The 72,089-nt window shown below is 33.2% G+C and overlaps 1 protein-coding gene across 2 annotated transcripts; it reads right to left on the reverse strand.

Moving 5' to 3' along the window:
• Positions 1-2,918: 2,918 nt before the first annotated feature.
• On the reverse strand, positions 2,919-40,431 carry LOC127721571 (protogenin-like). 2 transcript variants are annotated; one of them, XM_052228341.1, is made up of 15 exons: positions 40,248-40,429; positions 37,307-37,633; positions 26,290-26,434; positions 24,277-24,449; positions 22,610-22,735; positions 21,409-21,567; positions 19,778-19,926; positions 12,577-12,700; positions 11,465-11,605; positions 10,542-10,688; positions 9,707-9,892; positions 8,696-8,824; positions 7,876-8,061; positions 6,291-6,419; positions 2,919-4,836 (listed from the first exon to the last, which is right to left on the reverse strand). In XM_052228341.1, the coding sequence occupies exons 1-15, from the start codon at positions 40,306-40,308 to the stop codon at positions 4,604-4,606; spliced, it is 2,415 nt and encodes an 804-aa protein (XP_052084301.1). In that variant the 5' UTR covers positions 40,309-40,429; the 3' UTR covers positions 2,919-4,603. The 2 variants fall into 2 exon arrangements, with proteins under 2 accessions (XP_052084301.1, XP_052084302.1); XM_052228342.1 differs by lacking the exons at positions 7,876-8,061; positions 8,696-8,824 and having other exon boundaries at positions 40,248-40,431.
• Between the last annotated feature and the right edge of the window lie 31,658 nt (positions 40,432-72,089).

Raw genomic sequence — 72,089 nt, forward strand, 5'->3', positions numbered from 1 at the left:
AATGTAAATAACGACATAAAAAACTCACGTGTACAATTCCAATTATATAAATAATGTAGTAGGTATCGTCTTTTTACAGTAATACAATACAAATTTATCGGATGCATGTATCTTTATCTTGCCTCATATACATTTCTAAGAATATCATTGGTTAAAAGCAAACACGTGGAAACCGTGTAAATTTTTAAATATTTGGTGAGTGGGCGTGTTTCATATATGGTTAGTAGTGGTGTTCTCCTTTTTATGCACACAACTTGGCATTGAAGAAAAATATGCAACGGTTCGCTAAGACAACACATTAGGATAATGATGATAAGCCGTTTCAAATAAATGAAAACCACATAATGAAAGCAAAGTATTATTATTGTTGGCATTTGTTTTTGTACCAATGGGAGCAGGTTATTAATATTGAATACTGATCACTTTAATAGACCAGTGGTCGTAATTCCACATAACAGGATATAAGGTAAAATGAATGCGTTACACATTGTGCTGGTGACTAAGTACGATATATACATTTCATACGAAACAAACTGACCTTGTGATATGTCGTATACGGCCCCGTGTACACTGTGTGTCTAATATTACCCGTAACGTAGTATGCAGTATAAACTTACGTATACATCTAATAAAAAAACAGACTTATGTATTATCCTGCCTCAAATTTCGTGAGACTCGTTTCAATGATATGATCCCCCAAGGATGACTGGGGAATAGAAGTATGGTCACCATTGGTCTTCCTCCAACCGGCAGGAAAACCCTTGCTAAAGTGGGGCGTCCGTTTAATTTGGCTGTGCGGGATGTACAAATTTACAGCCACGTCCGGTCAGAATGGGGACGTTAAATCCGATGCCTCGTGTAAAGAGAGTGCCACGCTCTTTGCACGTTACGAACCCTTGCAACAACTCTTTGAGGGGTCCGTAGGTCGCCCATCTTACAGAACCTACCTATTGTATTTATTGTTAATTTGTTCTCGTCCTGAATATGCATGAAATATTTGCCACTGGACGATAAGCAACCAACAATCAATCAATCAATGATATGAGATGTTTTCTTATGAATCATTTACTGTTTTATGTATTCTTAACTGTATGACACATTAAAAATGGATGAATAAAAGAATTGATCTGTGTATAAAACGGAACTTTTCATTCTGGAAATAAATAAAGGATTTTCTCTGTTAACAAATCCAAAGAAAATCTATACTTTTAGTTAAAAATTATACGGTCGAAAACATTCCAGGCGTCGAACATAAAGGCACAAATGCCTGTATTTATCCATGTAGTCAAATCTTCATGTGGCTATTTCCTGGCTTAGTTTGGACAATAGTTGATTTATTTTTTTGGACGCTTAAATATATAAATAACCTCTAGAAAATTGGTACTTTCACAGAACTACTATTATTGAAAATATCTTGTAAAATGTACAGTGTATGTAATGCATCACAATACATGGCCTCAGTTGAAACCCCTTTCCTAAATTCACTTAGGTCGGGTACGTATACACTCTACTAAGGATCATCCAGAACATCATGAGTGCACTCAGGACATATAAAGTTATTCAAAGACTCTTTATAGTGATCGTATATATGCACGTTGTTTATCTCTGATATAAATTTTGGTAGATTTTGAAAACAAACTCTGTGTTGTTAGTTAAATGCTTAGTGTATGCATCTGATAACTTTTTTCAACTGATTTTTGAAGTTTGTTCTTATGTTCTACTGTAACATCACTGTCCCTGGTTAGGGGAAGGTTGGCGCCTTCAAACTAGTTTAACCCCGCCACATTATGTATGTGCCTGTCCTAAGTCAGGAGCTTGTAATTAAGGGGTTGTTGTTTGTTACAGTGTAACATATTTGTTTGACGTTCATTATTTGAAACCCCCAAGGGTGACTGGGGAATAGAAGTATGGTCACCATTGGTCTTCCTCCGACCGGCGGTAAAACCCTCGCTAAAGTGGGGCGTCCGTTTGGCTGTGCGGGATGTACAAATTTGCAGCCACATCCGGTCAGAATGGGGACGTTAAATCCGATGTCTCGTGTAAAGAGAGTGCCACGCTCTTTGCACGTTAAGAACCCTTGCAACAACTCTTTGAGGGGTCCGTAGGTGACCCGTTGCAAGGATAAATTTCGGTCCCTATCCAATATACCCTCATTTCCCGTGGCAGTCTAAATTTCTCCGACCTTAATCCCTGAATCTATTACAGAACCTACCTATTGTATTTATTGTGAACTTGTTCTCGTCCTGAATATGCATGAAATATTTGCCACTGGACGTTAAGCAACCAACAATCAATCAGTCATTATTTGAACATAAATAAAGCCGTTATTTGTCTCGTTTGAATTGTTTTACATTTTGCCATTGCCTTTTATAGTTGACCATGTGGTATGGACTTTCCTCATTGTTTCATGCCGTAAAGAGACCTATAGCTGTTAATTTCTGTGTCATTTTGTCTCATGAGGATAGTTGTCTCATGGGAAATGACACCACATCTTCTTCAAATAGATACCTATTATATATTTATAAAATACTAAAGGCAATGTCACTGATTACGCATCTACTCAGACGTGCATTAATTAATTAATTAATCAACAAAATTGATTGAAATATCTTTATTGCTTATCAGAACAATGTTTTAATAAAATTGAGTTATACGATGATTTTAGTTGTTTTGTAATTGTTATTTATTATGAAAGTTACTTTATGCGTAGTGAATTTTTACAATAATGGAGAATTCAGTCTAAACTCCCATTAAATGTATAGTCTATGTGTAATGCGAACAGCTAAATGTACGTTCTGCAGTTTATGAATAAAGGAAATAACACTTGATATTGCTTTATAGTTATCTAGTGTGTTTTGTTTCACATTGTGATATTTGTAACCCTCTTCAACATCAACCAAATACACAAATATATGCTATACTGCATATCATATTTTATTTAATATAAACATACAAAGTCAGACAAGTGTTTTTGTTTTGTTTTTCCAATTCTAATATCTTGGAATATGTACATATATATTTATACATTTATTCTCGTAAACCAAAGTACAATGATATAGACACAAACATAATATCAAATGTAAGTACAAATGTAAAGTGGAGGCAAATGGTAGTTACCAATGAGATGATAGGCATGTAATAGTTATTGGTAATAATTGCACAGTTATTTTAGAAATACTGGATGTTGTTATTCATAAGGTATTGAAATTTCAAAATATTTGCCATCTAGCAAATTTGAATAGATTTTTTGTGTTTTAAGGTTCTAAATACTTTTATGATCTAGAATATCAAAGTAATATAGAAAATGAGACTGTTTTTTAATAATTTATGATTATCATAGATTGTATATTTTTACACCAAGCTATCAAGCTATGTTTCCATTGTAACTGCCAGTGACAAGATTATATAGAATAACAGGAAGTTTCGTTTCTTCCCCGGTTACAAGGGTTGCTCAATAGTTTATAGTTCGTAATTTGATAAAAAAAAAAAAAACCTTGTTACACATATATCATGAAGTCAGGAGTGGATTTGTATAGAATAATAAGTTAAGGCAATAGCTTACTTAATTTTAGATGAACACGTTTTAAAACAAACGTATTATCCATTATCAGACTTCACACCCGTACAGTCATATTTGCTTTACTACTTTGTCAGATAATTCTGGTTGACATTTAAAATTAAAATTATTTCAAAAAACCCTACTTGCTTTCTCAGCCTTCTTCGCTTTTGTGAACCTTCATGTTGTTAATTGAAAGTAGTACATATATTTAATGTCTTCAACAATATTTAACACAATATCAGCATATCTAAAAATAACATTCTGTAGTGGTCCAAGTTTAGAACAAATACGATTTAGCTCTTTTGAACATTGTCTTTCAATTTCCATTCTTAATAATCGTTACAAAAGTGTAATTGTTTACTTGCTGTCCTTGGTCTCTTACTTAAAGTTTCTTGGGTTTCTTGCTATTCAAGTTTTAAAAAATTGGCTGTCGAAATATAGGTTTCAATAAATGTTGAAAATATGCCGAACGTCCCTCTGTTTTGACCTTTAAATAAAATAGTAGTGCATATCAACTTTCCATTCTAGGATTGAATTTTTCACGAAACTTCATAGTAAAAGTGTCACAGTTTTAGCCGCAAAGGGAGTTCCTATGGGAAATTGCATTGTCTATATTTACAGAAATGCAACCTATAAAAACCTTAAAAAAATGATATTTCAAAATTACTCTCGTTAAAGAAATGTATCACTTGAAATGACATGAATGGCGAAATATGTTTTTGTTTTTAACAAAATTTTCATATGAAAGCTGTCTATATATAATATTTAACTTTATGATGAGTTAAAAAAAAAAAAGACAATGTGTGGGGAAATTGTTTTGCATTTTATCAATTATCTGCAAATAGACTGTGACTGACCAACAAGATCAAGCAAACAAATGAATTTAAAGTATTAATCAACCTTTTAGGTATATCAAAATCAGCTAAAATCAAGACAAATTTTAAAACAGAATGCATGTTTCCAGTTTTCTGAATTAGTGGCTATACCCACCAATTCTAAATCAATAACATTCTGGCTTAGATATCATTCAATTAAAATAAAAGTTTACCCTTCCACTTGTTTTCTTAACATAAATGGCAAGAGAAAATTCTTATCAAGACCACATACGATATAGTTTGTGCTTTTAATGTTTCGAATTTCAAAACTTCTTGCATCTTTATTGTTAATATCCTTGCTAATGTCAATCTCATAACTACGGGTTGCTTGATTGTCTGTTATGTTCCATTTAACATCAACACACGTCAGGTTCAGTTGAGAAACCTTAATCTGAACATTCACTGAAAGAAAAAAAACAACGATCCTGCTAAACTTATCGATCCTTTAAATAAACTTATTCTAAAAGGTTACCAATTTAATACTGTAATTAGATCATTGAATATTGTTTTTATTGATATTAATATTGATTTTGTTATCAGTAAATTAACAGCAAACTAAATATAATGGTTATATACATATACACATTCGTGGATCTACAATCTGTCGATACCTGTATCTTAGCATTGCACAAGGTCATGTTTTTCTCTGACTGTTTATGACGTCTTTACACTAAATCCATTGGATGTTGGATGTGTACTGATAGATAATTTAGTCTTAGATGCATGATTTTGTTTTATTAGTTTTAAGTGGTTTTGAACTAGCTGTCAGTAACTGCAAGTACTCTCAGATCTGTACTTAGTATATTTTGGGATGTATAAGTACTCGGCCACGTCCACTTGTATTTGTAGTATTTGTATTTTTATCCATCTGATGAGTTAAGCCTTTTTCAACTGATTTTTATAGCTCGTTCTTATGTTGTACTGTTACAACACTGTCCCAGGTTACGGGGAGGGTTGGGATCCCGCTAACATGTTTAACCACGCCACATTCTTTATGTTTGTGCGTGTCCCAAGTCAGGAGCCCGTAATACAGTGGTTGTCGTTTGTTGATGTGTTGCATATTTGTTTTTCGTTCATTTTTGTACATAAATTAGGCCGTTAGTTTTCGGGGCCTTTTATAGCTGACCTTGCGGTATGGGCTTTGCTCATTGTTGAAGGCCGTACGGTGACCTATAGTTGTTAATTTCTGTGTCCTTTGGTCTCTTGTGGAGAGTTGTCTTTTTGGCAATCATACCACATCTTCTTTTTTATAATGAATGTATAACAAAACATGGAAAAACTAAACTGAGCCTGTTCAAAAGTGAAGATGATATTTACATTTTATTGTTTTGAATCGAAGTGATCGAAATCAGTTGTGGAAAGATCGGAATGATGAAATATCGTTGGAGCAAGGATGAAAGACATTGAATAGGAGGTCACGTTCAATAAAATATAAATAAAAAGTATGAAATATGCTACACAAACTATTTATGTGAAAATATCTATCCAAAAGGGAGATAATTTTAACCCACTTTTTCTAATAAGTAATAAATGCATGTTTCTTATTAGAACCATAACTGCCATTACTTAACATGACCTTGTATCACACTTAAAATAAGAAACATTTATATCAAATAATCGGTATTGTTAAAAAAAACAATGTATGCACTGCAAATTCATTAGATTTGTTTTGTACCAATTTTCGTTGTTTTTTTTTAGGGTAAAGGTTAACCCCGAATTGAAATATTCTATTGCCATATACGAAAATTTTGACAAAATTCAGACATCCACAAACAAAATATGCCTCAATCCACTTAAAAAGCGATCCCGGAAAAAAGGACTTAATAGTGTTTTCTTGCATAGAGTATCATGCCTACCTTGTGGTTTTTCATTATCTTGTGGTGTTCTGTGTACCCGCCAGGGCCATTGAGCATCTAACAGCTTTGGATATCCCCCTGCTGTACCTGCTAATACTCTTACTTTATACTCAGTGTCTGGATGGAGGTCTGAAGGGATAATATTCTCCATGAGTGATTCGGATTTCAGTTATATAATATAATATAATATACAATTGTCTATCTGTATCATTCCTATGAAAAGTTTTGAAAACTGACAATTTTTCATAGGGATTCATTCGAATTAAATGCATTTATTCTTGTGAAGAAATTCCAACAGAGAACTAATTTTACCTTTATATAGTAGTTAAACATTTTTTGCTAAAGACATTTTGAACACTGGACTACTTCAGTTTCCTTATTATCCTATATTGTATACAAAAAGGGCTTTTAATCATGTTATTTCATGATTTTTTTTTCGGTTTTTTTTTTTTGACATTTATACTAGAATTTATCTAATGCAAGGAAGTCTCGGGCCCTTTTATAACTGATTATGCGGTATGGGCTTTGCTAATTGATGAAGGCCGTACGGTAACCTATAGTGGTTAATTTCTGTGTCATTTGGTCTCTTGTGAATAGTTGTCTCATTGGCAATCATACCACATCTTCTTTTTTATAATTAATCCTTCACACTTTGTTCTTTATAAACTGCAGATGGAGTCACATTTCAAGCACACTTATTCATTTTGATTTTAACACAGATCTTAAGAAAGATGAATCAGCAATCCACCAATAATGGCTTTTTATGATTAAAAATGAAATAGCAAGAAATGGATTTTAGAACGAATACTACTCTTCATTATTTATAACTTTTTATTAAACAACATGTTTATATAATCTTGGTGTAGCTAATTGAAAGGATCTACGAAATACCCCCAGTTTTTGGTGGGTTCGTGTTGCTAAGTCTTTAGTTTTCTATGTTGAGTCATCTGTACTTTTATTTGTCTGTTTGTCTTTTTATTTTTGGCCACGGCGTTTGTCAGTTTGTTTTCGATCTATGAGTTTGACTCTCCCTCTGGTATCTTTCGTCCCTCTTTCACATTCTTACAATTGTAAAAGTGTAATTTTATACAGAACTAGAATTTTGATACTAAGATTTAAGAAGATGTGGCATGACAACATAATGTACCCTTAATTAGTATATATCTCAAGTATATGTTTTAATGTGAATTAATGTACTATAGATAAGGCTTTGATAAATGGACTGATATCAATAACATCATGGATGGCTCAAACAGCACGATTGCCATTGTTTGTATTACACATACAATTTACTTCAATTTATTACTAAAAAAAAAGGAGATCTGGTATGGTTGCCAGTGAGACAAGTATCAATCAAAGTTCAAATGAAGAGGATGTAAACAAATGTTTAGAAACAACTCTAAGGCCTTCAACAATGAGAAAACCCTTACCATATAGTTAGCTTTAGAAGACCCAATCATTACAAATATGACGCAATTCAATTTAGAATACAACCAATGAACTACCAGCACCTGACTTGGGACAGGTACATAAATAATGTAACGCGGTTAATATGATATATAAAGAATTGATATAATAGTTTTACCTCTGATAGTGTAGCTCTGGGTATTAGCAGACACATTCATCATGATTTCATGTCCACCATTTGACACATAAATCTGGTACCCTGTGAAAACACCATTACATTTCTCGGGAAGGACTGGATCCCATTCTACATCTATACTGGATGATGATGAACTAGAAAGTCTCAGATTTGGTGCTGCTTCGTGCACTGAAAAAGATGTGTTATTTATTGTTAACTGTTAATAGGGATGTGTTTTGGCTGTATGATACAAAACTGGGAAAAGCAATAAACTGATTGAGATATTTGGCAGGAGCATGTGTACAGTTAATACTTCTTAATGAATACTCGAAATCATACGCACTTCGAATTCCTTCACAAAACAAAAGGTCATGAGACAAAACTGGGAAAAGCAATTAACTGAATGCGACATTTGTTAGGAACATTTGTGGTGCAAATACTACTTATTGGCAATATATCACACTTCAAACTTATAACATTTATTTGAAAATAATCAGCACTAGCCAGTCAGCATTGAGGGGGCGAGTTCGAACCCCGGGTGCACTCGACTCCAATCTTAACAGACTAGGATTGTCTGTTTTCCTATCGAAGGTCGATGGTTTTCTCCGGGCACACCGGCTTCCTCAACCAAAAAAAAAAAAATGGCCGCCACGAAATAGCCCAAAAGCGGTGCTTAAAAGTGGCGTTAAAACAAAAAAAAATCAAAAATCAAATTGAATTAATCAGTATTTTTATGTTTATGTTACATTAGTCTAAACAGATTATTATTATCTGCATTTAAAAAACTAAAATAATCTTTTTATACATAGAATTTCACGCTTACCTTGTGATTTGTAATTTTGTTTTGGTGTTCTATGTACCAGCCAGAGATAATGAGCATCTACCAGCTTTGGATATCTCCATTCTGTCCCCGTTAATACTATCACTTTATACTCAGTGTCTGGATGGAGGTCTGTAAGGGTTAATATTCTCTATGAGTGGATCTATTTCAGATCCTATATAATTGTTTATCTGTAGCTTTCCTATGAACTGTTTTGAAAACTGACAACTTTTCAAAGGAATTTCGAATAACATGCATTTATTTTTGTGTAGAAATTCAAATATGAACATATTTTACCTTTTTTAATTTATAAAATCATTTGTTTTAAAAATTTCGAACACTGGACATCGTCAGTTTCTTTATTTTCCTTCTGATAAGGCGAGATGGCAGATAAAAAGTTTTCACAATCAATTCATTTCATGAATAATTGTTTGTCTTTAGTTTTCTTGATTTTTATACTAGAATTTATTTTATGCAAGGCATTCCTAACCAATTTTACACTTGTTGGTATAAACAGCAGATGGAGCCATATTTTATGCCCGAAGTAGATGTTTTTCACGTGACATGATACATGATAAATGAACTAATAGGAATAAGATAACAGATGTCAAATACAGCACGATTGCCGTTATTTGTATTACACATACAATTTACTTGTATTAACTACTAATATGAAAAAAGAGATGAGGTATGATTGCCAGTGAAACAACTATTCAAATGAAGATTATTTAAGCAGTTATAGGCAACCGTAAGGCGTTCAACAATTAAAAAATTCCATACCATATAGGTGGCTATAGAAGGACCAAACATTAAAAACATGAAACAATTCAAATGAGAAATCTAATAGCATAATTTGTAACAAAACAGATCACAAAAAAAAGTATGACAGATATGAATTCACGACAACCACTGAACTAGGGGTTTTGACTTGGGAGAGGCACATACAGGATATGGTGGTGATAATAAATATACAAAGAACTGCTAATTACAACACCTGAATTATGATATGCTTACCTCTGATAGTATATTTATGGCAAGCAGTAGACATATTCTCCATGATTTCATGTCCACCATTTGACACATAAATCTGGTACCTTGTGATAACACCATTACATATCTCAGAAGGAAGTGAATCCCACTTCAAATCTATACTACATGGTGATGAACTAGAAAGTCTCAGATTTGGGGCTGCTACAGGAACTGAATAAGATGTATTAATTATTGTTAACTTTTAACTGTTTTAACAGAGATATATTATGTCTGTATGCTACAAAAAAGGGAAAGCAAAAAACTGATTCAGATATTTGCCAGAAACATGTGAAGAGTTAATTCTTCTAAATGAATACTCGAAATCATGCACACTTCTTTAACAAAACAAAATATAATAAACTGTGTAAATATCCAAACCTACTAGATTCTGTTAGTTTGTTTGAAGGTATTAAACCCCACTTTCAGGGATTTTTATCTACATCAAGGTTCTCAGTTTTTATTTGATGAGAAAAAGTTAAATAACTAAAATACCGAATTCCGAGGTAAATTTAAAACGGACGGTTCCTAATTAAATAAAAAAAATCAAGAGCTCAAACATATCAAACGGATGGAAAACAACTGTCAATTTACTAACTTGGTACAGGCATTTTCTTTGAAGACCAGACCTCTAACTTGTACAGGTAGCTTGAGTGCATAGTAAGAACCGTTTAATTTCAGCAGGAAAACTTATGATCATTTCAACTAAGATTCGAATCAAAACGCACCTCAGCACAAGTTTGGATTGAAATTCACAACTGCAAAAATGACAAGCTGTTCAGAAAAGGGGAATTACTCATTCTTCATTCAATGCCATCCATACCTGATTCTAGTGTTTTAACAGTCACTGTATCTGACTTGGCTCCAGCACCTTTCCTATTGAAAGCTCGTATATAAAATTTGTAATCTGTATGTGGCTTAAGATCGTGTATACATTTATATTTCTCAGATGTAGCTTTCTTCTGTGTTACTAGAATAATACGAAAACATCAAATATAGAAGTTATAATAGACAAATATCACTAATACATGTTTGAAAATGATTTATTTTCATTGATACTATTTTAGATTTTTTAGAAGTTTTCACTGCAATTAAAAGTACATGGTTTTCTTAAATTGTTTATGTGTTTATACAGGAGAAAATCAAATATGTTCAAGTTCAGAACAGTTCGAAGTTTTGTAATTTTTTTTCTGTGGAAAGTCACCAAAATAAATTGCTCAGTACAAACTCGTGTCTAAGCTTACATCGCAGCCACCATCGTTGTAATTTTTTTTTATTTGTATGCTTATTCAAAAGAAGATCTATTATTTAAGGTTTGAATAAACATCATTTTCCTACTTGCAGTAGGTGCTGAACTCCTGTAGTTCAAATACCTTAGAGTGAATTATATTAATGCAAATAATTCAACCGAATTCTTAAATCTGATAATTACGACTGTATGCAGCTTTTCAACAATTAATTTCGCATTTTTGAAAATTATCTAAATATTTGAAAAAAAAAATATACAGATTTTAATGTCTGAGTTAACAATAAATTGCTCCCATCAGTCTGTTTGTTATACGGTTACTTTGATATCATTAACAAGCTATGAGACAGAATTCAAACACTGAGTAACTTAGAAACAGAAAACATATGTAAACAAATTGTTGATTAAAACGCATGCAAAAATGACCTTACTGACCAAAGCTTGATGTGCTCTAACAAGTTATCTCCCTTTACACATGTATCCCGTATCCCCCAACTCACCATCCTTCAGCTCCCCATAGACAACAGTATAAGCTAGAATAGGACAGCAGTTTGGATACTCTGATGGAAACCATCGAATACATACTTCTGTACTGCTAACACTTGTGACAGCCACATGTCCAGGCGGTTTGGGTACATTATCTGTAAAACCACATTCAGAAAGGGTTTTTAATTTAATTTGTTTGTTTTTATTGGCAAATTGTATTGTATAAACCTTTTAAAGCTGAATATACGGCATGTGTTGTTCTCATTGTTCAAAGCCATACAGTGACCTATAATTGCCTTTATCTTTATCATGTGAACGGCAGTTGATAGTTGTCTAATTTTAAAATTAGAAATAGTTATATAACTTTTTGTAAACTAATGTTCCAACAGTGTCGTCAAGGTCTTCTGTTGATATTATTCAACTTGCAATCAATTAAAAATCATTTTACACTTATTAAAATGCAAATCTGGCTCCATTGATTTATTTACATTGTCAAATGAATTGTGTTTAATGAATCCAGATCTCCTTCTGAGATAAAACAGATGCTTAGTTAGATAATTATATCATCAACTCATTCATGTCATTATTCAGTGTTTTGGTACTGACATGATTTTTAACAAACTTTTACTAAAACTTCAATGAAAAATAAAGGAGTTCAACAGATTCCAACTCACTCAGGCAAAGGTGACCTGAGATGAATTTGACTATTTTTTTTTATGTCCATTGATAACATAGCTCTGCATGTGGTATTTGATTCTTACATATTTATGGCTGTCAAATGATAGGTTTTGTGACGTCAAATATGCTTGACACAGCTTTCATAATTTGACCTGAACTTATCACTGATATCATCAAACCTCCTCAGACTAAATGGAAACACAAAGAAAAACTTATGTTTATATCATAGAAACGCACAAATACAAACTAATTATTCAATTATCAGATAGCTTATCCTCATATTGATGTTGAAAAATATCAAGGCCTCGACACAACAATAACTTTTTTTTCTTACATTAACTGTCTCAACAAAGAGCCTTGTATTGTGACTTTCTAATAATATTTCAAATTATGAATATGCAGAGGCATTGAGAATCAGTACATATGAGTACATATGAGTTTACAATACTTTTCATGATGATTTGTAGTCTAGCAATTGCCATGTCAACACCAACATCATTTTTGGCAATACACTGGTAGTATCCAGAATCACTTATACTGCTACCTATCAACAGCATATTGTCTGGGTATATCTAAAAACAACAAGAAACAAGTTTTACCATTAAGATTGGACAATTGGTACAATATTTAAGAAATAATGCATGTACTGATTGTTTTATGAAACTAAGTTTAATATATCCAGATGGTGATTTCAACATCATTGATACAACAAATTACATTTATTCTAATCCGAAAACTTAGAACGTTTTCCATCCAAGCCAATCTATAGGAGAAATTAGAAAGTCAGCCATTGCGATATGATGACGCATTTTTTTTCAAAGATGGTGTTTCACAAAAGCGTATAAATATATAGAAACTTACTATCTAAAGGTTAAGCGAATTGCATAGCAATACACTTTCGAAAATAGAGTGTCATATTATAATACTTAAGAAGTATTCAATCAAATCACTTGTTGGTTCTATGAAAACATAACTAAGTGTAATATCGAAGACTAATACTTGTTGGTCAATCTTTGAATATGATAACACCATGTTGCTGTATTTCACAAAATTATTATTGATTTGATTAGAAAAAATATCTCTATTCATTACATTCCTTTGAAAGGGATATTCCCAAATTAAATGTATTTGTGTAAAAAGGGATGGGGTTTGGAAGGCACATTTTCTCCTAGATCTCAAACCGTACAATTAAATGTGCATTTGTGTGAAAAATAGTTTCAAACCGAAATTAACCCCTATTTTATTTTTATTAAGTGCCTTCTAATCCCCACACAGTTTGTACTAGCCCTTACTAAAGAAACTTACACTTATATCAATATGGTAGAGTAATAGAGGAAGAATGTGCAGAAGGACATTCATGTTTTGATTGATTGATTGATTGATTGTTGTTTGCTTTACGCCGCATTAGCACAGAAAGGCTATATCGCGGCGAGAGCTAATTCGAATATTATAACAATTTAAGGTATATTTTTAAAATCAGACAAAAAGTCTTTCAATAAACTAAAACTCTAGACTAAAGCAAATTGATTATTTACAAATAAAAATCAACACTAAGATAACGTGATAAAAATTAAATATAACAACATTTTTTATATTTTATAATATATTCCAATTTCTTTTAAGAATGAAACAATATTTGTAAATGGAACATTATTAAATAAATCATACATATTATTGACATTGGAATGCTTCTTCAGCAAAGTCAATACAATGAATTAAAACATGTTTAATAGCATACTTGCAGTTACAAGGTATACATTGAGGTTCTACTTTCTTTTTTTAAAAGATATTCGTGTGTTATTCTAGTATGACCAATACGACATCTAGAAATAACACACTGATCTTTTCTGCACATAAAATTATTGAAAGGTTTACCTAAATTAGGTTTAATTTCATGTAATTTATTATCATCTCTTTTACTCCATTCATTTTTCAATATATTAAAAACATATTCTCTAATAGTGTTGCTGAATTAAAAGAGGATTTGTTTTATTTTTTATTGTGTTCACCGAGATCAAATATCATTTTTGGTTTGGGAAGTTCCCATGGAGGACATTTGCAAGTTTCAACTTGAGCAACAGATTGTAAATCAAAAGAAGCTAAATGTGGTTTTAAACGTATACCTAACGGAGGAATTTTATTTTCATGTTTTGCAAAAATATCTTCATAAATTGGATTAAAAACACAGCTGTAGGCAGGATTATCTGAGTAGGCTTTTAGTTTGACAGCATATTGAAGTCCAAGCTTCAAACGTCTGTTAGAGAGTGAGTGCTCATCAGCCTCTACATACAGACTCTCAACTGGTGAGGTTTTAAATGCTCCAAGACAGAGACGCAAACCCTGATGATGCACAGCATCGAGAATCTGTATGTAGGACTTCCTTGCAGAACCATACACTATAGAGCCATAATCTAGTTTAGATCTAACTAGAGATCTATATAAATTAAGTAAAATGTTGCAATCAGCACCCCAGTCGTTACTGCCGACAACTTTTAAAATATCTAATGCTTTTAAACATTTCGATTTTAACATTTTGATATGGGGTAGAAAGGTTAACTTTTTATCGAAAATTAACCCAAGAAATTTGGTTTCATCAACAATTTTAATTGGGTTGCCGTACAAAGTGAGTTCTGGATCAATATGCAATTTCCTTTTGTTACAAAAATGCATCCCGACCGTTTTTGAAGTGGAAAATTTAAACCCATTTTCCGAGGCCCATTTTTCAATTCTTCCAAGACATAACTGTAATTGTCTTTCTATGTTATTCATTTTTTTGCCACTATAACATATTAAAAAGTCATCAACATACAATGAACCTTCAATATTACTTTTTAAAACTTCAACAAGGCTGTTGATTTTAAGACTAAATAATGTAACAGATAAAATACTGCCCTGAGGGACACCCATCTCTTGATCATACAGATCAGACATGGTTGAATTTACTCTAACATTAAATTGTCTGTTAGATAGAAAATTCGAAATAAAATTTGGCATATTGCCTTTCAACCCCATATCAAAGAGATCTTTTAAAATACCATACTTCCATGCAGTATCATAGGCTTTTTCTAGATCGAAAAAGACCGACACTACATGTTAATTTTTCGCAAAACCATTACGGACAAATGATTCGAATCGAACAAGATGGTCAAGAGTATTGCGACCTTGGCGGAATCCACACTGGATATTGGCTTAAAGCCCATTGGATTCCAGGAACCAAACAAGGCGATCATTGACCATCCGTTCTAGTGTTTTACAGACACAACTGGTAAGAGCAATTTGCCGATAATTAATAGGATCCGTGTGATCTTTACTAGGTTTTGGAATAGGCACGACGGTTGCAAGCTTCCAGATTGATGGTAAATCACCAGATTCCCAGATGTTATTCATAAGCTGCAAAAGAGCTTCCAGCGAGGAATCTGGCAAGTGTTTTAACAGTTGGTAGTGAATATTATCAGGCCCACAAGCTGTATCATGGGCTTTTACAGAGATGTTTTAAGTTCTTCAAGAGAAAAGAGTTTATTATAATTTTCACCATTTAATGATTTAAAGTTTTAATTTAATTTTTTCTTTTTGTTTTTTAACTTTGTAAAAATCTTCCCTGTAGTTGTGAGAAGAAGAAGATTTCGCCAAGCTTGTTGGCAATATCCTTTTCAGATGTTAATTAATCATTGTCATTTTTTAAATGTTTAACTGTGGCTTTAGAATTTTTACCTTTTATCTTTTGTATCATGTTCCATACTTTTGTCATCGGAGTGTGAGATGTTATCTCCGAGACAAATTTCTTCCAAGACGTTCGTTGTGCTTGCCTGCAAGTCCGCCGTGCCTTAGCGCGAAAAACACGGAAATTACTCAAGTTTTCCGTCGTTGGTTGTTGATTGAACTGTCTTTCAGATTTTTTACGGTCACCTATTGCTTGATCACAAGCATCATCAAACCATGGTTTGCTGGGATGTTTCGGATTTGCCGAGGTCTTAGGAATAGTTTTGTCAGCAATTGACGTTGAAACTGTATTAAAAGTTAAAATTGGATCTTGTACAGTCTCAAACATCTTTGACTGAAGTTCCGCTTGACAGAGATTCTCAAACAAGGACCAGTCCGCCTTGTCAAGTTTCCAACGTGGTACTCTCTGTTGGGCAGAAGTAAAAAGATGTTCAAGTACTATTGGAAAGTGATCACTTCCACATAGATCATCATGAACACGCCATGAATAATTCAGAAGAAGAGAGGGATCGCAAATAGTGATAGCAGAATAGGACCCGTTTCCAGGATGAAGATAAGTATTAGATCCATCATTAAAAATGCATAATCCTTCTTGAGAGACAAAGTCCTCAATGATCTTACCTTTGATATTATGAGACTTGCTTCCCCACAAGGACCCCCAAGGGTGACTGGGGAATAGAAGTATGGTCACCATTGGTCTTCCTCCGACCGGCAGTAAAACCCTTGCTAAATGGGGCGTCCGTTTGGCTGTGCGGGATGTACAAATTTGCAGCCACGTCCGGTCAGAATGGGGACGTTAAATCTGATGACCTGTTGCAAGGCTAAATTTCTGTCCCTATCCAATATACCCTCAATTCCCGTGGCAGTCTAAATTTCTCCGACCTTAACCCCTTCATCTATTACAGAACCTACCTATTGTATTTATTGTGAACTTGTTCTCGTCCTGAATATGCATGAAATATTTGCCACTGGACGTTAAGCAACCAACAATCAATCAATCAATCCCCACAAGGGGTTGTGGGCATTGAAGTCGCCCATGAGTATAAATGGTGAGGGTAATTGATCAGTGAGGTTTTGGAGTTTAGCTTTATCTATAATTGAATTGGGTGGAATATATATAGAACATAATGTAATTGTTTTATCTAATGATAAACGAATTGCAACTGCCTGCAGATCCGTGGTGAGTTGGACTGTGCTATGAATGACGTTGTCCTTCACAAAAATGGATGAATCGCCTGCAGCACGTTCATCTACCTTAGAAAATGTGCTATACATGTTGTATCCTTTTAAAGATACATTGTCACTTTCTTTTAAATGAGTTTCTTGAAGACAAAATGCAATTGGTAAAAATGACTGAACTTGAAGCGTTAACTCGAGGAGATTTATGTTAAGACCTCGGCAATTCCATGGGATGATATTAGTTATGATTTGATAATAGACAGGCGAATGCTGTCGAGTTTGCCAGCATTCTAATTTCGCTCACCCTTTCGGGTGGCGGAACACTTTCGATTTCCTTTTCAGTTTCGTCGATAAGTGTTGAAAATTTGTTGTGTGAGGAGAGTCGTCGATCTCCGGGACCACACGCGGCTGTTTTTACTCCGCCTCGACCCCTACCCCGCGACCTCGAATCAGAAGACTTCTGAAAGGATGTATTTACTGGCTTCATTTGGACATCCTTCTTTTCTGGAGAACGAAGAGGAGACGGGGCTCTAGTAGACTTTGTACTGGATGTAGAAGATAACTTTTTAGATGCAGATGAAGGAAGACTATTGGAGATGGAAGAATCATCTATGTCACTGGGAAGATCCCAGACAGATTCACCGCCCCAACTGTCTGATTTAACTGCATCTTTTTTATTTGATTTCTTTTTTTCATTTTTTTAGATGATGACATTGAGCTCTGTAAGGAAGATTGAGTTGACTGAGTACTGGTTTTAGAAGGTGTTGGTTTTCTTGGAATTAATATTTTATCGTTAGGTTCTGTTTCAACAGGCAGCATTGTAAATGTCTCAGCATCAATTGGCCAGGTCATGCGAGTTTGTGTGTGCTCGTGACTGAATGAACGGACAACTTTGCTGGCGTACGATGGTTTGTTCGAAACGAGGAGATCATCTCTGTTTAGCTTCTGGGTAACTGATGTTTCTTTCTGTTTTAATTTTGATAATATTTTTTTCTTTAAGGTAAACAGGGCAGTCCCTAGATGATGAAAAATGGGATTCACCACAGTTTACGCATTTAGAAGATTCAGAGTGACAGGTTGTTCCCTCGTGTCCTTCGTCAGAACACTTGAAGCATCTCTGCGTACCACGACATTGTATGCTTCCATGACCAAACTTTTGACAAGTGAAGCATCGAATTGGGTTAGGGATAAACCTGTCAACTCTGATTCCGAAGCAACCTAAAGTAATAGATGGAGGAGGAGTTAAAGTTCTAAAGGTCAAAAGATATGTATTTAATTTGATTATATTTCCATTCTTTTTTATTTAAAATCTAACAACATCAGTTACACCTTGGCTTGAAAGTTCCTCACAGATTTCTTCCACGATAAGGTCACCAAGGTATTGACTTCTGTCTCGAATGATCCCCTCACAGCTGTTCAAACTGTTGTGAGGAGAGGCAGAAACAGGAAAGTTTGTAATTGTTGTCATTGTAAGCAAATTTGTTGATTGACTTTTGTTGGAACATTCAACCAACAAATTGCCTGATCTCATTTTTGAAACTTTTTTTACAGTACCAGCAACGCTTTGAATTTGTTTGTGAATCACAAAGGGAGATATTTTGGAAATTGGTTTTTCATCTGTTCCTTTTATTACAATAAATCTGTGCCAACTGTCATCTTCCTGACAGGGCACTGAATCATCACATTTTCTTTTTTTATGTATTAAAGCTGATTTAGAGGGTTGGTTTTGTTGTGCCATAGGAAATGAGAAAGATTCATCATTCTTGTCATCCACCCACCTCGGAGTGCCTACAAGGGCGATGCTGTGTTTCCGCGGCGAGCCGGGGTCAAGTGCTAATGCTGAAAACGAGCTCTAAGTATAACATGTATAACGTAGCTGGTCCCCAAAATTAACACCAAAGATCCACTGCGGAAAGCACCAGATGTTCCAAGAATAGTATACTCAAGCAGAGCGTATCCATCAAGCAAAATAGAAAGCGTACCACTTGATTGACCCATGAGCCGTCGCCTTCTTCAGTTTTCCGAAATATAAATAGCTTAATTTAAAACACATGTGTATATAATGAAAATTGTTACAAGAAAGCTTATTGTTGAGGATTAACTGAAGGGCTCGACATGATCAGCCGATTGATCGAACCGGGTCCATCCGACCTCCCGTTTAGATGATATTGGAGCCAAAGCAGCTTATTGAACTATAGTCTCGTCCGTCCGGGTATTTTCTGACCGTAAGGAGTCTGGCTACAGCCCTCATCCGCAAGGACCTCGTCAACCACCGACACGGGAAGCAACCCACGGCCAACGGGTTGGAGAGCCTATTTTATTCAAAACATCGGGCAACTCGTACGATGTTCGGATCACTTTAGTCTGGTCTCTACCCTTCGACCTGTCCAGCATGGGTAACCCTACCAGGAGACGAAGCTCCAGCTGGCATAGCTCTTGGGGTCACTGAGACACGCAAGCCCCCCGACCACGGCAAGGATAGCGATCCACCGGGGGGCATTCATGTTTTGCAATTTTCAAAAATAAAAAGGGGATAAATCAGGAAGGGTTAATGAGTCACTGCTCACATCTAAACTCTATTTATTTGTTATTTTTTCAGCATTGTGTAAGAATTTAATACAGTTTGGATAAGGCAAACTTAGTTTGGAGTGCGGAAACAAAAATGAGACGGTCGGAAAGAGGACGGATCAACAGTCAAAGTCAACACTTGATACCCCCGTTTCCTACAGGGCATAACAACAATATCAAACCTGCATATTTTCCAGAGATTCAATCTTTTGTCCATTTTTGTACCAAGTAACCTCTGGTGTAGGAGTACCTCCAACAGTACACTTTAATCGAAACCATCTGGCTACAGGATACCCTTTGCTGAGTGGAGCTTTGATTATGAATGGTGGCACTGAAAATATATAATTATTCATGTCAACTTTAGGGAATAAGTTATCCTTTGGTCAAATCAATAATAATTTTGTGAAATACAGCAACATGGTGTTATCATATTCAAAGATTGATCAACAAGTATTAGTCTTCGATATTACACTTAGTTATGTTTTCATAGAACCAACAAGTGATTTGATTGAATACTTCTTAAGTATTATAATATGACACTCTATTTTCGAAAGTGTATTGCTATGCAATTCGCTTAACCTTTAGATAGTAATTAGTCCCTCTCTTTCGCAAATACTTTTTTTTCTATATTATCATATAATCGTCATTTTTGTCCATGAGTGGTATGGAACATAATACCACTTCTTCTTTCTTTTATAAATACTGACTAATTTACTCATTCATAGTTATCGATAAAATCTAGATATCATTTTATTTTCAATTCAAATTTGTTATGCAATATCAGCAAAGAAACATCATTAGAATGTGTCACATTGGGAATCATACCACATCTTCCTTTCATTTATATTGACATCTCATGTGAGATTTTTTAAACTAAAGATAGCATATTCTGTCATGATTAATTAAGAAACTAACATTAAAATCTTACATTCAAGTGCAGTCGATAACTAATATCAAAAGACGAAAAAAAATTTAAAACTTCTTAGATAACTATCCTATCAAACAAGTATTGACAACTATGTTTTGTATGTTGGTTTCAAAACGATCTAACTGATCTAAGTTTTAGTTATAAATTCATACATGTAAAAGTATAAAAAATTCTCAAATGTTGTGGTTTATGTTTAGTATTCTTGTTGTTTTATTCTGTAAACCTGGTAAAGTGATCAATATTTTTTTCAATCATTTTGTGAAAATGAACCTTCACATTATTTTCAAAAATTTTTGTTCTATCTTTAACCAAGTGTTCCTGAGGTGAGACTTATCATTTATCTTTTATGAAGCCCTTCTTTTTATTAAAAAAAACATATTGGGAACTCAATTTGATGAAGGTGAAATAAATGTATTGTTCATGGTTTATATTTTAAACATTTTGTTTAATTGCCAGTTTTTATAAGAACCAGGCAATTTAGAATTTCTAAACATGACAAAAAACCAACAAACAATCCCATCGACCTGATTATCATATTTTGAAGTTACCCTAACCCTTTATTGGAAATGCTTGGACTTTCGTTTCTGCGAGTCTGGTATTTCCAGATATTTCCAGATAAGGATTGTTTAATTATAGCAAATAACGGAGTTTGTTCCCCTTAATTTTTTATTTCGATAGAATTTAAACCAATTATAATGAAATAACAGAACAGGGAAAGCAATTAATACAATAAGTAAGTTCTGCAATGTAGTTATTTAAGTTGCCAAGTTGCAAAAAGTTCAAGACGACAGCAAACTAACAATTATTGCAGTAGGTATATGTTTTGCAGTGTAAGGTTTACCAGAATGAAGGGTCAGACATTTGAAATGCCACTGAAATGCATACCTTTGACGTTTAGTTTGGTCTCAGCCACTGCATCAGGAAATCCTGGTGAAGACGCTACACATTGGTACGTCCCAGCGTCAATCTTGTCGACTTCTATAAACTTAATATTACTCTTATCATAAATTGTGTTAAAAATGTCATCTGATGTTTGATTTCCATCTATAAATAAAATAACAAACTTATTATTAATACTAACTAAGTACTGTTAATTTAGAAATAAATGTATGCATTTATTATTGCCAATCTGTGACCTCTGCGATTTTCCAAAAAAAGTATGAAAGAAAATCACTGCTGAAATTACCAATGAGAGTCTTGATTTGCATAGTTTACATAATGTTGTTGAATTTTAGCATTTCTAAAAAACCAATAATTACTGAATTCACAGTACAAATGTACTTACTGTGGATATTGATTGACTGTAGCTGGCTTTAGGGGCAAACACTTCATGCCTATTTAGAATGAACTACTAACAAACAATAGAAAACATGTAGGCCAACTCATTGAAGGTGGATAATTTGGACTGCCACTGAAATTGACGGCATATTGGATCTAGGGCATACATTCATATTTTTATTGCATGGGTCATCAACATGTCATAACACAGAAGGCATCAGATTTTACATACCAATTCTAACTAAACATGGTTGTGTATTTATACAGCAGATACATATAAATGTGGACCGTAAGTTGTCCTGTTCGAGCTGTTTTACACCATATCTTTTTGGGCCTTTCATAGCTTTCTGTTCGGTTTGAGGCAAGCCTCCTTGTTGACCGCCGTATTTCGACCTATAATTGTTAACTTTTTTATATATTGTGACTTAAGTGGAGAGTTGTCTCTTTGGCACTCGTATCACATCTTCTGATTTACATGTATATATATATTCTTGGTTTTCAAATTTTTATGGATTTCCGGATAAGAGGAAACAATAAATCTAAGTACTTTGAGAACTACACAAGTTGTCTAAACTAAATTGATTGGCGCGAATAATGATGTCATACAATTTGATATCCGTGTTTGGTACCTGTGAGCAGAAAGTAAATGAAATCCGCAGAATATAATTTTGTGAAAAGATGATTACATATTGCAATTTCATTTTATTAACAAGAGCAAATAATATTTGGCAAAAGCGTCAACGTTTTGTTTTGAATTTCACACTAACTGTTAAGCACCACAACAAATGTATAAATAGATTTTACAAACCTTTCATCCATGTAACCACAGGTGTTGGATTCCCTTTTGCCAGGCATTCTAATATAACTGAGTGCTTTATAGTGGCATTGATTTCTTTAGAAATAGCCACTATCTTTGGAGGTTGTCTTTTTGTATCTGCAAAACAATCTGTGTTGTTTACTTTTAAATGCACAATTTAAAGCATGAGCTTTTCTTAACTTACAGTGTTGCTCAGCCTTTAGTCTTCTATGCTATGTTTTTGTGTACTTTTGTTCACCTGTTGGTTGTTTTCCGTTTTAGCCATGGTGTTTTCTTTTTATTTCCGACCGACGACTTTGAATGTCACTCTGGTACATGCATCATTGTCCCAGGTTAGGGGAGGGTTGGCTTCTGCAAACTTGTTTTACCCTGAATCACTCTATATGTGCCTATCGTATCCACAGTCTAGATCCTGTAGTTCAGTCATTATTGTTTGTTTCTGTGTTACATAATTGTTTTTAGTTCATTATTTTGTAGATATTAAATTATGCCGTTATTCTTCTTGATTAAATCGTTTTACATTTGTCATTTCGGGACTTTAATAGATGACAATGCGGTATGGGCTTTGCTCATTGTTGACTACCTATAATTGTTTAGTGATATGTCATTGGGTCTCTTGTTTAGAGTTTCTCAATGGCAATCTTACCACATCTTCTTTTTGATATACATGTGGAATTTGTTTAAATATCAAAGGATCAAATATATTTTTTTAGATGTTAGTAATGTGTAAACTGGAGTTATTTTAACTAACAAACTAAGAACATCAAGAATAATGGGTTAATGGACACAAATTACTGCATTTATTGATATGTTTTTATTATTATAGCGTAATACCAATATCAAAGTATTGAGACATATGAAATATACGATTCCAAAGTCATCTATACATACCAGTGAAATAGACAACGTAATGACATGATTTACTATAAGTAGTTCGTCAAACATGATCAAATGAAGTGTAAATCAACTGTAAACCAAGTGAAGAAAAAAATACATACCAGTGAAATAGACATCGTAATGACATGATTTACTATAAGTAGTTCGTCAAACATGATCAAATGAAGTGTAAATCAACTGAAAACCAAGTAATAAAAAAACATGCACATCTCAATCAGTTGATTGTTTGATTGGTTTGTGTCTAACGCTAATTTCAGCAATATTGACTATTTGGTTGTTGTCAGTTTTTAATCTGTGGTGGAAGCCAGAGTGCCTGGTGACAACCACATACCTTCTGCAACAATCTAAGTCAGATATTTGTAGATAAACAAATCATAGAAGAATCATGGCGCAAATATAAAATTTCAATCCTAGTATCTATTATGAGTTTATTATTATTATGAACAACTAGTATACTACAACAATTTTCCGATTTTCAACCTTTTATTTGGATTAAAAAGAAGAGACTATTAACCATTTAAGGTGTATACATGTAAAGGGATGATAATCTATTGAATGCATTTTTGTAGTAAACTGAATCTTTCAGAATTTTTAATTATTACAGGGACTAAACAAAAATGTGTGCATAACATTCCGTGATTTTTGCACTATAAATAAGTACATTCAGTTTTATTTTGCCTTTAGTACTGCCTGGGAGGACTGTACTGCCTTTACCTGTTTTAAATTTGAGTCCTGCCTGGACATGATTATGCTGCCATTACCTGCTATAACTTTGAGTCTTGCTTGGAACCGACTGTGCTGCCATGTCATACCAATAATTTCAGGTACATTGTTCACTCTGTTAAAACTTTGGTATACTGAGCAATGGAAGGAGCCCGCATCAGACTCTGATATATTGTGTATCTGTAATATTCCTGAGGATAGGGCTATATACCTAAAAAATGTTAATAATATAAAATATGCAAATGCATTTTTCAAATTGGTTTTGTTCTGCAGTGGATTCATTTTTTTTATGGGTATCAATTCTCATGGCTTGAGGAAAAATAGTATTTTCAGGGAAATAACATTTCACGGTTTCTACATAGTACTTTATACCTTATTGAACTTTTGAATTTGTGATTAACCTATGCCGTCCAAAGAAGAATATAGCCAACAGCCATAACAGAGAGGCGAGAGATACAAGAGGAACAGTCAAACTCATAAATCGAAAATAAATTGACAACGCCATGGCTAAAAATGAAAAAGACAAACAGATAAATAATAGTACCCAAGAAACAACATAGAAAACTAAAGACTGAACAACACGAACCCCACCAAAAGCTGGGGTGATCTCAAGTGCTCCGGAACGGTAGGCAGATACTGCTCCACATGTGACATCCGTCGTGTTGCTCATGTTATTACAAACCCAGTAAATAGTCTAATTCGGTAGGTCACATTCATGAAAAGGGAAGGGGATTGTAGTTACGACGTAAGAAACATATCCGATATCATCTCTGAAACGGTTATTCCATAACGGTCAACCAACTCGTGATTGCGTCCGTAAAATTTACGAAGGGATGATTTCAACTTCACCATTTGGAACTCTTGGTTTATTAGCTTCCTTGTGAGCAGCAACCCTCTATCAAGGAAATCATGATAGGACATACAAACGCGGGAATATCGTATTAATTGGGAGATATATACTCCGTATGTAGGCGCTGCTGGAATGTTGCTACAAAGAAATGGAAAGTACACAATTGGGAAGCTGAAATCATCTCGTTCGTCGTAAAGTTATGTTTTCAACCGACCCTCATTGTCAATTTCTAGATGTAAGTCAAGATATGAGGCAGGCGTAACTGTATCTGTTGTATCCTTTATCTCTAGTTCGATGGGATAGATGCGTTCAACATAGTCACCAAATTTTGAATTATTTAGTGAGAGAACTTCATCTATATAGCGGAAAGATAAGTTAAAAGATATTGCTAACCTCTTAATTTTCATCATAAGAAGTTCCTGTATGAAGTCAGCCTCAATAGAATAAAGAAACAAGTCGGCAAGTAGAGGGGCACAATTGGTTCCCATTGGAATGCCGACAGTATGTTGAAAAACACATCCTCCTAACGTAACAAATATGTTGTCAATCAAGAAATCAAGCATCTTGATAATGTCAGTTTCAGAGATTTTTTGTTTGAATCAGTGTGATCCTTTACAAAGTAAGATTTATCCCTCCAAAAGACAAGATACCTGTATCTACGTTGGCCATTCTTTTTTATGAAACAAAGCAATACCAACTCTTTCAATTTGTCTTTTAGTTTGGAATGGGGAATACTTGTGTAAAGTGTAGAAAAGTCAAATGTTTTAATACTATCGCAAGATGAAAGAGTCTTAGATTGTATATACTCTAAAAGATCTTTGGAATTTTTTTTCATCCAAAGGAACATAGAACAGACCTATGCTTATCCAGGATTTCCTCTTTGGTAAGTGTCGTGAGGGTATATGTTGAGTTTTCAAGTGAATTGTCAATACCTAATTCATTTATCAAGCAGTTTATGTAATGTGTTTTACGTGTAGAATGTTATTGCAAATTAAACTTCAGTTACTCTTCGTGATCCTTTGAGATTAGAAATTCTTAGTAGTACTAAATATTAAATAATTAAGCTATTTCTAATTTATTTGGATTTTTAGCAGTAACAGAAGCCTGCGATGACAGTCATATCATATTAAAATATATACAGACTGATAGAAATAGCGTGGCATAGTATCATAGCACTACTTTACATGACCTCGTATCTTACCTGCTATTCTGAGGTAGAGGTAAACTGTTTTTCTTCCAGACATAAATTGGAGGAGGTATTCCATCAATCTTACATTTAAATCGTGCCACGCCTCCTAATTCTACTTTCTGGTAAGCTGGCTCAATACTTAAGGACTTTGAAATGCCTAACAATGTAGAAATAATAACAGAATATCAATTTTATTTCAGTTGCTTATAAATTACAGCTCACAAGGATTAACAATTTCAACGTGTCCGTAGTGGCATTGGTAAACAAAAGTTTGGATTTCCTCTATATATTGACATACCATGTTTTAAATAATTCCGATAGGTTCTAGAGTCATTCGGTTAAGGACTAGCAATATTCAGATACAGCAAATAGAAATTCAGAAAGGGGAAGAGAAATTCAGATAAGCCAAAGAACAATTCAGAAAGGGTCTAGAGAAATTCAGATATGACAAAGAGAAATTCGGATAAGCCCAGGAGAAATTCAGATAGGGTCTAGAGAAATTCAGGTAGAGCCAAGAGAAGTTCTTATAAGACCAAGAGAAATTCAGAAAGGGGTCTACACAATTCATTCAAGCCAAAGTATAATTCAAAAAGGGTCTAAAGAGATTTAGATACAGCCCTTGGATGGTGTAAACTTCCCAAAAAAAACGTGTATGGAGTAATGGTGTATGGCATATGGTGCTATGGTAGAAGGTGTATGGTGCTATGGTGTATGGTGTACGGGGAATGGTGTAATGGTGCACGACAACCCGTCATGCTCGATAACGCCAGATTGTATTATAAATATTCACAAATATTATCATCATTATTACAACGCATATATAATTCAACATCATACAATTCCTGTGTATATATAATCCTAAATACACCAAAAACAACTTTGACTAAATGCACCCCTTCATAGACGGTCAGGGCCGGCCAGGAAAAACTAGAGATAAAAAACGATATAATCGATCAAAAAGCTGTAGAACCCTGTGTCAGTGGATGCCAAATGCGCAATCCCGTCTCCAGGGTCAGGTGCTCTGACCTACACATTAATCATGTGTGTATTGGCAAATTAAAATGTAATACAAAATATCAACGTATATACATCAAAAATGTAAGTTGAGTGTTCACTCGTTACACGACAGCTAGAACGTGACCCTATGCTTTATTACCAGAAAGTACACCCATTGGTCACTATGTGTGACCCTATCATATATTCATACGACCCGTACCCATCAATAAAATATTTTCCCGCTATACTTAAACGAAACGCGAAAAAATACAAGTATTAACTACATACTCGTATCAAATATAAACAACGCAAACATAATCTTAGTTTGCCGACAGCCCGTCATGCTCGATAGAAAAACACAAAGAACGGGGGATCAGGAAAAAAGTAACGTTACAGTCCCAGTGTTTGTGACACTTTAAGACTCTTTTCAATGGAGTCCACAATATAACTATCTTTACTTTTCTCTGTTTTCCATCTCCCGTGTCTTTTCAAACATCTACTATCGTTAGCAACATGATTTGCGGCTGCGGTTGCCCCACCAGAACGAAGTGAATGTAAACCTAAATTTAAATTCCCAGAGACTGATTTAAGTCTAGAAATTATGTTCTCTCTAGCTGACGTGTAACTAAGCTTTTTATTTTTGTAAATTCATTTACAAGTATTCCCTGATCTGAAAACAGGCCTGAACAAAACCATTTCTGACCCCTCAACAAAACCTTCTAACCGAACATATTTCAAATACATATTAAAAGGACAAACGACTGACAAAAATTGGAAATCAACACTTTATTTCCTTGCCTATACTGGTCAGTCTTGCTTTTGTTTAGATATAAAACTAGAAACTCATCTTTTACCTTAACATCGCTAAAAAGTAAAGAGCTTTATTCATCATATCTTAGAAACTCTGCATACCCTAATAAAGTTATAGTCAAATCCCTTACAATCAACAAGTCTTCTGAATCTGAATATTTTTCACAAAGTTGTATCAACATATCAGTAGTAACCGGTACTTTTTTAGTAACAGTTTTGTAAGCAGTACGTTTTGCTTCCTGTATGGATGAAACAAATGAGTTTTCTGTAGGATCGGCCAAACCATTGATCATGTTGATCTCGTATTTAGCATTGTCAATTGGGTGAAAATTCGAACCTTGATCAAGCAAACGAGTAAAATAAAGTGCAATATGAATAGGTTGGGCTGGCAAAGCAGCAAAACCTAGCTTAGTTATATACTGTTCCCAACGCCTAAATGCGTAAAAATAAGATTTTGTAGTATTGTCACTTCTGCTTCCTAGCAGTAACTTGCACATCTTAGGAAAAAGCTGATATAAAGGACTGTCTGTTGTAACTCCACTCTCCAAAACAGCTGCCTCTACATGCTCATTAATCTTTACACCTATTGCATGTATTGTAAATATAAAAATAACAAAATCAAAATTCTATTTTCAAAGAAACAAGTCTAATTTCAATTGATGGTTTACCTAATAAACCATTTTGGCCTTTTCCTTTTTTGATCAAGTTATATCCATGTAAATATTTGTAATCGACTACAAAATTTTGAAATTTTGCTTCGTGTGTTAACATACACCAGAACGGTACTGATCTCCACTCCGATACAACTAAAGTACCTTCACAACGTTCTATTGCCAATTTGTTAATAACCTTTCTAATTAGTGAAGGAGGGGGCACTAACCAATTATTTTCATTTGCCCAGTTCTGTTTAAAGGCATCTATGCATGCTTTACCTTTGCAGTAAAACTTAGAATAAAACATTTTGCATTTTGTGTTGTAATTGCATGCAAAACGGTTACATGTAAAAATACCCCATAAATCATTTAAATATTCAAAAATCCATGACTGAATACCCCAGTCATCACAATCGGACTGTCTACGTAATTTATCAGCTTTAGTATTCAATTCTCTAGGAATCCAGTCACATGACATGTCAATTGAATATTTACTGCATGCATAGTGTACAGACATAGCTTTTTCTTGTAAATAGGGTTTTTTACTTCCTACTTTAAGGATAAGTAATTCATTTTTATTATCTGTGTGTATTTTAAACGATTTCCCCTTTATCCTACTGACAGAGTTCTTTAAAACCCTGTCTACCGCCTCTAACTCTCTCCAAGTTTAACTCTGTTTCGTTTCAGTAATTGACCAACTACCAAACATATTTGGTTCATTTGATTCATCTGTCGGATCAAAGTTCAAATGACCACCATAGCCTACATCCGAAGCATCACAAAACATCTACACATTTTCAGATGTAACGTCTGTCAACTGACTCAGTTCAGAACCCTTTTTATTGAGGTTGTCTATATTTTTTAACCAAAACTCAAACTTGGCAATTGCCTCCCTATTCAATACCACCAAAGAATTCCAACTGGCTTTTGCTAAAATACAATCTTAAGAAAACCGAGTTCTCAAACGAACTTCATCTCCAATTACTGCTTGTGAAGAAATAATGTTGACCTACTATAGAAGCTAAAAATCGAACTTTCACCAAAACGTTCATATTGCATCCTATCTGCAAAACCAAACTGTCTAAGCAGTCCTTCAATTTTACGACTCTTTTTTCACTTAATTGTATTAGACCTTCGATCAAATTCCAATCAAACCCGAGACACGTAACTTTTTGTGCCGGTTCCCAAATACATTTTTCGTGCGCCATAATAAAACCCAAACTTTCAAGATCCGACCTGATCGTTTTACTTGCTTTCCAACACCCAGAATAGGTTTTTCATCCATCATTTAGATACATTACTATTTTAAAACCGTCGTTTCCCCAATACCTTACAACTTTGCTCATGATTTTGGAAAAAATGTATCCACTTGTTGACAAACCAAAAGGTAATACATTAAACACGTAGTACTTATTTTTCTACTTAAAACCTAAATATGTTCTATCTGAAAAACAAATTTCCCCACATGATGATAAGCACTCTTTAAATCATAGGAAAAAATGAAGTAACCTTTATTAAAGATTTTTCGAGCTGTGCTAGCATCTTAATTTTTATAACGAAATTTGAAAAGATGGGGATTAATGTGTCTTGCATCAAGAACTAATCGAAGTTTATCTTTTTTGTTTCCTGCCACTGTTAAAGGATTAACAACATGTGGAATATAATAAACCTCGCTTATGCATTTTTTCTGTAATAACTTGTTTACTTCCCCTAAAACAAATCGAGGATTCTCCTTCGCTGACCTATTTTTTTTCAAGTTCAACCTTACCTGGTATTACCATAAACGGTATTTTATATCGTTTTTTTTTTATTACATCTAAAATATATTCATTTGCGCCTATTGATAACTATTTTGTAATTTTGTTATGTGAGTCCTTAATATACCTGCCGGCGATGTAATGTTTACATTTGAGTTGTCAATTTCGTTGTTTTGATTGTCTCAAAACATTTTTGTTGTATGTATATCTACTATTACTGTCATTAATATGCCGTCTTGTTGCAGTTAAAGCATTTCACTGGTCTGTCGATATGGTTTGTTCTTGTGAGAATAGTGAACGGAGCTGATGAATTAGAAGCTGGTTTCCTTTTTGACTTTTCTTTCTTTATTTTTGCCTCCGCTCTAGTTTGGGCTTTATACATTCTTTTTTTCGTCCTCTGAATTTTCAGCTAACGGATTAGCGGTATATTCTGCTACAACTCTCCAACTAGCTGCTGATGAGTCAGCTAGTTTTATTAATTTCTGTCTGTCTCTAATTTAACTCATACCTTCCGTAATTTTGTCCTTGGCCGACTCGATACTATCCTTTGTGAGATGTTCCTGATTCAGTTCACTGTTCGCTTCCTTGAACTTCACTAAAACTTAACTGTTATGTTTGTGTTGTTCCTCGTTCCCCCTTTTCTTGAACTTATAATTATCGGACAGTGTCTCATCTAGCTTTGCCATTTGGAATTCCGCTAACGCCTTCTGAGTAGACTGCAAATTCTTGTTGAAAGATTCCAGGCGATTATCTAGAAGGGTGGTCATGCTATCCAATATTGTTGTCTGAGAGTTCTGAAATGCAGCTTGAACTTCATTTTGTATTTCGAATCGAATTTCGGCGTCCATCTTAAGTTGAGTGTTGACTCGTTGCACGACAGCTAGAAAGTAATCCTATGCTTTATTACCAGAAAGTACATCCATTGGTCACTATGCGTGACCCTATTATATATTCATACGACCCGTACCCGTCAATACAATATTTTCCCGCTATACTTAAACGAAACGCCGGAAATACAAATATACACATTACAAACATCTTTTTTTCCATCTTCTTACTTACATTAAACAATGGCTATTAAATTACACACTTGTGATCACATGCAGCTATCATAAAAGAAAGGATTTTTTTTTACTAGAAGGCGGATAGAAAGGTTATCCACGCATCCGAACAATATTTTTATATCATGGGATATCAACATTATTTTTAACGTTGATTCGTTCCCCATTTTTTACAGTCTCTTCATAAATTTAACTCATGGATATTTCATCGTAATTCACCTTGTTTGCATTGGATTTACTATTCTGTTTTTCGACCAAATGTTCAAAGGAAAATTGTACAGTATTATTGCACATAAGGTGTTGTATCATTATGAACAATCTCGTCAATTTCGTCAGATTTGTCTTTACGGATTATGAATGATATCTTGGACGGCCGAAAAAATATACTCATGTGAACAGAAATGAGATAACCTGTTGGATGATGTGGTCGAATAGTTTTATTATACAAACCATCCTGAACTACTAACTACTGAATTTAGTGACAGTTTAATATTATGAATACAGAGATGAAATGCTGGCACTCTAAATTGAAGCAGACAATATTTTGAAGTCAATGTTTTCCAATATTTCTGTCATTTGTATTATGCAATCCATCCTGACATTAAAAAAACACTTCTGATTTATAATGCAGCTATATAGATATACATCTGAAGTGCAAATATGGTCAGTTCTGGTTGATGCATTCAAATGGTTTTGTTGTACAAGTCAGCTTGAGGTAACAAAACTACTGAAATTTTGTTGCGAAACAATATTTTCAATAAAAAGAGGACATGCTGGCAATCTAAATTGATGTGGACAAAATTTTGTGGTGATTGTGTTCCAATATTACTGTCAATTGTATTATACAAGCCATCCTGACATACAAAATATAACTGTATTATAAAGCGGCTATATATATTTACATAATAAAGTGCGAATATGATCAGTTTTGTTTGATGCTGTCAAATAATTTTGTTATACGAGTCAGCCTGAGGAATCAAAATTACTGAAATTTTGTTGCGAGACAATATTTTGAAAATTGAGAACATGCTGGCTATCTAGATTGATGGGGACAATTTTTTGTTGTCATTGTATTGCAATGTTGCTGTCATTTGTATTATACAATCCATCCTCACATCAAAATATTGCTGATTTACTATGCGGCTATATAGTCAGGAATCTGATGTTCAGTAGTTGTCGTTTGTTGATGTGGTTCATAAGTGTTTCTCTTTTCTCGTTTTTTATATACATGTAGATAAGACCGTTGGTTTTCCCGTATGAATCGTTTCACACTAGTAATTTGTTGGGGCCCTTTATAGTTTGCTGTTCGGTGTGAGCCACGGCTCCGTGTTGAAGACCGTACCTTGACCTATAATTGTTTACTTTATATATAATATTGTGACTCGGATGGAGAGTTGTCTCATTGGCAGTCATACCACATCTTCCTATATCTATTTACATAATAAAGTGCAAATTTGGTCAGTTTTGATTGAGTGTTAACATAATTTTGTAATACGATTCAGCCTGAGGTATCAAAACTACTGATATTTTGTTGCGAGACAATATTTTGAATAAAAAGAGGACATGCTGGCAATCTAGATTGATGGGGACAATTCATGTTGTCATTGTGTTGCAATGTTGCTGTCATTTGTATTATACAATCCATTCTGACAATAAAATATTGCTGATTTACAATGGGGATATATATATATATATATATACATGATAAAGTGCAAATGTGGTCAGTTTTGGTTGATGCATTAAACTAATTTTTTATACGAGTCCGACTGAGGATCAAAACTACTGAAATTTTGTTGCGAGACAATGTTTTGAAGAAAAAAAGGAAATGCCGGCACTGTAGATTGTTGGGGACAGATTTTTGTTGTCATTGTGTTGCAATGTTGCTGTCATTTGTATAATACAATCAATTCTGACATCAACATATTGCTGATTTACTATGCGGCTATATAAGTTTACATAATAAAGTGCAAATATGGTCAGTTTTGGTTGATGCGTTAAATAATTTTGTTATACGAGTCAGTCTGAGGTATAAAAACAACTGAAATTTTGTTGCGAGACAATATTTTGATTAAAAAAAAGGAAATGCTGGCAATTTAGATTGATAGGGACACATTTTTGTTGTCATTGTGTTCTAATGTTGCTGTCATTATTTTGTTTTATACAATCTATCCTGACATAAACATATTTCCAAACTTTTTAGGCGGCTATATAAATAAACGTATTAACACCCTCCCCATTTCCATTCTCAATTTTATAATAAAGTGCAAATATGGTCAGTTTTGGTTGATGCGTTCAAATAATTTTGTTGTACGAGGCAGCCTGAGGTACCAAAACTACAGATAATATATATGTTCCTAAAATAGTAGAAAAAAAATGTTATACTGGAGTCAGTCTACATTTTAAAAACGATCAGAACTTAATAATAGCATTGTAACCAATATCGTTTTTAATTTATAGAAAGGCAGATCACGGATAAATTTTTATTACAAGCAAAGTTTTATGCGTTCTTTATTTACAAAAACATGAATTTAATCTGTATTGTTTATACCACCATGATCTCGCAAGATTTAATTTTATACATTAATTTACAATATTGTGATCAAAATTCGTTTGTAGTCACACGCTTTCTTTGAAATTAAATTGTATTATGGGTAATTTCGAATGGTGTAGATAGAATGAGGAATGGTGTATGGTGTAATGTGAAAGTTGTATGGTGCCAAGGTGTAACGTGTATGGTGTAATGGCACTGGGTGTATGGTGTAATGGTGTAATGGTGTATGGTTAATGGTGTATGGTGAATGGTGTATTGTGTTAGTGAGAAGTTTACACCATCCAGGGACTGTAGGAGAAAGAGAAAATAAGATAAGACCAAGTGAAATTCAGATACAGCAAAAAGAAATTCAGATAGGGTCTAGCGAATTTTAGATAAGACTTGAAGAAATTCAGATAAGATCTAAAACAATTCAGATAGGGCGAAGGGAAATCAAGATAAGAACAAGAGAAATCCAGATAAGACCAAGATTTTTTTTTATTTAACCCTACAAGATGTTCATATGCTTGTTCCACGCAGTCAAGAACCTCGTAAGTGGTTGTCATTTGTTATATAAAATGAAAACAAAAATAGAAATAAATGTAATGCGTCGATATTACTTTACTATCATCAGGAAAACTCAAAGCCAAACTATATTTAAATGATATGTCTATTAGGGAACATTTTGTGAAAATCTGCACACAAGCCAATAGAAAATTTGAACACTCAAATGCGTGGTTAATCTATAGCTACGAAATACCTGTGAGGAGTAAGTCAGGTAAGTACCCTCCAATATTCAGTCTTTTATTTCAAGATAAATAAAGGCAACAGTAGTTTACCGCTATTCAATAGTCACAAATCCGGGTTACAAACTAAAACCGAGGGAAACACCTCAATAATAAGAGGAAAAACAACGAAACAACAGAAACTCTGAACTGCAACATGAATGACGCAAATATACATAGAAACTGACTTTTTAATATCAAGTGACATAGTCCTTACTTATTACAGGATATTTGAAAAAAGAATGATTGGTTGAACCTTGTTAAACGTGTTTAAAACAGGGACGAAAGATACCAGAGGGACAGTAAAACTCACAGATAGAAAACAAACTGACAACGCCATGGCCAAAAATAAAAAGACAAACAGACAAATAATAGTACAGATGAAACAACATAGAAAACTAAAGACTAAGCAACACGAACCCGTCCAAAAACTGGGGGTGTTCTCAGGTGCTCTGGAAGGGTAAGCAGATCCTGCTCCACATGTGGCACCCGTCACGTTGCTTATATTATTACAAATCCGGTAAATAGTCTAATTCGGTAGGTCACATTTGTGAAAAGGGAAGGGTATTGTAATTACGACATAAGGAACATATCCGATATCATCTGTGAAACGGTTATTCCATAACGGTTAACCAACTCGTGATGGCGTCCGTAAAATTTACGAAGTGATGATTTCAGCTTTACCATTTGGAACTCTTGGTTTAATAGCTTCCATGTGAGCAGCAATCCTCTGTCAAGGAAATCATGATAGGAAATACAAGCCCGAGAATATCGTATCAATTGGGAGATATATACTCCGTATGCAGGCGCTGCTGGAATGTTGCTACATAGAAATGGAAAGTTCACAATTGGGAAGCTGAAATCATCTCTTTTGTCGTAAATTGATACTTGCATATATCATAAACTGACTTTTGTCAAGTTTTTTCACTTCGATTTATCATTTACACCAATTCGTCAATAGTAGAGATTTTTTTGAAAGTTGTGTATTTCATTAGTATCCATAAATTGATTAGCTGACACACACATGTTTTATTTTATTGATATAACAGCCATGACTCTCGTGCTATCATAGAAAATGTGGACATAATGCATTGTACAACAAACAAACAACTTGATAAATTGAAATAAACAATTGTCAAAGTTATGCATATCAAATCTTGTAACTAAAAAACACCACTTACAGTTGAAACCGGAATAATACCGGGAACCTTCTTCATAAATTAACACAAATAAAGTTTAATATTAATAAAGCTTCGTGTTTAAGCATCACACCAAAGGGAAGGGCGTTTCATTAATTGTATGCAACACTTAAAAATAATAATGATTGTGTAATTTTATCACACACGTCGGAAACGTTCACTCAATCAAGATAAAACTTGCAATTACAACTTGTAGCTAATTCTCATCGATATGTATCCTACATTTGAAGTGAACTTATGTAAATCCATAGAACGTTTAAACAAATTAAAGCCTATATAAAGATTAATTCCGACGTTTAAATTTTGTGATAGGCATACTGTTGACATATTCAATATTTGATTTATATAAAGTAAATTGAAATCCATAGAACATTTAAACAAATTAAAGACTATATAAAGATTAATTCCGACGTTTAAAGTTTGTGACAGACATACTGTTGACATATTCAATATTTGATTTATATAAAGTAAATTGAACATAATCAGATTATGAGAAAGTAATACAGAGTTAAATAATGCTGTACTATTATTAGTTACATCTATATGTTATGAAAAAAACCACTTTCATAAAGTAATGTGACAACATCAATTTGAAAATTAACTCGAGGCCAGTTGTATCTTTAACATAACAACAAAAGTTAAAATTTATAACAAATCTATGTTACCATTATGCCACCGAAAACTAAAGTTAGGGAACGGAAACTAATTTTGTGACGTACATACAGACAATGGTAACCCTTGATGCCCGCTCTACCGCAGGGGGCATTTTTAAGACTTTTTAGGGGATTGAAATTGTTAATGTAAAACTTTAAACCTTCATTGTTCTAAAAATTTAGAATATCCTGCCGAAACTAAACTTGTTCTAAACTATACAGAGATGGTCAATGGTTTGGTTTTTTTTCTCTCCAGTAAAAAGTAATAAACTCTAAAAAGTAATAAAAGACAAGCTTGGCTATTCACTTGCATTTTCCACTGTTATCAACATTTCAACATATCAAGCTAGCTTTCAATATTTCTGCTTAAACGGGCTAGACTTCTCTGGAAGCATTATTATTCATGGCGTACCAATTTTCGTGGACTTCCTGGGTAAATGTGAATAATGAATTTGGATGGTAATGAAGTATACATTTTTTACACTTGTATCAAAACCATTAAATCCAATATCCAGGAAAATAATTATTTCCTCGATCCACGGCAAATAAATGAATCGACAGTATGAAAAAAACCAAAACACTTACTTGCAACTTGAAGATGGACCTGTCTTCCAATAACAGTACCATACTTGTTTTTTATAAAACACTCGTAGTATCCATTCTGGTTTCTGTTTTTGTTCCTAGAATAACGATTGTTCTTCACTTGTGTAAAATATAAGGAGCCATTTTCTCTGAATTGTACCCGTCTGTCAATAACCACAGGCTGGCCATCCTTAAACCATGTGATGGTAACCGGACCTGCGTCTGGTGAAGATGAGGCAGAACAGTTCAGCAGTAGTGGACTATTCTTTTGAGCAATAACAACTGATGGTGCTGGATGGATGGTGATGCCAGGATCAAGTTCTACATTTCCTGCAAAAGATAGAACAACATAAAAAGTGGTAATGTGCTGTAAGAGGTTGTCGATTGGGTTTACAGGATAGAGAATAATGGACACAAAATATAAAGAAAAGAGAAAAATAGAACAAAAACATAGATGAAAAGGGAATAATGAGGTGCTAGTATATAACGACAATCTAAGACAATAGTGACTACCTCGAATTTTAGTAACAGTTTCTCGATTTAAAAGTTACAACTTACCTTTGCAATTAAATTACACACATAAATAAAAGATAATATACACTTTTTTCTGTTTCCTATTTTATTTAAAGAAGGATACGGCTTATTTCCGTGACATCACAATTTAAGAAGTTACAGAAGAATAATATACTAAAATGAAGTTTAGGCACAGATCGATCTAGTATGTGGTGTTTTTTTGCAGTGCAGCACTCACTCAAAAGTGAAGTAAATATTTTATTATATTAACTGCTATCTCAGAACCCAAGCTTCATAATTAGCAAATATTTCTAATATCCCCCCCTAACCTTTTGTAACACAAAAGTTTCTTTGACCAAAACTAGTCTTAGTGTTGGCATCAACAAATAATTCTCTTTGAATAGAGGAAAAATAATACTTGCATACTGACATTAAAGGTAGTCCTTTTTTCTATGAAAATACCAAATTTTAGGACTGAAACCTAGAATCAAAATATTTGTAGTTTTCATGTATCATACTATGATAATTTCGTTTGTTTAATTTTTTTCTTCAGGCTCAAATCTTCGATAGAAAATGAAAACTTTTTATGCAAAAATATGTGCATACATGTGTTGATACATTCAGTGTTGTCAATTAATATCTGCTATGTTTTCAAATAAAAATATATCTGCTTAAACCACAAATTAGTATATTGAAGTGGGATGTATATTTTGCGATATTTATTTTCCTTCAGATTAATGCATCCCTCTAACCACACATATAATATTATGGGATTCCTTAATTGTTATAGTAATGTTTGAAGTATAATAGTTATTTCCCTTTGACTACTAGTAATAAGCAGAATTAGCGATAAAATGTAAGGTAACAGGGAAGTAATTATTTACATAAGCGACAATGGCAGCACTTTTTTTACTTTAAGCAAGCAGATGAGACATCCAGTATGACATACTTTTCATATATCATTAACAAAAGTACTCTTTATATACATTTTTTGTCACAGCAAACAAAACGATAATATGTAATGCAAACTGAAGGCTTTCCTAATATTCATATTAACACTATTAAGAGAAATTGGATACATCTCGATTTAATCAATAAACCTACGATAAAAAATACTGTTAACGTGAGGTATTTCTTTTTTTCATAAATTATATTAAATCGTCATATTAATTGCAAGGAAGTCGACATTAATTTATTGATTAAAAACAGGTGTAAAATAAACAAATGTTAAACATTGATTTGCGTCCCAAGTGTATATGTACTATGACACGATACACGTAATTGTGTTAAGTATGTCAACACTTAAAACATTTAACTTAAATCAGTACGTTGATCACCGGCATTGCATTTTCCACTTTAAAACATTTTAAAAGGTAAACAGGTTGTATAGATACCTTAAACACCAGATAACTTTCAAGACAACACGACAAAATAAACAAGCACACACACACAAAATATATAGTTTTATTATCCAAATTTCAATATGTTACTTTATACTATTAATATTCTTTTTTAGGAGGACAAAGTGATTTAAATTATTGTCTTTAACCTGTTAAATATTCCTACATTTTGACATTGTGTTGTCAGTTTATTTTCGACTCATGAGTTTGAATGTCTCTTTTGTATCTTTCACCTCTATGTTACAGTTTACGCTGTCAACATTCAATGTTATTTATTATGATTTCCATTAAGATATAGAAATATTTGCACTCTTAATCATCACAAACAAATCTTTGATTACCTTTTCTTTTACAGTATCTAGCAGCATAAAACAAAGGTAATACGTATTTTTCTTATATGTGATTGCGACGTAGTTGATAACAAATATCGGATAAAGATGTCTCCGTAGAGGTCCGCGTTTACTGTATTTTAATATTGCGGAGTTCAGTTAAAATAAGAATTATAATTATATTATTATGTTTCTGTCCGATCTATGACTACAATTAATTGACTGATCGATCGCTAAATGTTGTATGGTAACTCTCTCATAGCTTATTTGTCGTATCTGACGGATTCAATTGGTCATCGATCACCTTTCATTCACCATCTTCTCATGTGTCTTACGTGACTTATCTGACGAATTCGATTGATCATTGATCCCAGATCAATCATCAATCAGTCAAACATCAATCACCAGTTATTCATCAATCAGTCCAGTTCCCTTTAAACAGAAACGTCAAAAGTTGCAAGTACTGTTTATCTGACAAGGTGTTCGAATACACAAATTCCTGTTAATTTCATAACAACAGTGACTACCGCTGTAAAATCATTTATTTTGTTTAAATTTATAATTCAAATGCACTACAACTTTACAACAGTCAACAATACATGACCCTTTTATTTTGTGCAAACAATTTTAAAAATTCACTCCTCTTGAACACAATATTATTGAAATTATGGAACTGATCGAGAAAAATAACAGTGTACTTACCTTTCGCAAATATAAATAGATTAACTACCGCAAATAATCCAGCGGCTAATGGAAAAATCATGGCAAAACTATCTAAATCATAAGGACCTGCATAAAATAATATAGTTTAAGTGTTCTTTAAGGTTGAAACCTTTCAACTTTAGCGAGAAGTGATACGGTACAAAACGTTTCATAATCAAGTTCCAGAATTGAAATTAGGTTAAGTATCGATGCATGATGCAGATTTTATCAGTAATTGTCGCAAAATGACTATTCCGTGATGTTGCTGGTAGTTTTTTTGTATTATTGACAAAGTTTTTAGGTAAAAAGTTATTACACTGTCGTATAATGTTATGTGTTTTATTACATAATTTATGCACTACAAAGTATAAGATTTGCAATAGATACTTTTTTTTACAGTAAAATGAGGGTATAGAAAAAAATAGCTTGTTTGACAATATTGGTGTAAATTTCATATGGAAATTCATTATTTTTTTTTTATAAAGAACAGATCTTTATCATTTTATACTTTTTAATAAATCTTTGAATATTATGTAACATATCGATGAAAAACTATTTAAAAATTTAATTTCATCAAAAAATTATATATATAAATACTATTCATGCATGCTACGAACTAAATGAAATTTCGCACAATCGAAGTCATCTATTTAAAACATTTTTAAACAGGTCGGGGACACTACCTTATATGTATACATGAATTAGCATATTTATGTCCTCGCATATGTAATTGTTTATTTACGTGTGACGCAATTATTTTTACCTGGGTCTTTGATATATAACCAGTGATATGATTGATGATGACACAGAGATTTCAGGTATTCGTCCACAAGCCAGCAACGAAACAACAATGAAAAACACAATAACCCATAAGACGAACTTACAAGTGTTAAAGCTAGCCGTCGATAAAATCCGGTGCAAATAATCATGAGGACAGCAACTTTCATATAGATAGTTAAAATAAATAAGGTATCCTTGAATTTTGTGTTCGAAAAAAAGGGAAGACTTAGAATGTGTCCAATGTCTGTTGGGGGAACTAAAATTTCACAATTTTGATGTTATGATATTGTAACTTCTTTTATGATTATAACGTAACCTAAATCGAGGAAAAGTATGTATTAATTATTTTTTCTTCAAGAAACAACAACGAATAATCATCAATCGGGGCCATTTATAGCCGATTATGGGGTATTGGTTTTTCTCATTGTTGAAGGCATTACGGTTGCCTATCATTAATTACATCCACTTTATTTGAACTTAAGTGGATAGTTGTCACATTGGCAATCATACCACATCTCCTTACTTTGTATACTAACATCTTTCAGAAAGGTCGGTTTTCCATTATGATAAATTTACTATAGAATCGGACTTAGTAATATTTCATATTTAGAATTTGACAGGTATAGAACATGTCTAAAGCCTATATCATCCATCATACTTTATCAAAACTGCACAAGACATTTTTTAATTCTTTTCTGACGATGTTAACAAAATCTATAAATCTAACAATAAAAGTCAAATTTGAGCGGTAAGAAGTTATTCCCGGAATGTTTTTACATAATAGTAGTCTACTTATTCTGTCATCTTCGCAAGTTTTTTCAATTATATATTTTAGTTTATTCTATTCTGACAAGATAAATGTTCGTGCCATATGTTCTGCAAGCACACATCGTAGAAATGAGATCAGAATTACAGTTTCAATGAATGTAACGAAAGGCGATTAACCCACACACTGAATAAAAGTCCGAATGACTTTTGTGTTAAGTTTGTGAATAAGAGGCCCGGTTTACACATCAATAACAACAGAAAAAATGTAAATAATCCTTATAATTCTTAAGCCAAATATTTGCGATTTTTAATATACATTTTTTGGTGTAATGACTACTATATTTACCATCGTATGCACAATTGACAGGTCGTAACTAAGGAGTTGGCCGCCATATCGACTTCCTAAAATCCATAAATGTTTGATAAATGTAACAGAATCTAAAATGAAAATCACCTACCCAAAAAACTTCATTTTAATGAAATATTATTCAAATTTGAAGCCTTCAAGAAACGAAATTATCTTTCCTTTAAAAGTTTTCATTCGAATGACGTCGCGTTTTGCCATGACGTAAATTCGTTGAATCATTCATGATTTTAATTTTATACATTTTTGAAGCTTTAATGCATTATTTTTTTTTTTTTTTGTTATATATGCATTAGAATAGCAACAACTGTTATGTATTTGTTTGTTTTTTTATCTCAATTTGCTAAAAATGCCGGGATCTTTTCATGAATAGATCACGGTGAAAGTTACGAAAGTAGTTTCGGAAACAAGGTTTATAGAAGTGTAAACCAAGTGTAAAATTCCAATTGACCAATCCAATTCAAGTATTTATAGATATGCAAATCATATAAGAATTATTACGAAATAATGTCACTCCATTTTCAAAAGAGTTTAAACCAAAGCCCTTTTCTACAGGGTGTCCTTTTTAATTTATTTTTAATTTGGCAATTCGAAGAAAGAAGATTTAACGATGAGTTGAATGTTTTTTGTGTACGAGAAGGCTTCTCATTGCCTTTTTGGTGTTACCCTTAAAAATTTGACTGTGAATAAAAGCCTTGGTCATGTCTTTTCTTTTGGTAAAATACTGATCGATACTCAAGCTACCTACTTCATGAATTGAAAACAAAGCACGATTCAGCCAAACTACAGTGCAGATTTTTAAAAACATTATGCAAAATCAATCGTTATACGGAAACAAAAAATACAGGTTGATTCAAATGTCGGATTCAGTATTTCACTGATTTTGGAAGCCTTTCAAGCAGCTAACCACCATATAAACTATGGATAAGTACTGACAGAAATTGAAACTGAAATTAAGACACTTACTAGCAATGAAAACCCAACATAAAATGCAGCAGCTTTTATTTAATAGTTCATACTTAAATAAAGTCATTAGAATCAACAAATGAGACTTACCCAACAACACCTGTTTCATATTCATGCAACACTCCTTGATTGCTTAAGAAGTTCTGGTTGTAAATTGTTGATGTTTAAGTTTAAAATGGTGATGATATTTACTTCTAAACTTCCTCACGACAATGTGTCTATAGTCAAAGCAATAGTAAAATGTTAAGTTACATTAAGCAACTATTTTTTTTATACCATTTCACATGCAATTGTCATAACCACTAAACCATGATTTTGAATAAAATCCGGTCATGTCATATTTATCTTATGGTATTGTAGCATTAAAGAAAACGTTAATATAATATAATCGGGGGCTTATTATATTGATATCAATGCTGAGTCAATTGATTGTAAACATACTTTTCACTCCAAACTTATGACTGCCTTTCAGTAGAAAACAAACGCTTTAAACTCTACCATGAGTTCCTATAAAAATTAACTTGAATCAGACAGATTTTTGACATTTGAAGATTCTAATAGCAAACTGATGACATGCATATCTATCGATAAGCTAAAAAAACTGCTTTACTTTGTTTATACTATGATCATGGGGAGATTCAGTTTTGTTTTAAGGATAAACATCAATACTTCGGACAAGTTGGGTATTTGTCCAACTTATTTTAAACAAAACTTAAATCCAATAACTATTTCTTCAGAAAATTTTGACAACATTTTCCAAATATCGGATCAGCTTTTGCGTTGTCAGTTTATTTTCAATCCATGAGTTTGAATGTCCCTGTAGTATCTCTCGGCCCTCTTTGTTTACCTAAAGTATCATAATTCTAATTTGTATATATGTTTCTATCTTATGTTTAAGTGATCATATACACCAAACATAGCAACAGTTTATTATATATACCACTATGAAATACTGTTTTGAAATATTTATCAAACTACTGTGCAAACATTTGACAAGCAATTCCATGCTGATGCCCATAAGAAATGTGGCCTATGGCAGACGTTTAATGTTCCCAAATTATAATAATATAGAATGACATGTGCTTTCATCGTTCTTTTATAGCAACAGTTAGTAAGTTATTAACTTCAGCTGGGCTAGATGACGTATGTGTTATGCTCAAAATACAGTAATCATATTCTCTAATTTGCAAACTGTTAAATCGTATAGTCGAAGAATTAATACTGCTCCATGATGCTCTAATGGCTCTTTTATTTTAAGCACTTTTCAATTGACAGAGATACACAAATGGAATAAAAAGCATTGAACCAAAAGTATGAACGGTGTTCCTTGTTTTGTCTTATCCGAAAGCATTAAAAGCATTAACGATTTCTTTACTGTTTATAAAAATCACACATTTGCTTGAAGAATTGAGAACACATACTTGTCTTCTTCGAGAGACCTATGACATCATATTGCCTTGAAGACCCTCATTTCACATGCAATGGTAAAGAGCTTGAAATAAAAGTTGTGTATGCAAGACACATAGTTTGGCTTGTCCAAGTATTTAATCGTGTGGAGGGTGTGATGGATGTAGGAATCATCTTTCTCAAGAAGCAATTTGTAAAAAAGACGACGATGAAAACGATGTCTGAACAAATTATGTGAAGTAAAATAAATTGAATCAATATTTCGTATACGTATATTATAGTAGAACCCATGGACGGTGGTGTTACATCTTTGAAGAAGCCCGGTTTTCTTAAAATTTTGTTAACTATACAATAATTGGACCCTTGCAGCAACTCTTTCTTATGTGTTACTAGTAATAGTAGACTGCTGATATTACAATTCCTGCCAATACAATCTCAATGTTTAAAACAGAAAAATATATGTTTACCTATCAGTATTTCATTAAAACCATTTCATTCAGTTGCTTAGTGAAATATTTGGCGTTTGGGATCGAAATATATTCAAACAAAACAAAATACATTTCGATTGTTCCTTAGGAAACCACGTAAAAACTAGATATATATTATCTTTAAATGTACATCTTATGTACAAAATATCAATTTTCCGATTTTCCTTTGCCTTTTATTGTTTCCCTACAAATGGGCATTTTGGTGATTACATATTTTTTCAAATGGACCTGAAAGTGAACTGCAATTATTTATTTTTTCGTCAAAGGAATAATGTCTTGCCTATTTCACAATTCGTACATTTTTTCTTGACTTTTTATACCTCTTGTTGATTTTTTGTTTACAGTAATGAAAACTCAACTTCCGAACTTTGGCTTTAAATGCTTTAAATGTGCACTATTTTAGTTTCTTCGACTAGGCAAAATTTTAATTTAAACATTTCTCTAAACGAACATCCATAACTAAGCCTGCAGTTAGGGGATACATTGAAAGGAGTAGGTCCAGTAAGACCCCTTTTTGGCCCCAAAATATAGCAGTTTTTACAAATATGTTAGACTGTAAACTTAAAATATTTATTGGAAAGTAGAATACTTCTGTTACATAAATATGGGCTGTTTTTGACAATACAATGCACATGTATCAAGTACTAGCATCATTAAGTCATGCTAAATTACTGAAATCTTCACAATTTTAGCATTTGAGGTAAATTTTAGACGGTTTCCGTCTTAAACGGAAGTGGCCGCATTTGTGTTCATTCTTAATATTGAAATGTTAGTTGTATTTAATGATAATACATAACATATGAACACGGATGCGGCACTTTCATTTTTGACAAATAACATCTGAAAAGTGACATATTATGGCATATTTGATAGATTTTTCATATTTAAGCTTGAATCTGATCGTCTTTAATGACTAAACCTGTTCAAATCTTTCACATAAACTAATTGAATCGACTGAAGTAGATACTTAAGAGTTTAAAAAATTTCAAAAATCTTTCATCAGATGAACCTGAAAGTTGATGCCAAAATCGGCCCTTACCGGACCTACTCCTTTGTTGGCTTAGTTACTCCACCAACATAGCAAACAAGGCCAAAAGTATGATCTGTACTTGGCCGATTCTTAATCATACTCCACCAGTATATTTGTATATTTATAGATCTGACTGCGTAACTTACAATAGTTTAGTCAACTATACAACAGTTCTCAATGATATTTCTTTTTAAAATAAGATGTTATCCTTTCTAACATCGAGAAGGTAACTCACTAACTTTCTGTTTAAATTTGAATATCTAACTTTGGGGTATTGATAGGTATAACTTTTTAGTTTTGCATTTTTCTAAATAAGTTCATTTGATGTTCACATGTATTTGTAATGCTTTTTTTTTATTTAATGTTTACTTATCCAGCTTTGATAAGAGTTGGGTATGTATGTATGTACGTAGATCCCTCCGTTTACGGAGCACCCCTCGAGAGCTGCGAGGGTACAGTGGAATCCGTGTACAATATTACAAAACATTTTCAATTCTTCGTACTATGAACATTAAAATTATTTATTTGGTAAAAATATTTCCTTTCTCCATTTAAACTGTCTACCTTACAACAAAATTATTTTCATTTACATGTGAATAATATTGTAAATGGCGGATTTTTGTTCAAGGTTATTGTTGTTTTTTTTCTGAAATTGTTTAATATTTCACAGCGATGAAATACTGTTACTTTAACTATTCACTACTTCTTTTATTGATTTTGTATTTGCATTGTATGATAGATCAAATTTATTCGTTCAATGTATGTTCACTCATGTCTTTTGATTGGGATGATATTTTATAGTTATTTTGTGATGTGACACTATTGTTTCAGAAAAGGTTAAAGTTTGGTACGTATTAAAACGTTTAAATACGCTGCAATTGTTTGAATTTGTCCTAAGTCAGGAATGTGGATTTCCCGTTTGAATGGTTTTACACTTGTCATTTGGGGCCCATTATAGCTTGCTGTTTGGTGTGAGCCAAGGCTCCGTGTTGAAGACCGTACTTTGACCTATAATGGTTTACTTTATAAATTGTGACTTGGACTGAGAGTTGTTGTCAAATTGGCACTCATACCACATCATCTTATATCTATTGTTGAATTTATCGTTAAAATTGAATTAAGATGGGTTTTTACTGAGACTGATAATACCATGTGGTTCATTATAATACAGGAACACGCTTGCTATTAAAGGAGCACAATTGGTGCCAACAGGGATACCTACAACATGTCGATAGATTATAAGCCGAGTTGTAGACAAATGTTGGCAGGTGATAGATTGTGCTTAATTTGACTTAACTGCTTGTTAGTTAATACCTTACTTATATAAATAATTAAAACGATATACAAATTTCATAATGTGTCGCGAATAGTCTACAAAATGAGAGTGTCACTGAATTGTGTTTGTTAGATTTATAATTTTCGGGAATTTAATTGTATGTAGATTATTAATATAGATGGTATACCTAATAACAATATACAGTTTTTGTTCTCTACAGTCACGCGTTTACTCTTCATCTCCGAATTCTTTCAACTAACACTGTTCATATACGCACTCTCTCTCTCTGTCTTTTTTTTTCAGTCTAACATTTTCTACTAATGAATAACGGTTAATCCGTCAAAATTGGCAGAGAGTGTAAATATCACGGAAAGTTGCCCATGTCAAAGTCAAGTTAATTCTGATATGAAGTAGTTTTTCAGACAATTCAGAATGATGTCGATGTATACAGATTTACCTAATTTACTAACAGATCAAACAAGAACAAACATATTTCATTTGACTGCATGCACATGTTTTTAACACTACTGAATTCAATGCTTTGGATTGCTCTGACAAAATCATCGACAGACTGAAAAGGACTGCAAATGACTAAATAAATAATTGTAAAATAAACAAACAAAAAATCGATTGTTTTATTTTCTTTAAGAGCTGGTTTGATCGAAATGACCATTTCAGATCATAATTGGTTTAATAGTGATAACACCTATTTTGTTTTGACTAAACCGTTTGTTTTTTTTATTGTGCTTTTTTTTTATAACAAAGACATGAAATGAAATGAAGAAAGGACAATACTGTATACCGTGTGGCAAGTTGTGTAAATAAAGCTCTAATTTCAGTGGATGAAGACATAACAGATTCAGATGAAGAAAGAGTTCATGAATTTTTCGCAGCAGCCATGAATATATCGTCAGGTAATTTAGCAAAACTATACTGTAGTTTTGCGTATATGTGTTATAAAAAACTCGCTATTATTAACAGTTTAAATAAATGATTTAACTCTTACATGCTTAATTATGTTGCGAAAACGTCAAATTTTCGTTAATTTACAAAATATGCAAATTTTATTTAAATGACCTAGAAATTGCTACTGATGCTAATTGATGAAAAAAAATAATGAGATAGTTAATAACGGAACGAATTGACCTGGGTGATATTTGGGTATGAGTTGGCGTCTACTGCCCAAAGGTAGTGATTTTGTAAAAACCCATCAATTCTGAAAGATGCATATGGAGTAGACATTAGTAGGAACCAAAATAGAACTTTAGTCATAGTGAAACTGATGATGTTAAAGCAACATCAAGACTGTCATTTGAAAAAAAATTCTAGAACTTATAGATTTCTTGTCGACTTTTAGCTTCACAAATACCTGGAACCGTTTCCTAAGCCTTATTGAATGATTATGTCTATTACCTAGTTAAACGATATGGATTTATTTATCTTCGTTGAATTTTTTTTTTATGGTTTGAAAAAAGTTTGCTATTTTGAGAGATCTTAAGTTTTATTTAGTTGAATTGTTTTCGTTCAATTTTCGTTTATTTGCACAACTATGCAAATATATTACCCCGATGCCCTTAAGTTGATCTTAAAAAGAAAAAAAAACAACATCAACAATGTGTCTTCCCATTTCTTTACGCAAAAACCCGAAGATGCTTAATTGTCGTTTGCTCATAGAAGACCCAAACAATCACATAACCCACAAAATGACTTGGATCAGACTGAATCAGACTTAGTAAGGTAATTTAAATAAGATCATTTAAACTAAGATTTCAGAATTTCTCTTCTTCCTTGATCGGTAGCGTCACCTGGACTTGAGAAGTTCATCTCTCTAAAAGAAGTTTCATCCAATTTCAATTTAAAAAAATTGTATTTTGGCACAAATAACATTATAACCTATAAGGTGGAGGGAACAAAATTTATTTCGAAAAAACAGATTTCATACAGTTGACCTCTGAATTTATGGCGTGCCACTTGAGCAGTCAAACAGTAATTTTAGTATTGTAAGTTCATCTAGTATAAATACTCAAAAAATACTAATGTAATATTCTAATATTTTTTTGAAAGCTTTCGTTGAAATAGAAAGTAGAGGAAATATCGAAAATTACATTCTAAAACGATTGGAAACTGATGGTGTAATTGCAACCACAAAATTTCTTATGGTGCAAGCAATGAAATGGAAAACAGCGAATGTAAAGATTGCATTTGCTGGCCAAAGTTCTGCAGGTAAATCTGCATTTATTAATGCCATCAGGGGTATCAATGATGAAGATGAAGGGTATGCAAAGGAAGGTTTTGGAGATACAACATTGGAGGTTAAAACATTTCTCCATCCCAGGTTCTAGCAAATGATATACTGCGACCTGCCAGGATATGGCACTACGACCATTACTAGAGAGAAATTTCTCGAAAAGGTCAACTTAAGAGATTACGATATGTTTATAATTTTTTTTTGTACCTACAACTGATGATGAATGGCTAGTTAGACAACTACAAGGAGCGAATATACCATTCTGCTTTGTGAGAACAAAACTTGATCAAGACATAGAAAGTGGTAAACGAATGGGTAAAAGCGAAAAGACAGTTCTTAATGATATTATTGAAGCAATTGCAAAATCAACAAAAACCATGCCAGTCTTGAAAGATGAGCAAGTGTTTATCATTTCAAATCACAAACCATTTATAGAAGACATGTCCAAATTAGTTAAATTTATGCAACACAAAGTGCCAACTGTGAAGTTTGAAGCAATTCTGTTTTCTATTCCTGCTTTTACAGAGGAAATTATTGAGAAAAAATACAGGGGTTTGTTAGACAAAATTCCACAGGTGGCATATTTACATACAATGTGTCATGATAATTTGCGTACTTTAGAATTGGAGTCTCAGTTTAAACAATTAAACTATGATTTTCATGAAATTCTTTAGTATGATAAAAACATAGTAAATAAAATCATGATGTATTTCATAGTATTCGAACTAGACATTTCTAAAGGTGTTCCAGGTATAAAACACAGATACACTGAATAAAATTGAGAATGGAAATGGGGAATGTGTCAAAGAGACAACAACTTGACCATAGAACAGACAACAGCAGAAAGTCACCAACAGGTCTTCAATGCAGCGAGAAATTCCCGCACCCGGAGGCGTCCTTCAGCTGGCCCCTAAACAAATATATATACTAGTTCAGTGATAATGAACGCCATACTAAACTCCAAATTGTACACAAGAAACTAAAATTAAAAAAATACAAGACTAACAAAGGCTAGAGGCTCCTGACTTGGGACAGGCGCAAAAATGCGGCGGGGTTAAACATGTTTATGAGATCTCAACCCTCCCCCTATACCTCTAGCCAATGTAGAAAAGTAAACGCATAGAACATTTCCTCTCAATTTTAAAGGATCTATAGAACGAAATGCCAGGTGTATTTTGGGATTTAGTGCCAATTTATTCGGTGATAAAAACGACACAAATTTGCAAAACGTAACTCACAAATCTGCTTGCTGAACTAAAATTGGATGCTCACACAATGTATGTGTACGTTACCAAACATTTTTAAAAACAAAAATTTTGGTTTCCGACGATCCTTGACACTTGTTATTGCTTGGTTCACGCTATATTAGTGACAATAATTACAATATTCATTTGTGCCATAATAACTTGAAAACGTGTTTGTTCATTTTTTTATTGTTCTTCAACACAAAATAATTAGCTTTTAGAAAGTTAATATAAATTCAATAAAGAATAATGCTGATCGAAATAACTAAATGCCTGTATTTGTAATCAGTGTCAAAGCTTTTTCATTCTATAATAAATTAATATTATTCGAGTTTATACCTAAAACTATTTGTTCTATGAATTTCTTTTTTTATTCGAAATGATAGGGCTATAAAAATAATCCCTGAACTTTGAGGACTACTTTTTAAGACCAACATGATTAATACAGACCTCATTTGTGAATTCTTTGCCACTGTAATCTGTACTTTTATGTCAATGCGGTATAAATAGATAGCATCAGAATAGATGTACCGATGGATGAAAATTTCACTGATGGTATCTTGAACATGCCTAGATTGTAATTGATGCTTTGTGTATTTTATTTTTGCTGGAACTTCAGAAAAGTGTATACTTAAAAAAAAAAGGAAGTATTGTTTTACAGTCGTAACTTATGAGTACTAACTTTTTTGTATGTGCATTCGATGCGATTTCCCCTGTTGAATATGTGCTGAAACCAATTTTCTTTTTCGATTATGAAACAGAACTCAAAACGTCATTGATCTTTTAACATTTAAATGGTGTATTATATTCAAAATTTTCAAATTACCTAGTATTTTGGACTTGACACAGAACCATCAATGATTGTCAAAGAGACAAATATCCAAAAGATTCGATGTGTCGCGGAGTCAAGCAAATATATAACTGTTTTGCCTTCAGCAATTAGAAAACCTATACCGTAATATCACTTATCACATACGCTCTAACATAACGAAATGTGAAAAATTTCAAACGTAAAAAATCAAAAACAAAAACAAACAAACAACGAGCTGATTAATTATCAAACAATAAATGTCAATATAAAACATATGTGACAGACGACAATGGACAACATCCACTTTGGAGAGGCATATATATAGGACCACACAGAGTTTGGCAGAGTTGCTGAGCTTTGATCACTTCCCTAACTTTGGACAGCTGTGTAAATAAACTCATTATAGATACCAGGATTGAAATTGTGTACTGCAGAAGACTCACCCAGTTACGCTCGAAACAAAAAAAGTTAAAAAGGCTAATTAAAGTAAGAACACCACTACAGAAAAACAAACAGTAAACATTTTTTGACTGATCATATAGACAACTAACAACGCAAAACAAAAGACACAACGTAATAATATAAGAGTACTCACAGTTACTAGAAAAACTACAACTAATAAATTAGAACTGCAAAAACTAAGTTGGTCAAAGCAGATGTAAACTTGTGACACACTAATTTCTAATTTTAGTGTAAATGTGGCTTCACCCTTTGGTTCCTTTTGATTTCACCAGATTTCCTACGTTAGAATAAGTTTAAATTTTCAAATACGTTGGCCACACGCATCTCTGATGAACTGTCAACATGTGCATATGCATTTGGTTCAGCAAAAATGTACCAGACAAACCACTTAAAATACTGCAAAACTACTGACGTTTTAAATTCAAGATTCATTTGAATAGTAATAAAAGGAACTGATAATGAAGCTTTAACATTAGTTGCAACTGCCAAATACGGATTATTTTGTTATTTTTCAATATTTTGTCTTTCAAATGCTATCTGTGATGGAAAGAAGATAACGAATTACCGATTGAAATTTTACCTTCGAAAGCCTTAGTTCTAGGTTTGTACCCAATAAGACATTTTGCATGTTTTAGTTCGATGGCTTGAAATTTAAAAAAAAAGATATTTGCCGTTTTAAAACTTCAAGCGTCTCAAAACATCTCTTCAAAGTGATTTTCAACTGCTTCTTGCTCTCTACCCAATTGCATACCATTTTCTATATCTTTAAATTTGTCAAGACTCGTTTTAACAAAGAAAAGTAGTGTCCAGATTTTTTCAGCTGTATTTACTATCCATATTTAAACCTCCGTAAGAACAGAAGTGGCAGGATTATTTGCCTAGTTTATTTACATACTATCTATCTAGGTATTTAATGATATCACCAAATCTTCCCTAGCAGGAATATCTTTATATGTACTATTGTGATGCCGTCGTCTTGTCAAAATTAATACAGTTTTTCGGCTCGGTTCAATACAGAAAAAAATGTGTTATTTGTATGCATTCTGTTCATGCCTCATCACACTTGAATTTTGATGCAAAACATTTATTTTTATCATATTTTGAAACTTACAATACAATAAAATAAGATAAATTGTGTTCTGTATTTTGTTACAACTGAAAACAGATATATAACACAGTCTTTCCGTGTTGATGTTTTTCCGTAAAAGTTGATCATATCACGGTACATTTTAAAAAAGAATGAAAGGTTAAAACATATTGACAATGTAATCTTCCCAGCAACATACTATTTCTAAGTTAAAATTATTTGCATTAGCATTAATTACGTTCTGTACATTCAGAAATTATTGCGAACATTTATTATCGCGAATTTACAAGAATGGACCAAAAATCGAGTTTAATTATTACGTTTCGAAATATATGCATACAGAACTATATTTCAGTTATGCAAGTTCTTATCACTGCATAACTCACCTAGTTGAATTATAACCATTAATAAAAACGTTACAATAATGTCTGCATTTACAGTTCTCAGAAATGTCATCAATATAGAGACAAATAGAAATCATCGTAAAAGGGAAAAGATAAAGTTCAAATGTGATTTATTATACCTACTCTGCGGTATGTGTTTATTTTAATTAAAGAATTGTCAAAATTCAAGAACTTGCTGTTTCTCTATTGACCCTTACATAGCTAATCAGTTAAATTTGTCAATCATTCTTCATGTCTCGGGATGGGGTTGGGATTGAGGATGGAGGGATAGGGTGGAGGATACATCTAACATCGACTAGCGCCTTTAGCATGTTTAGAGAAGCAGCCAGTTTATAAAACTATATCATCATTCTTCAAATCGTAAGCCCCCAAGGGTGACTAGGGAATAGAAGTATGGTCATCATTGGTCTTCCTCCGACCGGCAGTAAAACCCTTGCTAAAGTGGGGCGTCCGTCTGGCTGTGCGGGATGTACAAATTTGCAGCCACGTCCGGTCAGAATGGGGACGTTAAATCCGATGCCTCGTGTAAAGAGAGTGCCACGCTCTTTGCACGTTAAGAACCCTTGCAACAACTCTTTGAGGGGTCCGTAGGTGACCTGTTGCAAGGCTAAATTTCTGTCCCTATCCAATGTACCCTCATTTCCCGTGGCAGTCTAAATTTCTCCGACCTTAATCCCGGACGCCTCTATTACAGAACCTACCTATTGTATTTATTGTTAATTTGATCTCGTCCTGAATATGCATGAAATATTTGCCACTGGACGTTAAGCAACCAACAATCAATCAATCAAATCGTAAGTCCTATTTTCCCGCATTCGCAGAAATCTCTGTCTTTCTTCCGGTCTCTTTTGTCATGAGACTTTAAGTAAAGCATATATGTGTTAGTTTAGGAATGAGCACAATTTCATTTTAATTATTCTTTGATAAGAAAAAAAAAAACGTTACCTGATCATGCTGATGATAGCGTTTCTTTGTGTACATTGAAAACGACGTTATGACTAAAATGTCGTCATAACTAAAATCCCTAACAACAGGACCCAACATCGGAAACGTTACGGTGTTACCGTTTCTGTTTGAACATACAAATATGTTACAATTAAAAAAAAAATAATTGATACGGACTTTGTCCCCTTTAACGCCTGCCTCAAATTAGTCAACCACCATAATCATTTTATTAAAAAAATTTCAATACACTATATGAGTGTTTGTCCTTTGTCGTTACTTTCACTAATTTCAAACGTGCTTTCTTTCTTTTAAGTAGTTATTTTCCCTAAATGTGTAATTTAGCCGTACAAATGTGATTTTTACCACTTCAGTGTTGTGTGTTTTTTTTTAAACGTGTATTTCATTTGATTCTACAATTTTCCTTTTTTCTATATTCAAGATAAATTTGAACATTTATTTTTACTTCGCGTTATCTTCATTGCCAATACTTTGGCAATGAACGAAAAACGACGAAAAGACAATCAAGATTTACAAAACACAACACAAAATTTTAAAGACTGAGCCACCAACCTACCAACAACTGATGTGATTTCTAGTGCTCGGCAAGGGTAAGCAAAGCCTGTTCCATATGTGGTACCTGTCATGTTGCTCATGTAAGTACAAATCGGATGACGAGTCAAATTCGGTAAGTAACGTTCGTGGAAAATGCGACGGGATTGTTGTTACAAAAATTGAAGTATATCTGTCTTCTGTAAAAAAGTTATTTCATAATTTGATATCAAATAAAATAGAACAACATGCACACAATTAATTTTATCAATACAACTTTGAATAAAAGAGAAATGAAAACAGTAACTGTTTTGCCTTGATTTGGAAAAGGAAATTGAGTCCATTACGACGAAAATTATGATGATAATGTTTCCAGGTTTGCATTCAAAATTTGGACACAATAAGTGACGAATTCTACATAAGAAAATGGCTATACCAAGTCAGGAATATGACAGATGTTATCCAGTCGTTTCATGTGTTTGAGCTTATGATTTTCCCGTTGACTGAGGGAGGTTCCGTTTAGAATTTTCCTCGGAGTTCCATTTTGTTGTTACTTTACTTTTAACAATGTTTGATTTTTATTAGGACTTGAAATCAATGAAAAAATATTTCGTTACTTCCCAGGAAAAAAAACAAAAACACGATGGCTCAGAAAATACCCCAGAGGATTGATTGAAATCCAATACCATTCAACTTACATCGTGTTACTCGTAATGAAAGTTTCATTATAAGTAGGGCTTCGATGACCGAGTGGTCTACATAGTTCATTTTTGGTATCACTTGTCAGTCAACACTTAGTTTGGGAGTTCGAATCCACCAGGCTGAACGTGACTTCGACATTGAATTTATATGAATGAGCTCATATGATTTCCTTCCAAGGTTCTGTGTTCCCTCTTGGCACTACGGCTTAATTAACAAATATAAACCGACAGCCATGATATAACCAATTGTGTTGAAAGTGAAGTAAATAAACTCATCATAGATACCAGGATTGAAATGTTTATATTTGCACCAGACGCACGTTTCGTGTACAAAAGACTCATCAGTGACGCTTGAATCAAATAATGTTATAAAAGCCAAATAAAGTACGAAGTCGAAGAGAATTGAGGACAAATAATTCCTAAACGTTTTGCTAAATACAGGTAAGGTAATCTATTCCTAAGGTAGACTCACAATCAAGCAAGCAATACCATTAGTTTATCAAATGATTTCCCCAATTTATTAGTTAATTAGAAAGTTCGTGTCCCATCAACTATTCTGACAGTCATGCAACAGTAATAAAATTGCAAGACATACGGCACAATCCTGTTGTATATAGATATAAAAAGATGTGATATGTGTGCCAATGAGACAACTATCAATCCAAAGCACCATTGGTAAAAGGAAACCATTATAGGTCAAAGTTCGGTCTTTAACACCATTTATAGTATAAACATTGTGCCAGTTTCAGGATTATGTCGTATTTCGTACTTTAGCTCAGAATACATTGTACCATGTGTACGACCGCACGTGCAAAAAATATTCTCTTTTATTTATTTTCTAACACCATCTAGTATGGAGTATAGTTATCTAATCATTTATATTTAATGTAAATAGTAATGTTATATTGTTTTTTTTTAAATTACTGTATAATTAATATTTTATATATATGTATATGCTCGGAAACGGGCCCTTTGATTGGATTTAATAAATATTCTTTTTCTTATTCTTATTTTTATTCTCAATTGTTTCGTTGAACACGGTGATAAAAAAAATTGGTCTATGACTAATGCAATTGAATCTATGCGAACGGAAACTAAACTTGACGAACATCGTTAGTTTTCCTATTTCATTTAATAGTCATTATACATGATATACATGTACTTTATCTCTTATCAATGCTAATTTGAGAAATTAACACAAAAGAAAACCCAATTTGCCAAAATTTTGTGTCATATGTTACAATATATCATTGAGATAGTTTGCCACCTTTTTGTTAATCTTTTATCACTTTCCTGGGTAATCACTAACGAGACATGATTCTTTTTTTGACTTTGTTCTTATCGCTACTGGTAAACCAATAATCCTGATACGAACAGCTGATAATCACTCATATAAGTATAACTTTGATTTATTCAAATATTAAATTCGTTTGATATATAACATATGCTGTTGCCAATTGAGGGTTCACTTTTTTATTTTCCATATTTCGAAGATTTAAGGCAAAATAATCCTTTCCTCCGGTACCCCCAAGGGTGACTGGGGAATAGAAGTATGGTCACCATTGGTCTTCCTCCGACCGGCAGTAAAACCCGTGCTAAAGTGGGGCGTCCGTTTGGCTGTGCGGGATGTACAAATTTGCAGCCACGTCCGGTCAGAATGGGGACGTTAAATCCGATGCCTCGTGTAAAGAGAGTGCCACGCTCTTTGCACGTTAAGAACCCTTGCAACAACTCTTTGAGGGGTCCGTAGGTGACCTGTTGCAAGGCTAAATTTCTGTCCCTATCCAATATACCCTAATTTCCCGTGGCAGTCTAAATTTCTCCGACCTTAATCCCTTAACCTATTACAGAACCTACCTATTGTATTTATTGTGAACTTGTTCTCGTCCTGAATATGCATGAAATATTTGCCACTGGACGTTAAGCAACCAACAATCAATCAATCAATCAATCCTTTCCTCCGGTTATTGGACTGAAATACAAAAAATTGCCGTTGACGCACATTTGAACTTTGAAAACAAATAATGTGAGTTTATTAAAATTATTTCTACAAGAAAGGAATACTTTGTGAGATGAATTCGATAAAGCAAAACTTTTCATAAAAAAGCCAGATTTAACACATTCGTGTGTAGGATTGTGAAAATCTTATTTATTCACATTATTTTGGAAAATATAAGTTATGGATATTCGTTTTTCGTGTTACATGAACATGCAATTCCCGCTGAAATTGTTTGCACCTGTCCTAAGTCAGGAATCTGATGTTCATTGGTTGTCGTCTGTTTATGTGGTTCATAAGTGTTTCTCGTTTCTCGTTTTTTTTTATACATTTTAAGATTAGACCGTTGGTTTTCCCGTTTGAATGGTTTTACACTAGTAATTTTTGGGGCCCTTTATAGCTTGCTGTTCGGTGTATGCCTAGGCACCGTGTTGAAGACCGTACATTGACCTATAATGGTTTACTTTTATAAATTGTGACTTGGATGGAAAGTTATCTCATATGGCACTCATACCACATCTTCCTATATCTATCATGATCTCGTATTCTCTTCATGCATGTTGTTCTTTTTTGTTTTACATCTTTATATACCTTTTACTCTATGTAATTATCAAATGGACAAATATTTTCATTTTCTATAGAACCAAACCCACGTACTTTAAAATGGGGAGGGGATATATTATTTAATCCTAATTTTTCATTTTTTTTTTATAAAAAGTGATATTAACAGACAAAATAGGCAAAACAGTTATTCTGAATTGTTCGTTTCAAAAATTGTTGAAATAAAATAAAATAAAAATTTTCGCGATAAAAATATCATAAAAATAATAAAAAAAAATAACTTGAGCATCCCTGTTTCATGAACACAGTTGATACAATAAATTACTTACGAAGTGACTTGTATTTTTCATACATACACCTTAACAATTCATTTGCGTCTTGTTTCATGCAGTTACAGTTATATTTCTATAATTGAAACTGGACAATTATTTCAAAAAATTATATATCTAAATTTTTTAATAAGTTATATTACGCATTATAAATGAGCCACAGGGCGTATTAAAACCTGAACACATCAGCAAAGAATATCCCACTTTAGTATGGTCAGTAAAAAAGGATGGAAATACTGTAAATATTTGCAGAAAATAATATTTGTAAACGGATAATGCATATTTTAGGGGTTTTCCTGTCGTATAACACACATCGAGGTGTCAGGACTGCCCAAAGAAAGACATCCCTACGGTCGGTATTTCATTTGACCAATCCTGACACCCCTCGGTGTGATATACTTCAAGATTTTTTTTAAAATATGCATTATCTATAACATATTACCATAACTTTATTCCATTTTAAAGAAATGTTGGTCGTTAATGCTCTTCAATTTCGTATTTTATTTGGCGTAACTAACCTTTATTATTCGTTTGTCGCTGATAACTCTTGTGTAGACAAAACGCGCTAAAAAGTATATGTACATAAGTTTTATAATTAAAACTAGCCATTTGGTTATAAAATAAAACCATATGCATCATTTTTTTTTAATTTAAAGTTTCGTATGACTTTTAGCAAATTTATGGCTTTCTTGTAATGCATATTAGAGATTTCTAATTAAATGACATTACTCGATATAACCAACCTATCTGACCGTATCTCGGCCTATTGCAGTGAAGGAAGACGGAGGGGAGCATAGACTGCATGAATGTTTGGCTCGTTGAATATACATACTTTTTTGGAATATAGATGCTATTTAAAAATTAGCACAAACTACTATTTTAATTCTTTACATATTTTGTTATTAAATTTGGGATAATTTTTTAAACAACGACCTTTAAAGGGAATATTTAGTTCAGTTACCGGTAATCAAATACACCGATCATTACTTCGTCATTTCACTTGACCCATATATTTATCTCCCAAACGATGAAATCTTAAAGCTGCTAAATAAAAATCAAGTTTGAAAAACTCGTTATTTTAATATAGACACGTACGTTAAAGGAACAGTAATTATTCATTGTGTACATTATTTAAATCGATGCATCTTATATTTTCGGTACAAAAAAGCATTTACAATTATACCGACATTTAAAATAGCTTGTAATTAAAAACAATGTTTTGTTAAATAATGAAATTAATATAGATAATGCTGACATTTGTTGAATTCATTTAGTAAACAGTTTAGTCTTGCTAAAAATTGTAAATAAAGTAACAGTTCAATGAACTTTTAAAACTGTGTAAAATTGTAATACCGGTCACTGGTGCAAAACGTGCGTTAATTGTGGGAAAGTAGCAAATGTCAAACGAAAATTGAATCGTGGTTACGAAGGGATTATCGTGCTGTCCGCATGTAAAATAATTTTTGCAATAAATGAACATGGATTCTGTGAAAACATGAGATACATTTCAGTCTGCGATAATGATGGGTGGGTTTAACGACCTTGACTGGCTATTAAGCCCTCGCACGGTCGGCCCTGGCTTACGCCTTTTGGTGCATTTATAAAAAAACTTATGTTTACGTTTGCGGTATTTAATATATTCATAAAGACCAAAAGTTAACATAAACATTGTAAAACAAGAATAGAAATCAAACATTTACGCAATGTTGCTGTCATATAATTTTATTAACTATATTTTAGCGGTAATTACTAACTTTAATTGGCTGTTCTAAATAAAATATTTCATCTAGGTGCTCTCGTTGAAGTCCGTATTACATATTCAAATGAATTTCATTGGTTTCGACGAATGAAATTCATTTGAATATGTTTGTAAACTTTCAATCCAGGTGTTCTATTTGAAGGCCGCGTTCATGTTTCAATAGGATACAGGAGGATACACAATATTGTAAAATTTTCAATCCATTTTTCTCTACGATGTCCGCGTTAACGAAAACAGAGACGTCTCTGACAAAAATAATTTAGAAAAATAACACTTTTATGATTCTAACCACACAACAAAACTGTCTTTTTCGCAAAGCATAATTACTTTTTACTGACGAACAATACTACTTTATTAGAATAAAATTCAAGCATACAAAAGCCTGTGTTGTATTCGTCACAAATATATGGTCGATTTTCAATGTATACTTATATTACAATAAAGACTTATTTACTATTGCTGAATAGCTATAATATAAACTAATTTTAAAACTCCGATAGTTTTTATTGATCAATCAATGAATAAATAGTGGGACTTAATGTAATAACCAAAAAAAAAAAACCTCAGACAACTAAAGGCATTTTTGTACACCATAACAGGTAATTGAAAACATGAAAATTGACTATAACAATTTTTATATTATATGATAATCTGGCGCTAAAACCTATCGGGAAGTCGTCATTTACCCAAATTATGATTAGAATATGTTAGTTGTTTTTCTGTTTTGTATCGATCTCAGTGGCGGATTTACTGGGGGCACAGGGGGCACCCACCCCCCTCCCCCCAGTTCAGGTCACCAAATTTTTTTTAACATAATTTTATTGCTACTGAATCTGCTTATCTGGAGCGGAAATTAATCACAGCTTGATTTGACTTCTTAACTGGCCGTTAAGTAACCCAAGCTTCAACATGCGTGACTTATGACAACTTATCGGTAGGTGTGTAAATATTGACAGCTGTGTGTGATGTCTGTTTTTGAAAGATTTGATGTTAAGGTGGCTCGGGTGTCTTCCTCTATTTTAGATTTCGAAGTAGCAGATAACGTTGGTCTAGATATTTCATGAAATGTGCACATTTTGAGAGTAGTATGTAATTTATGTAAAAAACTTTTAATGTAAATATAAAAAATTGTGTGTTTTAGCATAATTACGGCTGTAATTTCTCAAAAACATCTTATTTGTGTTTCATTAGATTTTTTTCAACTTTGCCAAATAAGGGGAGGTAACTCAGATAAAGTAATTTTATAATAGAAAGTGTTGTCGCTGACCCCATTTTTTTCTTTTTCTTATCTGAAAGCATCTTATAAGAGCTATATGGCACGCCTGAACCACTTTTATTCATTAATCCTTGATTATCTCAGATAAAGTATGATTATCTCAGATAATCCTGGTTTATCTGAGATTATCTCAGCTTAGTTCAAATTCGAGAAAATCCTAGTTTATCTCAGAAAATGCAGATAATTCATTATCTGGAGAAAATCCAGGTTTATCTCAAAATATTAAGAAAATCTAGGTTTTTCTGAGCGATTTTCAGATAATCCTAATTTATTTTCTCAATTTCAGATAATGAATTATCTCATTTCTCGAGAAAATCTAGGTTTATCTCGGATTCTAAATATACAAAAGAACAATGTAACGAGTGTTTTAATTGGACGACAATCCGGCGTTTAACGTTTTACTTTCTCTTTGAAACCATGATGGTGACGAATTCACTTCCTATCATTGGTTGAACGGGGATGTGCCAAAATATGGGTCATAATTTTGCGAGATATTATATAAAAATTAGCGTCCTTTTTCAGAGGAGGGGCGACATTCAGCATACGGCACGCAATTTTTACTTATATTATTGATCGATCGCTGTGTTATTGTGTCATTTATCACTACTCGTGGTGTGAACATAAAATAAAATTGAGAATGGAAATGTGGAATGTGTCAAAGAGACAACAACCCGACCATAGAGCAGACAACAACCCGACCATAGAGCAGACAACAACCCGACCATAGAACAGACAACAACCCGACCATAGAGCAGACAACAACCCGACCATAGAGCAGACAACAGCCGAAGGACACCAATGGGTCTTCAATGCAGCGAGAAACTCCCGCACCCGGAGGCGTCCTTCAGCTGGCCCTTAAACAAATATGTATACTAGTTCAGTGATAATGGACGTCATACTTAACTCCAAATTATACACAAGAAACTAAAATTAAAAACGATACAAGACTAACAAAGGCCAGAGGCTCCTGACTTGGGACAGGCGCAAAAATGCGGCGGGGTTAAACATGTTTTTTGAGATCTCAACCCTCCCCCTATACCTCTAGCCACTGTAGAAAAAAACAAACGCACAACAGTACGCACAGTAAAACTCAGTTTAAGAGAAGTCCGAGTCCGATGTCAGAATAGGAAACAAAAGAAAATAAACAAAATGACAATAATACATAAAAAACAACAGACTACTGGCAGTTACTGACATGCCAGCTCCAGACCTCAATTAAACTGATTGAAAGATTATGTCTTCATCATATGAATATCAGGCACAATCCCTCCTGTTAGGGGTTTAGTATTATACCATCATAAAATATATGAGAAGAACATAACCCGTGTCATGCCAACAACTGGTTTTAGAATAATTATGTTTAATTCCGATACAAAGACCCTATAAGTGAGTCAATATTAAAGCAAAAATATGCAATCTTTAATGACCTGACAACAGTATCGTAACTATATCCCTTCTTAATAAGTCTGTATAAAGGTTTTGTTAGCTTTTGAGGTGAATACTGACATTTTTGTGCTTTGTAAAGAATATTACTATAAAAGATTGGATGTGAAATACCCGAACGTATAAAATGTCTGCATGTTGAGTTATATTTACGAATGATGTCCTTATACCGATGATAAAATTTAGTAAATGTTTTGACTAGTTTATGATATCGAAAACCCTGGTGTAATAATTTTTCAGTAATACATAAATTTCTGTCGCTAAAATCTAATACGTTGTTACATACACGAGCGAATCGTACAAGTTGAGATATATAAACACCATAAGATGGTGACAAGGGAACGTCACCATCTAAAAATGGATAATTAACGATAGGAAATGAAAAATCATCTCTTTTATCATAAATTTTTGTATTAAGCTTCCCGTTAATGATATAGATATCAAGATCGAGGAAAGGACAGTGGTCATTGTTAGTATTAGCTTTATTTAAAGTAAGTTCAACAGGATAAATTTCCTTAGTATATATACTGACGTCGTCATTATTGAGAGCCAAAATATCATCCAAATATCTAAAAGTATTGTCAAATTTTTGTATCAGATGTTGTTTCGATTGGTCTTTGCTGTTTTTAGTCATAAATTGTTACTCATAACAATACAAAAACAGGTCCGCAATAAGTGGTGCACTGTTAGTTCCCATTGGAATTCCAATAACTTGACGATATACGGAATCTCCAAAGCGAACAAAAATGTTATCAAGTAAAAATTCAAGGGCAGATATAGTATCAAAGCATGTCCAATTGACATAGTTCTTTTGTTTGTTGCTACTAAAAAATGACCTAAAAGAGTTTCAACATATGTATTCGCATTCCGACTTTTTAAATGCCCATTTAATTAGGTGTGTGAATTTTTTCTAAACAAGAATATGAGGCAAAGTGGTATATAGGGTAGAAAAATCTAAACTTTGAACAGATTCAAAATCACCAATATATGCATGCAATTTATCAAGTACTTCCAACGAGTTTTTGACACTCCAAAAGTAGTTAATTCCACTATTTTCAAAGGCCTTACTCCCCAAGGGTGACTGGGGAATAGAAGTATGGTCACCATTGGTCTTCCTCCGACCGGCGGTAAAACCCTCGTCAAAGTGGGGCGTCCGTTTGGCTGTGCGGGATGTACAAATTTGCAGCCACGTCCGGTCAGAATGGGGACGTTAAATCCGATGCCTCGTGTAAAGAGAGTGCCACGCTCTTTGCACGTTAAGAACCCTTGCAACAACTCTTTGAGGGGTCCGTAGGTGACCTGTTGCAAGGCTAAATTTCTGTCCATATCCAATACACCCTCATTTCCCGTAGCAGTCTAAATTTCTCCGACCTCAATCCCAGACGCCTCTATTACAGAACCTACCTATTGTATTCATTGTTAATTTGTTCTCGTCCTGAATATGCATGAAATATTTGCCACTGGACGTTAAGCAACCAACAATCAATCAATCAAAGGCCTTATTTGAACAATTTATTATCCGGTTTTTGATTGTACCAAGTGTACTAGTAAGTAGAATGGTCAATTTAGTAGTGGAACAATGACTTGAAGACGAAATAAATCTATATTTGTAAGGTGATTTGTGTAGCTTCGGAAGCCAGTACATAGTTGGGACTTTCATTGTATTTGGTTCTGCTTGTAAAGAAGTAGCTAATGGTTTATGTTTGTTACAGATATCATTTTCTGAAAATGATGTCAGTTGGAATGTTGGTGAATTCGTGATTTCCTTTTGCAGAACCTCAATGTAAAATTTACGTCAAACTATAATGATATAATTAGCTCCTTTATCAGCCGGGACAAAAACAAATTCCTTGGCTAGTTCTTTTAGTTTATGTTTGATACGAGAAATAGGATTTTTATGGTTGTTGTTAAGAGTAAAATGTTCTTTAAAATGTTGTATACGTATATCAACTATCTTCATTACTGAATTAAAAAAAGAGTCCAAAGATTTTTTGTCAGCTTTTTCCCGTTTTATCCATTTCAAACAGTAAGCACGAAGTGAGTCGTGGATGATATTACGACACTCATTCCAATTAATAATTGACGGGGGACGATATTTAGGTCCTTTACTGAGGAATGATTTTAACTCTCGGTCGCGAACGATGTTAAGGTCTCCTGTTATAACATTGGAAATAGGACCATAAGTGTATTCGGAATTACTACAATTACATGACGTAGGTGTATTTTCACTGATATTTACATCTTTACAGACTTGGCTATAATTAAACACAAATATTCGGGTAGATGTTTTGTAAATATAACAAATAAGAGGGAGTTTAGTATTATCAAAATATCCAGGAATTTGTTCTTTAACAGAATGGTCGTTAAAAATACCGGCAATATTTACAAAATCAAAACCTTTATTGACATACTTTATTTTAATAAAATGTTTTTTATGATCTTCAGGGCGATCAATTTTGGGAAACAGTTTAGAATAACAATATGCCATTATAATTTGAACGATTTCATACAAAGAACTGCAAAATAAAATTGTGTTGCAATCCTCTAAAATTTTATTTAATTTATTTATAGGTAAAGAACAGAGCTTGGTAAATAGATAATGTCTGCCGTTGTTTTTTGAAACAGAAATTAGTTCCGAAATATTTGTATGGTTGGTCCGAAATTGTCTTTGATTGCGATTTTTTCTACGCCCATGAGAACGGTTTTTACGAACAGTTTAAGAAACTATATCCAAAATGCTAACAGAATCGGTTCTTGATATATTACCAATTCCCATGATATTATCATTAAGACCGAGAGGGTAGACTGTCTGTAATTTTTTAATCCAATTTAATTCAATTATTTTCCGTGATCGTACAAACTTTGAATGAGATTCACCAGGCTGCTTATTTACTACTTCTAAAGGTTGAACTGTTAAATATTTAAAAGGATGATTGTGCTTTTTAAGATGTTGATAAATGATACTTTTGAATTTATTGGGTCTTTTAAAACGATACAGGTGTTCTTGCGTGCGTTTAGATAAATACCGTCCAGTTTCACCTACGTACTGAATACCGTATCCCGGTTTGTTTCATGTGAGTAAATAAATAATACTGTTTGTTTTTCAAGTTATATCAGTTTCAAAATTTAAAGAAAATGTGCGACCATTAAACGTAGACCTTACCGTATTGTTGGTGGAAAGACGGGGACATGTAAGTCATTGTGTGGCATGACACTTATCGATAGAAGGGTAACCACGATTTTTATTGTTAAAAATGTTAGCGATGGTAGTATTTTTAGATAAGCGATTTTGAAGATTGATACGTTTAGATACCCTTTGAACGAGTTTAGTATTTAATATTTTTCCATTTCTAAGCTTCTTGTTTTTTGTTATGTGGATTTTATTAGAAAGGAGCAAAGACTGGCGTCCAGAATATGAACCAGCACAAAATAAATTGAATTATGTGAATATGATAAAACTGTTCGGCTAAAGACGGCTAATTTCGACATCGATAATCATTGAATTCTCATATTTTAATTTATTCAGTCGGTTTTAATTTTTTAATCGTGACAAAGTTTTGTAAAATATTTAATTTTAACTATTGCATTATTTCGTCATTTGTCAGTAAACAAAATAAATAACACTAGAAAGAAGGCAACTAAGTAATCCAATACACAAATAATGCACGATTCAGTTATGGGAAAAACAATTATTTCACCATGGTTATTCATAAGACATAATTTTTATTTTGTTTTCAAAATAATTAAATACATAAGAGTTCATATGCCATGAACCTTAAAGCGCCAGTTATTAATTATAGGATATAAACAATAAATGTACATTGTCTGAAATACAAAATGTGTGTGAACTCGCTAACACGGGTGTCATTCGGTTTATCGAGAGAAATGATCATGAAAGAATATCTAACGAAAGCTCTGGTACCGGATCGTGAAAGAAATTTAATCGAGAAGACATATGAAAAGTCAGTAAATAATCTAATTTAATTAATTACACTGACAAATTTACAACGAAATAAAACTGTCTGTCAAAATGGTTTAACATTATGATCAGTATGTGAGAAAATCCAGTTCTAAAAGTACATAGTTTTTACAAAACAACAAAAGGCATATTGCTCCTCGACATTTCAGTGACATCAAAAATGTAAACAAACATGATTTTTTCACAAATTCGAATAAAATAAACTATTTTTCTTCGAAAAAGGGCATTCTATTTGAATGCATCAAATGGTTCTCATAGTTATTTTGTATAAACATAATCTGAAACTTGGTAAAAAAAGGAATATTTAAACAAAATTGATATTTCGGATCGTGAAAGATCACGTACCGGTTTTTGAAGATCGTTAAAGATCTGATGCTACGAAGACGTTCAAAATATTCTTCAATTATATGATAATTAATATTTGTTATTGGTGTTAAAACTAGATTGGCATGACTGACCCGGGTCTCTTTTGTTGGTGAATAGGGCTATAATCGTGCAATGCCATTGGATCTAATATTTTATAATACCACACAGACTTGGTAAATTGTATCAATACCAGTCCATTTGTCCGTCCTTCATAAGTATTGTTTTGTATACATTAAGATGTTTTATGCCCATTATATTTATAAAGCTTACATACCTATATGCAATAGGGCCACGGTATTTGGTGTATGGTGTACATGTCTGTCTGCATGTTTCATATAGGACGTCAATTGTATTTGATATATTGAATGATAGTAAGATGTCTGTGTCTGACTGTCGGCCAGGGTTCATATACTTTCGACCTTATGTTCCGAATTATTTGGCCAAACATAACTTTTACATTTGTCAGTTTCTAAGGTACTGTAAGCATCGAAACACCTATATTTGGTGTACGGGATTTTTGTAGAGATCTGTAAGGCATGGTTGATCTGACCTTGACCTCTTTTTATGAATCATTGACAATGTTAAGCGTCGGTGACACTTCTAGTAAAACCCTTAATATTACAGAAGTTCAACAAATATACTATCATAAGTAAAGCAGACGAGACATTTCAGTATTTTCGCTCTGGTATTCCTTAGTCTGTAATATATAGTTATCTCATTGGAAATCAATCCACATTTGCTACATTGTTACAAAGATACATATAACTTGCACAAAATGTTGGTTATCGTTCAATCTCAAATTTTTCATGAAAGATGCTGTTTTTGCTTTAAGTTTTTGGTTGATGGTTAACTTTTTGGTTTAAAACGTTGCATACCCATATTATTGGCTAAATAATGGCGGTCTGCCTGAATTGTACTAGTTCGATTCTCAGAGCTGAATTTTTCACACTGATTTAGACACGTTTTAAGTTTGTTTTTTTTTTAAATTTAGAGGTAACGTGTTGAATTTAAAAAAACAAATGATAGCTTTCATGTTCGTTCTTATCAAAAAAGTTACAGGCTTCAACCAGTTGCACCCCAAGGGTGACTGGGGAATAGAAATATGGTCACCATTGGTCTTCCTCCGACCGGCGGTAAAACCCTCGCTAAAGTGGGGCGTCCGTTTGGCTGTGCAGGATGTACAAGTTCGCAGTCACGTCCGGTCAGAATGGGGACGTTAAATCCGATGTCTCGAGTAAAGAGAGTGCCACGTTCTTTGCACGTTAAGAACCCTCGCAACAACTCTTTGTGGGGTCCGTAGGTGACCTGTTGCAAGGCTAACTTTCTGTCCCTACCCAATATACCCTCATTTCCGGTGGCAGTCTAAATTTCTCCGACCTTAATCTCGGACGCCCCTTTTACAGAACCTACCTATTGTATTTATTGTTAATTTGTTCTCGTCCTGAATATGCATGAAATATTTGCCACTGGACGTTAAACAACCAACACTCAATCAATCAATCAACCAGTTGCAGGTATATCAAGTGGTAACAGAAATATTGATTTCTGATTATTAAGTCTGGTTACGCATTATCTTTCACGATCAAAATAATGCGTTGCTTGATCTTTCACGATCAAGTTTGATGAAAAATTAACAAAATTCAAGGTTTTCATAAACAAATGAACGATTTTAAGGGAAGAGCATACATTTATGTTACTGTACTTTCGGACACAACAAAGATTAAATTTCAAATATATCATGATATATTGAAATATGACCATTATAGGTACAACAAACGTGTTTTTTTAATTAATCCCAGAGACATGCATTGTGCCTTTTGTGTTTTTTATACAGTACTGCATATTTTCTTTATCTTATTGCACAGTTATGTTGAGGAAGTTGAATCATTTTGACAGACATATTTTTTTGTTCGGATTTGTTCCGCATTTTGAAAATTCAGCAATATTTTCACACATTCTGAAGTAGAATTTACATTAAATTACATTCACGATCCGGTACCAGAGCTTTCACGATTGTCTCGCAATACTTGACCACCGTTAGATATTCTTTCACGATCATTTCTCTCGATAAACCGAATGACACCCGTGGCTAAGAAACAGAAGAAAACCTCTTCGTTCTGTTTCAAAATCTTGAACCAAACAGTTTAATTTTTACAGGTAAATGTAATTACAGGTGACATGATTGTCAAAGCTTTACCTGTTTTATTGCTAATATAAAACAACTGCCCCAAAAAAATGTTCACATAACAGAAAAAAAGTAATAAAAGTATGTTTAAGACTGTTCAAATCAATATTTTAATTCATGCACGAAAAGGAAATTTTGAAAGATTTATATTCTTATGGTTTCTGTTCAATCTTTTTCTCTAATATTTTATTCTAATAATCTCTTTTGACTCGAAAACTAGCATATTTTAACACAAGACATAAAAACCCAATCCAGTGATAAAAAAAATGTTTCTTTGATTATATTTAAGGAAGGACTTATCTTTTTAGACAGTCAGTTGGATTTTTGTCGAGGGCGGCGTTAGCTAACTTCTTAAAAGCTTTTTATTTTAGAAGGTGGAAGACTTGGATGCTTCATACTTTGTATATAGATGCCTCATGTTACGAAGTTTCCGTCTGTCACATGTCCATTGTCCTTAATATCATTTTCATGGTTCAGTGACTACTTGAAAAAAAGTTAAGATTTTTTGTAATGATAATTTCTCTCTTGAGTAACATGATAACTATGTTTTGTATTTGCGTACCTTGCAAGGTCCTCATGTCTGTCAGACAGTTTTCACTTGACCTCGACCTCATTTCATGGATCAGTGAACAAGGTTAAGTTTTGGTGGTCAAGTCTATATCTCAGATACTATAAGCAATAGGTCAAGTATATTCGGTATATAAAAGGACTGTAAGGTGTACATGTCCAACTGGTAGGTGGCATGTGACCTTGACCTCATTTTCATGGTTCAGTGGTTATAGATAGGTTTTTGTGTTTTGATCTGTTTTTCTTATAATGTATGCAATAGATCTACTATATTTGGTGTATGGAATGATTGTAAGGTGTACATGTCTAGCTTGCAGTTGTAATCTGAACTTGGCCTCATTTTCATGGTTCAGTTGTTAAAGTTAAGTTTCTGAGTTTTGGTCTTTTTTTCTAATACTATATGCAATAAGTCTGTTTTTTAAAATGTATCAGCAATAGGTCAACTATATTTAGTGTATTGAATGATAGTATTTAAAACATGACATTTTCAAAAGTTCGGTGTTAAAAAATGCAGTCTTTAAAAAAATATAAACTTTATCAAATACAATAATATATATTTAATAAACATTTACACAAGCGACGACCAAAGACATCGTTCATCGTTTGTTGATGTAAAAAAGGGAGAAATAGAAACCATTTTGTCAATTTTTTTATAAGAAGGTATAAAGTTTAGAGAGTTTTTCATAAATACATTCTTCAAGGCCATGTATTTCACGGAATGATGATATACTTTTATTACAATTACATATCGAGGTTATCTAGACAGGTATATTATCTGTTTCATCAAACAGCCCAACTAAACATATACCCAAAAGACAGCTGTGCAGTCCTTTTTTTATTGCACCTTTCTTTTTATTGCACCATGTGCACTTTTTGTTCCTCACAGCAAATTAAGATTCATAAGTGCACTTTTTGTTCCTCCCAGCAAATTAAGATTCATAAAGTAAGAACATGTCTGTAGATTCTTTGTTTTTGTCCAAAATAAAATTTGATGAAGCAAAGCATATATTGACATTTCTGAAGTACAGATTTAAAAAAATAATATTTCCTTACAAAACAGTGATTATAAGATCCTTTATGCTCATATAAACTCCTTTGGGGTCCTTTCTGCTACATTGTGGTTTTTTTTGGTGCTCAAAGTAGGTCCTTTGTGGTGTTTTAAGACGAGACAAAAAAAACATGCTGTCATAGTGTATTGGAATGTAGAAAAATAAGGTTTAAAAAAAAATCACTGTGTGTGATTTTTTCATGAATTTGGTTTATGATTTTTAAATGTATAAATGATTTGGTCCATTTTAGAGGTCAATGCCTAACTTTTTCTCTACCTCTATTACCATGGCCGACAGCCGGTAATAGTTCAGGTGGTCGTTGTGACAAACCAGACACCTTCTTCCTTAATGCTTCAAAACGTTTACTGGTCTAGTGATATGGGTAATTTTAGATACCATGCATACCTCTACTTCTGGTAACCATAACCCACACGGGAAATCAATAGGACATTCATCGAGTACCATCTATGACTATAGGACATTCAACAAGTACCTGCTATAACTTTGGGACATTCACCAAGGAACTGCTATAACCATAGGACATTCAACAAGTTCCTAGTATAACAATAGGAATTCAACACGTACCTGTTATATACTACTATATAGAAAATTCAACAAGTACGTACTATACCAATAGGATATTCAACCAGTACCTGCTTTAGACATAGGGCATTCAACATGTATTTGCCATCACTATATGACATTCAACAAGTTCCTACTATAACTATCACCACTCTGTATATCTATCACCATTCTGTAATCTACCACTACTCTGCATATTTATCACCACTCTGTATATCTA

Source organism: Mytilus californianus, unplaced genomic scaffold (genome assembly GCF_021869535.1).
Source record: "Mytilus californianus isolate M0D057914Y unplaced genomic scaffold, xbMytCali1.0.p SCAF_12, whole genome shotgun sequence".
Lineage (NCBI taxonomy): Eukaryota > Metazoa > Mollusca > Bivalvia > Mytilida > Mytilidae > Mytilus > Mytilus californianus.

Excerpts from the sequence above, each read along its gene's own strand:
- LOC127721571 (XM_052228341.1), bottom strand. The coding sequence starts at position 40,308 with ATGATTTTTCCATTAGCCGCTGGATTATTTGCGGTAGTTAATCTATTT. Across the intron at positions 12,701-19,777 it reads AATCTCTGGAAAATATGCAG|ATATACCCAGACAATATGCT; the intron begins GTTTGATATTGT and ends TGTTGTTTTTAG. Across the intron at positions 10,689-11,464 it reads CTATGGGGAGCTGAAGGATG|TAACACAGAAGAAAGCTACA; the intron begins GTGAGTTGGGGG and ends GTATTATTCTAG.